The 69,694-nt window shown below is 45.3% G+C and overlaps 1 protein-coding gene and 1 long non-coding RNA gene across 15 annotated transcripts; one reads left to right on the forward strand and one right to left on the reverse strand.

The window, feature by feature from the left end:
• Positions 1 to 6,887: 6,887 nt before the first annotated feature.
• Positions 6,888 to 18,993, reverse strand: LOC102551023 (uncharacterized). The gene is made up of 5 exons (XR_005486988.2): positions 18,541 to 18,993; positions 17,918 to 18,081; positions 8,539 to 8,714; positions 7,590 to 7,680; positions 6,888 to 7,072 (listed from the first exon to the last, which is right to left on the reverse strand). It is a non-coding gene; the product is annotated as an uncharacterized LOC102551023 (long non-coding RNA).
• Mdm1 (Mdm1 nuclear protein) lies at positions 18,536 to 54,966 on the forward strand. 14 transcript variants are annotated; one of them, XM_008765400.4, is made up of 18 exons: positions 18,536 to 18,674; positions 19,735 to 19,905; positions 20,372 to 20,517; positions 27,124 to 27,265; positions 29,536 to 29,650; positions 33,426 to 33,799; positions 34,814 to 34,948; positions 37,008 to 37,175; positions 38,461 to 38,555; positions 38,634 to 38,733; positions 42,597 to 42,626; positions 42,953 to 43,128; positions 44,057 to 44,362; positions 45,146 to 45,255; positions 45,342 to 45,451; positions 50,269 to 50,518; positions 52,342 to 52,401; positions 54,030 to 54,966. In XM_008765400.4, the coding sequence occupies exons 4-18, from the start codon at positions 27,257 to 27,259 to the stop codon at positions 54,140 to 54,142; spliced, it is 2,151 nt and encodes a 716-aa protein (XP_008763622.1). In that variant the 5' UTR covers positions 18,536 to 18,674; positions 19,735 to 19,905; positions 20,372 to 20,517; positions 27,124 to 27,256; the 3' UTR covers positions 54,143 to 54,966. The 14 variants fall into 14 exon arrangements, with proteins under 14 accessions (XP_008763622.1, XP_063119562.1, XP_063119559.1 ...); XM_063263489.1 differs by having other exon boundaries at positions 18,562 to 18,725; XM_063263492.1 differs by lacking the exon at positions 42,597 to 42,626.
• The last annotated feature ends 14,728 nt before the right edge of the window (positions 54,967 to 69,694 follow it).

Here is a 69,694-nt window from a genome sequence, read left to right on the forward strand (position 1 = left end):
TGAAGCCTTCAATAGGCATCTGGCCTCCAATCGCCATGCTTTAGATGCAGAGGTTATTGAAGGTTTCCCTGGCCAACTTTTCTGCCAAAGTTAAATAGTATTTGGGGAATGCCACCTAGTGGTGACAGCTTTTGGTTTATTGTTCACTGGAAGGAAGTAAATCAAACTCAGGCAAATCAAAGTCTCCTTGAAAGTCACAGGAGAGAGAGGCCAGTTAGGTCGTCCTTTGGCTTGCATAAACAAGCTTGTAAATCAACCTTTCTGGGGATCTGAGGCAGAAAGGGCAGGGTGGTTCAAAGCCTCCTGAGCTCAGCAGCTGTCCAGGTCCCCCTTGGACTTTGATTGCCTATGGCCTGCCACTCCCCTCCCCCATGTCCTTCAGTCCCAGTACCGTGCTGGGGAGAGGACAGGCTCCTTCCCAGGGACTCCCAGCTCTGACTTAAAGCTTGTCCTTTCTCTGACCCCCATATCCCCCCTCTTCCTCCGGGCTGATCCTCAGTGTGGGCCTGTTCCCTGCTGTGCTGAGAGCTTGAAGGCTTTTATTCACCCACTGCTCACCAGACCATACTTTTTATTACTATAGCTGTCTTTAAATTTTTATATTTATTTCCCGACCCTAAATAGAAAATGATCCACGTTTAATGCAGTCTATGGAAACTAGGGAATCACTCTCCCCTCACCCAGCCAAAAGTGACAGATAATCACCGTTAACATTTTTTGCTGAAATCCTAGCAGACCTTTTCCTGTTGTTGTGAGCATGCACAGCTCGAAAAATCAGCAACACAGATGTAAAATACTTTCTGCTAAAAGAGAAACAGATCAGGAACGTTATGTCATGTCAATAAATAATCTGTCCCATGATTGTAGTAAGGGGCATCATAGGACATAGCAATAATAAAGTTGCTATTAAATTCTAGCAAAGTGGGGCTGGCAGGTGAGGGAGGGCTCACCCAAGCTGACGTCGCTCAGCTGATACTGAGCAGGCATTACGCACTGTACTCGGGTTCAAGGGTGTTTTACACACGCCAGCAGCTTAATGAACACAGATCCCTGTGAGGTGGGTATCTGCAGTGACACTTTACAGAAGAGAGAATGTGAGCTGAACGCCATTGCCTGTTGAGCAAGTCTCATCGGTTTATACTGAGAAGACACCAGTGAAAACTTGGGTCTTCAATTTGCAGCCCCGAGGGCCTTTCTAGTTTCAAAGGTCCTCACCAACGCTGGGCGTGAACAAACCTTACCAACGAACATTCTCTCACCATCCTCAGATGGTGAACAGAGAGAACTGCCTTGTTAGTGCGGAACTTCGGATCCAGAGTGGGAACTGTGGAATGGGGTGTGAACTGAGAGGGGGACTTTTGGATTGTCACAATCTTAGCAAGAATTCCCACCGAAGGCTTGAGGTGTACAGCACCTTGTCTTATCCTCACAAGAGCTCTAAGGAACTAATACTAACCTAATCTCATTTTACAGATGGAGAAAATGAAGATTAGGGAGATGGTTGGTGCCAGGTCACCTTGCAGGACGATGGGAGGCGGGCTTAAAGCACACTGTGTCTGATTCCAGGGTCTCCACGGTGGCTCTGCAGACTTCTTCACACCCGTTAGCGTCCTGCTGTGGACTGTACAGTGACAGTCATGGGTCTTCCCCCTGGCTGTGAGGGTGTGTTTGAAGGAGACGTGTGAGAGAGATGAATGAAGAGGAGTGATGGAAGAGACTCGTGCAGCACACGAGTCCTGGAGAGCGTCATTTGTGATGAAAACAACACTCGTGGAAGACAGACCCGCAGTGTTTTGATGCAAAAAGTTGGGAAAGCCGTCCCCAGCTGTTGATAAAATGGTATTTTTTGTTGTTGCTGCTGTTTTCTTTCATGTAGGCAAAGGAGAAACAGAAGTCACTGTGTTAGAAACAGGTTTGTTTTTTTCCCCCCTCCAGTGCTCCAATAGAGAACAAAAATAAATTTTCTAAAGAGAATTTGCTCAAAATTCCTTTCATATTATCACGAACACCAATAAAACAGCGTTCATGTGGATTATCCTACAAGTTTATACTTTCAGCATGAAACAGTCCTTTGGGCGTGATGTCTGTTTAAATGGGTCCCGTTTTGGTTTTTAAGTCTCAAATGAAATATACTCTGTACTTCATAAGAGTTATGAAAATGAATGTGTAGGCGCCAAGAGCCCGGGGAGCGACAGGAGGGCTGGTGTTAGTAGATATTACAGTCACACTGTCACCATCACGCTCAGATAGTTACGGTCTAGTCATCACCATGGAAACCTATGACCTACGTCGCCTCTTTCTCTGGGTCTCCCTTTCCCTCCAGACAGCCCTGTGGGCTGCCACCAAGGAGACTAACTCCTGCTCTGGCAACCTCCACTGCTTAGTTGATGCTTACACCACTAGGTGTTTCCAGGAACACACCTCTGGCATGGCCAGCAGCATAATTCTTCCTCACTATCCTCCTCACCCTCGTAGCTGCAGTTGTAAATGCATGGCCCCCGTGCCTCCGTTGTCTCCTACCTGGGTCTCCTTTCCACCTCAAATGTGGGTGGAGTCTGTGATGCCCCACCTCTAATGTGGGTGGAGTCTGTGCTGCCCCACCTCTAATGTGGGTGGAGTCTGTGCTGCTCCAACACCCTGTTCCTCATCCATATTAATTCCTGCACCCCAGAAGCCAAAGTGACTTAATGCTATTAGCTCACTGTTACTAATTACCCAGGTTTCAATGTCTGTACCTCAATTATTAAGAGATGGCCATGAATACATTGTTCTGAGTATAATTCCTGAAGACACCGATGTCAAACGCCAGCCTCCTATTTGCCGAGACTTAGATGGATACCATACCAGTTTCTGCTTAGTGCTCGCTTGTTTGCTTGTTTGTTGAGACACAGGCTCCTACGTAGCCCAGGCTGGTCTTGAATTTACCATCCCCCCCCCCCCCCCCCCCCGCCTGAACCACTTGAGTACAAAGAGTACAAAGGTATGTGCAAAGGATCCCTGTCTGGATCTAGGTTATTTCTAGAATAAACATTTTGTATGTGAATTGAATTTGAAGAAGCAATCTGTTATCCTTTGTTCTCTTGAGAGAGAATTAGCATGTAAAGACAAAGTGTCCTCTGCACAGCAGTTAATCTGGATCCTTGGGGCATATTAATTAGCTAATGGGTATTTTAAGTGAACGTTCCCGTGTTACATCCAGTAGTGTTCCGCTAATTCTCGGAGACCTGCCCTGCAGCGATGGGAAACTGTTACATCGCCACAAGGGCACTGGGAACTGGTTCTCTGGTAGCTGTTAGTGCTTATTACGTTAGCCTTGAATTATCTCCGCCCTTTCTGTGCATACCCCTTCTGAGTCTCTTCACCAGAGAGGCTGGACAAGGGTAAGCGATTTAATGGCTTTTCCCATCCTTCAAATAATCCTCTTGTAAAACGCTTGCCGTCACTTTAGCGTCTCTCTCCTAGCAGGAGGCTGCGCCACGGCTAAGTGCCTGCTGTCTCCTCAGGAGCCTGGGAGTGTTCAGGAAGTCGAGGGAAACTGCAGGAGCCGCCTGAAGCTTCTTTAACAAAGAAAGAACTACAAGTAGGCTATGAAGTGGGTCTCTGAGGACAAGTGCCCTTGTTGTACTTGGGGTGGTTTAAGCTGGATTTTAAGCCCCAGCGTGAGTGAGTCTGGAGATTGCTGAAAATGGGCTGGCCCCAGCTGGCGAGCCTGGGGCTTCTGTCCGGTACCACCAGCTTCTATCAGGCACCACTGGCTTCTGTCCTTTTCTACTCTGGGGCCGGAAGTAGAGGCCTTTCAGCTGATATCTGTCTCCATGGAAGCTCCCGGGGTTCTTATGCATGGTATCTCCCTCCTTGCCCAGTGTGGAGCCCCCTCTCTTGGTTATTACCATGAGTACCCCAGTGGAGCTAAACGAAGCCCTAGGCTATGTTGTACTCAGCCTTCGTAGGGCACAGATGACTAAAACCAGGCTGGGTGACACTTTATGAAGTCCTTGAGGTTTTATAGAAGCAAACTAAGGAGATGAATCCAAAGTTAAAACCAGCTGGGTGTTGTGGCACACACCTGTAATCTTAGCCCCAGGAGTTGAGGCAGGAGAATTGCTTTGAGCTTGAGTCCGGACCGTGCTACATAGAGAGAACCTGTCTCAAACAAAACAAGACAGAATAAGACAGAACACCACCAAAACTAACCAAACAAACAAAAAATTAACTGGATTACAGTAAACCATCTTACTGGGTGGCCTCTGTGGTGCTCTCATTTTAAAGAATGAAGGACAGAGGAGTGGGTGTGGCTCCCAGGCCTCACAGTGGCCCAGCTTCCTTCAGCTTTGTCTACAGCCTCCCCACCCCCCACTGCTTCTCCCACCTTATCAACATCCAAGCCAGCCTGAAGTCAGGAAATCTACAGGGAAAACTTAATATGTCTGTTCTTTGTTTATGCTGTGAGCTCATTGGTTCTTTTTGCATATGACTAAATGCTGTTCCCTTCTTCCAGGCAAGGGAGGTTAAGAAAGGAAGCCAGAGGCTACTGAGATGGCACAGTGGTTGGGCAGGTTTGCTGTAAACCATGCTCACCTGAGCTCAGCTTCCAGCACTCGAGTTAACAAGAAGTCAGGTGTGGTCTCACATGTACCTGTGACATCCACACTGTAGGGAGAGGGGGTGTGGAAATGGGAGGATCAGTAGAGCTTGCCAAAAGCCAACCCAGTCAGAAAGCGGGAGAGACCTTGCCTCAAAGGAATAAGACAGAGTGTGACAAAGGGGCACACCTGATGGCTGCTAGGAGCACACACACAGGTGTATACACTCACACACAATATGCATGTGAGTGCACACACAAAGACACACACACACACACACACACACACACACATACACACATTGGAAGACAGAGAGACAGAGAGATAGGGAGGGAGGGGAAGAGACAGACAGAGTGTTCCTTAAGAACAGAAGATTTACAAATTGGCCTGAGTGAAATACCAGAAGCAGGCTGGATAAATGGCGGCTCCATTTGGATTATAGAGGTGCTACACATGTGCTCACTGAACTGCAAGTGACATAATACCATCACTACTATCTCCAGGTCATTGTGTTTTGGGGTTTGAGATATATATATTGGCTTATTTATTGACCTGGAACTTGGCAATCTAAAGAGTTACTCCAACTTGAGGGAAACTCTAGGCTGAGAATAAAGTGAGTGTTTTCATTTCTTTTAAAAAATAGAATACCTTTTAATGGTATTTTAGAGAATGGAAATTATTCTTTGTAATATTCCTAAATATAAGCAATGCGAAGCTCAGGAGAGCAAGGTCAGGCCTTTTGCACTATAATTCTGTTTTATGGCAAACAGTAGCCAAATGCTTGGTGGGATTTAAGAAAAGGACAGTAACATAGCCAAGGTCCTATTTGAAGTCAGTGCAAAGGGATAGCCTACAACAGGCCAAGGGGACAATGCCATCCGAGTCAGGGAACTTCCCTGGGAAAAGGTCATGCCCTGCTAGGTTCTGTGTTTCATGGTGTTCATCACTGCTAGCTTTCTAGATTTGAAGACTGTGTCAGTGTGAAGATAAGATTTATTTATTTGCTTAATGTATACAAGTACACTGTAAGTATCTTCAGACACACCAGAAGAGGGCATCAGATCTCATTACAGGTGGCTGTGAGCCACCATGTGGTTGCTGGGATTTGAACTCAGGACCTCTAGAAGAGCAGTCAGTGCTCTTAGCCACTGAGCGATCCCTCCAGCCCATGTGAAGTATTTTCAGTCTTACTTAATGGTAGTCTTTGATTTCCTTGTAAACATCTTTTGGACCTAATAGTGTTTTGTAAAAATAAATAAGTAAAATAAAATTTAAAAAAATTTACAGTAGCTATATGTAATCTTAGAGTTCTCTCACAAGGTAGAGAGAACTCTGTGTGTATGTGTGTGAGTTTGTGTGTGTGTGTGTGTGTGTGTGTGTGTGTACATATTCCTGGAGAGGCCAGAGGTTGACATTTAGCATCTTTTAGTGTCTTTCTTGATAATCAAAGTATAACTGGTGCTGTTGTAATCACTGTATGTGTGTGTGTGTGTATGTGTGTGTGTGTATGTGTGTGTGTATGTGTGTGTGTCTATGTGTGTGTGGTGTGTGTATGTGTGTATGAGTGTGTATGTGTGTATGTGTGTGTATGTGTGTGTATGTGTGTATGTGTGTATGTGTGTGTATGTGTGTATGTGTATGTGTATGTGTGTGTATGTGTGTGTATGTGTGTATGTGTGTATGTGTGTGTATGTGTGTATGTGTATGTGTATGTGTGTGTGTATGTGTGTGTATGTGTGTGTATATGTGTGTGTATGTGTGTGGTGTGTGTGTGTGTATGTGTGTGTCTGTGTGTGTGTCTGTGTGTGTGTCTGTGTGTGTGTCTGTGTGTGTGTATGTATGTGTGTGTGTCTGTGTGTGTGTATGTGTGTGTATGTGTGTATGTGTGTGTATGTGTGTGTATGAGTGTATGTGTGTATGTGTGTGTGGTGTGTGTGTGTATGTGTGTGTATGTATGTGTGTCTGTGTGTATGTGTGTGTGTGTATGTGTGTGTGTGTATGCACTTGGTTTTGGTTGTGTGCATTAATGTGGGTGCATGAACAGACTTGGGGATGTCTTCCTCAGTCACCCTCTCTCTACCTTTCTGTTTTGAGTCTGAGTCTCTCATTGGATTTGGGACTCATTGATCTGGCTAGGCTAGCTGGCCAACGAGTTTTAGGGACCTGCCTGTTTCTGCTCCCCTTACCTAGTATTATTGGGGCTACAGATCACAACACAAAATCTTTTACACAGGTACTGTGGACTTGAGCTCAAGCCCTCAGCTTGTGTGGTAGGCACCCTACTGACAGAGCATTCCCCACAGCCTGAGTTACTGTTTTTAATGCCCATATTGCAGATGAGAAGACAGGCGGGTGGAGATCAGTGAACTTTCCTGAGATCACACAGGTAGCATAGCAGAAACAGGATTCCAAGCCAGGCAGATGGCTCTGTCGTGTGGTTCTTCAGAGCTAAAGCCCACGGCTCAGCGAACACTGTTTCAGCGACAGACCTGTGGAGGAAGAGCACCAGATATCTGACTCCCAGCTAAAGAAGCGAGATAATGCCACAAACCTCCTGTCCCAAGAAAGATTCAGCCAGAACCTACAAGGAAAGGGGACGTTCTCTCCACCCTTACTTTATCCCGGTGAATGCAGGATCGCTTCTCACGTGACTAAATGATTTGTACTCCCTTCAAGTTATAAAGGAGGAGGATGCTTTTGAAGAGAGGGAGACGGGGGCCGTATATGTTTAACCTGAAACGAGCTGTATGAATAGCAGCTCAATTTAGGTCTTCTTAGAATGTTCTGGAAGCCCTGTTGCCTTACACCTTCCGTGAATGGGAAGCTAATGGATTCTTTCATAACTCTAGGCTGCTAAGCATAGGGATGGGGCTGGTTTGTGCTCTTTTTTTTTTTTTTTTCTATTCTTTTTTTCGGAGCTGGGGATCGAACCCAGGGCCTTGCACTTGCTAGGCAAGCGCTCTACCACTGAGCCAAATCCCCAACCCTGGTTTGGGCTCTTCTTACCGTCTTTTGACTTGCTGCTCCAGGTGAGATAAATTTCAGGGAAGCAGATGGGCCCATTGAGAGAGGTAACAATCACCGATTAGCTCACCCTCTGGGGAAGAAGCAGGTGACAGGATTTAGGCAGGAAGCCGAGACCCGGGAACAAAAGATGGTGTCATTACTAGGAACCGTGATACTGTTAAGGTTCCACGGACTCTGGTTTCCCAGGCAGGTCCCTCAGGAGGTTAATTCAGCCCACTCCATTTCCTTAAGAGGTTCTGAGCTCTGCATCAGGGCTGCTCTATATGTTGGTTGCTTTCTGAGACTTGTTCAAACCCCACCCCCAACCCCCGGAGCTATGCCCGCTCTATAAAACCTGAGAGCAAAACACGTAGCGCCTCGTGGTAAGTTAATGAAAGGATGCGCTTCAGGAGACAAATGTTGCTGGGTTCCTTTGTGTCTGTATGGGTAACAAAGGAAGATGATACACACCCAGCCCAGTCCTCTGGGACCAGCCAGAGTCTTGATCGCACCTTGGTTTCTGACGGTCTCGAGGAGCAACACTTGGACAGTCATATACCCAGGAGGTCTGTAACGATTACCTCTAACGATTACAGGCTCCTGGATTGAACTCGGCTATTGGCTTTTATAACAGAGAACACAGCAGTGTGTCAGGCCAGAGGTAGACAGTCTTTCTGATCTTTCCAAGATAGATTAAAAGATGGGATTCCACTTTAGCGTGGGAAAGTCGTTCGAAAGAAATTGGACTGGGATGGCTGTCTTTACGGCAGCTAACTAAATTGGAATGGCAGCCATTGGAAGAGAACGATAGCTGTGACAACAATTCTCAGGACTAAGGGAAAAGCAGCACGTGGTGCTTTCAGAGGGTTAAACAAACACGCCATCGGTGTACCGTGGCCAGCCCAGGTATGGCATGATGTAAATGATCGGCAGTAATGACAAGGCTCACTGTGCAGTGTATCAATCGGGCTCCTAGGCATAAACATCAGCTTCACTCTCTGCTCTGGAAAGCTGCAGAGTCAAAGGCTCTTGATAAGAAAGTGCCAGGAAGAGGCCATCTGTTGGCTATTATCGTGTTTCTTCTGAGCATACTGTACAAGCTGCTCGCAGGTACAGAGAGCGCATCTGTGGAGATTAAAAACCATGGTTACATTAGCGCGCACCTGTCTCTGGAGAACCTCCCTCTTTTGTACTGCGCGTCTGCTTCCTGTGGCTGTTTTTGCTGAACCTGACGTCTGACTGCGGAGTGTCTGCCGTTTTGAGTCTCTTCTGGGACAACGGAGACTGTAGAGACCGTTTGAGACAGAGTAAATGCTAGAGGCTGGTCTAGAATGTGCGTGTCAGCTCCAACACCCCTTCACACGGAGATGTTGCGGGAGGTAGTGTGACACATAGATGCCTTCTGTTTAAAGCCTCCTGTTTGCCGCTTAAAATCGAGTCTCCTGCCTCCTACCCATATGGAACCCATCCGAACTCACAAAAACATCCAAATACCAATGACTCAGGAATAATATTTTTAGAGTAGCAATGTTTCTTAATTTCTCGTTTCGCTTGAAGAGGATCCCTAAAGTTAGCAAAGATAACCATTTTAAAGACTTTGAAACTAGGGGTTTTCAGGACTCCATGAAGCAAGAAGCAAGCAGGGCAGACACCTAGAGGACTGGTTTTTCCCTGGCAATTTTCTAAGATAGGGAGTCATTGCTTTCCTCATGTTCTCTAGCAGAAAGTCAAGAGATATTAATTCCTACTTGGGCGACAGGAAAATGACAGAGTTGTTCAACCGTGTGACTCACTGACAGGGCCTATAGTCTCTCTCTCACAGGCCGGAGGTGACAAGGGTGAGGAGCCCAGCCTTTGGGCTCTAACCTTGGGTGTTACAAAATAGGCGGCTGAGGCAGTATGCAGGAATTAGATCCCACACTTGCTCCCAAAGAGTGAGGACTCTCAGGGTTCAGGTAGGTGTGGACAGGCTGCCACTGGGGGCATCTGATTCACTTAATAAGAACATTGGTTACCATGGAGACTGATTATTTGTACATATTCAAAACTGTTGCTGATGACAGCAATGAAGATAAACACTCCAGAGCCCGCCACGTCTCCAGCGCGCCTTCTCAAGAGCAGTTGCCAAGTTAAAGGGTTACTAATCTCATAGCAGATTGACTGGTTCAGAGTAATCCCAGTGACCTCATCTACAACTGGGGACAGGGTGTGTGTGTGTGTGTGTGTGTGTGTGTGTGTGTGTGTGTGTGTGATTTATTTAGCAACAGAGATATAAAGGAAGGATGAATTTCATCTTAATGCAATTCTCTCCCTATTCCTTTCAGGAAACATAGCTATTTTACATTGCTGGGGAGAGAAGGAGTCCTCGGATTTCTTTTTGCTATATTTTCATGCTGCAGCCTTCCTGGATGCAATCTGGCTACCCCACTCCCCCAATGTTTCAGTCTGTAGGATCATTTATGGTTGGTGGTTAATCACAGGCAGCTGACTTGATCTCTCCAGGCCTCAGTTTTCTCAGTTGCACAATGTAGGCAGTGGTGTTTCTACTTCCGGGAATTATTGTGAGAACAAAGCAAATTAATAGATATAAAGTTCTTTAGAACAGATTTCAGTAGGTGCTATGCTGTAATATTATCATTATTGGGCTAGGGAGATGGCTCAGCGGTTAAGAACACTGACTGCTCTTCCAGAGGTCCTGAGTTCAATTCCCAGCAACCACGTGGTGGCTCACAACCATCTGTAATGGAATCTGATGGTTTCTACTGGTGTGTCTGAAGACAGCGACAGTGTACACACATACATAAAATAAATAAATCTTAAAAACTTCTTTAAAATATTATTATCATCAAAGTATTCAGAGTCTTTCCCAATATCTTTAATTAAAATTTTATTGTTATCTTTTGTATATGGGTATTTTACCTGCATGTATGTTAGTGGACCATGTAGGTGTCTAGTGCCCAGGGAAGCCAGAAAGGATGTTAGATCCCCTGGAACTGGAGTTACAGACAGTTGTGAACCATCATATGAGCACTGAGACTTGGAACAGCCCACGCTCTGAATCACTGAGCCACCTCTCCAGGCCCTCCCTCTTTCCTGGTACTCCTGGCTTTCTGAGGTGCACTATGGCAGAGGTTGAAGAGAGGCTGTGAAGTGTAGATGGCATCACAAGCTTCCAGGGTGCTACGATATGCACAGTAGTATCTCTCTCCACAGAGGAATTCTGAGCAGTGACATGTGAGCAGGGCAGAGGTTGGTTTCAGGTAATGTTGTCACGGAAAGAATGAGGTCAAGTGGGTCTCTGCACCTTAGGCACCAACTGAAGTTGAAGCAAACTGAAAACCAGAAAGACTGAGATAGGAGGAAGAAGACTAGGAAGGTGATTCAGATATCAACATGTAAGAAACAGGTAGATCGGAAAGTGAGAATTGGGGCAGAGATTGACAGGGTGGGAAAAGGACTGGGTATTATTTACTACTACACTATACTACTACTACTACTACTACACTACACTACACTACTACTGCTACTGCTACTACTGCTACTACACTACTATTACTACTACTACTACTACTACTACTACTGCTGCTGCTGCTGCTGCTGCTATTACACTACTACTACCACACTACTACTACTGCTACTATACTACTATACTACTACTACTGCTATTACACTACTACTACCACACTACTACTACTGCTACTACACTACTATACTACTACTACTACTGCTATTACACTACTACTACTACTACTACTACTACACTACTACTGCTACTACTACTGCTACTACACTACCACTACCACCACTACTACTACTGCTGCTATTACTCTACTACTACTACTACTACTACTACTACTACTACTACTACTACTACTACTGTTATTACTGGGGATAAAACACAGGGTCGCAAAAACACTTAGCAAGCACAATAACACTGAGCTATATCCCAAAGCCTTTAGAAATATTTTACTTCTTATTCTGAGGCGGTGTCAATCAAGTTAGGTTGACGAGGCTGGCCTTGGATTTGCCCAGGAGAGTCCAGAATTTGAGTTATTCCTGCCACAGCCTTGGTCTGGAACTGAGAACACAGGTCTTGCCTGGAGGGTTCCCCACTTGATGCAGTGAAACGGCACTAGTGAAGATTTTGGGGAGAATGAAAGGACAGTTACCAGGACTAAAGGGTTTCCCGTATTGGGAGTGGAGATCTGAGCCTATGGAGCCGGCCTGTCTGCCTGCCTCACTCTCTTAATTCACCTACACCTTGTTCTTCTGGCTATCCTAGGAGACCCACTGAGACACAGCAAGGTGCAAAACGAAGAAAAGGTGGGTGGGGACCAGTGGGATGGAGCAAGGGCTCTGATTGGATAATGGACCTGAAGAGGCCAGGTCAAAGGTTACCGCGTATGTTCAGTGCTGTGGGTTCGGAATTAGAAACAGTGGGACTTGGGCTGAGCTCTGACCAAGGTGTGAAGACGCAAATGAGACCTTGTGTTTGTAGAAATTGAGATTGTGACAGTGTCCGGTCTTCTGTAACAATGGCAAGCTCTTATTTACTGTGTCCCAGACAGTTTATCATGAGCTCATTTCCTCCTCTTAGAACCCGCTGGCAACAGGTACGACGATCACCTCTATTTTGCAAAGAATAAGAAGTTCAACACAATTTACACAAATAGACGGGTTGAAACTCAAGCCACCCCTTTCCGGACTGTATGCGAAATTAGGCTTTGCGCATCAAACTCTGGCCGGAAATGACACCGAAGGTTATGTACAGCGACTTGCAGCCCACGTAGCTTTGGAATGGGGAAGCTTTTTGAAGGAAGAAGGCACAGACAGGAGAGATGCTGTGAGAAGTCAAAGGTTGGGAGACAAAAGGCAAACGGTTTGGTTTGGATTGTTAAGCGGATGGAGAAGGACTTCAGCGCTGAGGAGAGAAGGCTTCCTCCAGACGGCTGAGGGAAGTGACTGTCTAGTCATCAAAATGAAGAAGAAAACAACTGGATGGCTAAATGCAGGTTCTTACACCACCTCTCCCATCTCCTAAATAAGACCGACCTTAGTGCTGAGTCCAGCATGGCTCCGTGAACTTGCTATGTAGCTGAGGGTGACTGAACTCTTTCTGCTTCTCCTGCCTCCCAAATGCTGGGATTCAGGCGAGTACCAACACTGCGCCTGATTTCTGCTGGTGTTGGGATTGAACCCAGGGCTTCCTGCATGCTAGGCAAGCACTCCACCTATCGAGCTTTGTCTCCAGCATGTGTTCTCCTTCCTGAACAAACCCAGAATGATCTTATCTCAAGACCCCCCTCACATGCTGCTCTACATCTTGAGTCACTCCTCCAGTAAGTGTTTGCTGCGTACTTACTATGCAGCGGAACTGTTCCTAGGCAGTTGCTACATATTAGCAAAGTCAATGGACAAAGTCTCTGTTTTTAAATTAGCAGCTTATTAGCATCCCTTACTTATCTCTGCTCAAATATCATGTTATTAAAGAGGCTTTTTGTGACTGCCTCATTTAAAACACAATCCTTGCCACTCACCTCACTGTCCTCATTTACTTCACTTCGGTATTTAAATGTAGTAGAACATTGGGTGGGTCCAAACTGGGATGGGCGGTACAATCATTTCAGAGGGGTTATGTGAGACCATCAGAAAACATTTATATTATGATTCATGACAATAGTAAAATTACAGTTATGGAGTAGTAATGAAAATAACTTTATGGTTGGGGTCACCATGATATGAGGAACTGTATTAAAGGGTTGCAGGGTTAGGAAGGCTGAAAGCTACTGTAGTAGAACCAAGTGACACTTCCTGCTATTTGGTTGTCGTTGTGACCTGTCTAGTCCCAGTACAATCCAAGCTCTATAGGAGAGACTTCGTTTTATCTGTTGTAGTTCCACAGCAGGACTCTGCACATCGTAGAGGATTTCAGAGACTGAAGGAATAAATTAATGCGTGCATCCAGTAGACACTTTAAACTTGGAAACTCATGTTTTTTTACTCTAGGCTGATTTGCTTGTATTTGTTTCTTTGGTCATTTCCTCCTTGTCCTGTTCTCTTCCCAAACTCCTATCATTGTATCAGAGTCTAGACCCTCATAAGCGCCTGCGACATTTAGTAAGCCCACACTTTTTAAAAATTTATTTTATATATATGAGTACACCGTTGCTGTCTTCAGACACACCAGAAGAGGGCATCCGATCCTATTACAGATGGCTGTGAGCCACCATGTGGTTGCTGGGATTTGAACTCAGGACCTCTGGGAGAACAATCCAGCACTCTTAACCGCCGAGCCATCTCTCCAGCCCCACACTTTTTTTTTTTTAAGATTGAATTCTTGCTATGTTTCCCTGGGCTGTCCCAAAGTTCTGGGCTCAAACAATCCTCCTGCCTCAGTTTCCCAGGAAGTCGGGACTGCATGCATATGTCAGTGCACCTGGCTATTTTAAAAACTGTTACCCACTAATGTTAAGTTCTACTAATGTGTTTGGTTTCTAAGAGTGCTTTTGTGTTCTGTCTTCCATTGATACAGTCATTTTACAAGCTACACTGAGTAGGGTAAAGTGGATGCAGGATGCTCTGCCCTTTCCCATCTCTCCCTGTTAAATCTCATCCCTGCTTTCCTTTCCCAGCCTCAATCCTGATAGTTATGCTTGCCCAGGGTTCTGGTTCCTGAAGCTGAGAGACTGCACATGGCACGCCTGGCTTCTCTATACCCTGGCTTTCCCATATTTTTGTTGTTGGTGGTGGTTGTTTGTTTTTCCTTTTCTTCCTTTCTTCCTTCCTTTCTCTTTCTTTCTTTCTTCCTTCCTTCCTTTCTTTCTTTCTTTCTTTCTTTCTTTCTTCTTTGTTTGCTTTTAACATCAAGGCTTCTTAAACTTTTCCACTCATGACTTCTTTTTGACTGAGAAAGTTTTACATAACCCTGGGTATACAGGTATGTAAGACAAAGATACCAATCAAACATCTACTGATAACAAGTCATAATGAAACTTGCTTTTAAACAGTCCTCTGGCATGCACAAATCTTCCTGTTCATTGAAAAGAAAAGCAAATTTGCATACTAATAAGATAGATGTGCTGTTTTATTAATTTATTTTTTATACATAAAAATCTTAGCTCAATACTTGATCCTTTGGGGGCACAGAGCATCTCTGGTGTTTTCAGAGTTGACTGACATGTTAATTCTGTAATCCCCAGTGCAGAGAATGTCACTTTGCATAAATAAGTAGTTCAAAATGGCAGTGTATTTAGGGTCACTCCAAAATTGTTGGAAATTATGTTCTAATCACAAGTCAAAATTTACTCAAAATAAAAAAAAATCAAGTCAGTAAATTTTAACAGAACATTTTAAAGTTAGACGCTCTGACACAATTCAATCCAAAGACACTAATTGGATAATTATCTGCTGAGGAATGTAAGCAGGGTAACAAGTAAGTCTTTCTGTAAGCAAATCGTTATGTTCCTACAAGAGCAGAAAAGGTTGCGGTACAGTGAAAGACCTGCAGTTCACTACACAGAATAGCCTTGACCAGAGCTAAGGTTTTCTAGGCACCAACACACACAGTATGGCAGCTTGTAAATGCAAAATGCACAGGCTGTGCGTTCAGCACGGAGGCCACAGTGAAGTCCTGGGGTGCAGCTGAGCCAGCTCTGCAGTAAACAAACACCTTGCGGTCGGTCAGATGCTTTGATTGTGAGTTACTTTAAAAAAAAAAATCGGGTTGGGGATTTAGCTCAGTGGTTAGAGCGCTTGCCTAGGAAGCGCAAGGCCCTGGGTTCGGTCCCCAGCTCTGAAAAAAAAAAAAAAAAAAAAAAAAGAACCAAAAAAAAAAAAAAATCATTGCTTGTTCACTAATCTCTTATTGTTATCATTTTTTCCCTTGATTTCCACATTTTTGTCCTGGGTCCGTTATTTAAGTAGCTGGGTTCTAGATGCTTCCATGCTACTAGGTGCCTCGTCCTCCCACACACAGTTTAAGGAGCTGAGTTAAACCAGCCTCTTCCGTTTCCAGAGCCAGACTCAGAGTGGGAAAGAGGCCTTTTGTGGCTTCCTCCGCCGTCTGCTTGAAACCTGATGATTTCCTTTCAGGTGTCAGCCACACAATTGCTGGCCTTTTCTCTGGTGTGATACCTCGGAAGTCTGCCCACTGGGCACCGCTGACTGCAGCAACGTTGGTGTTGGTGGGATCATACCTCAGGACTCTACCCTGCTCTCGTCCCTAGACTTTGGCAATATACTCTGGGTCAGAGTTCCTAAGCTGGCAAAACCAGACTCAGATGACTCCAGGTTCTCTCCCACTGTCTGATTTGGCATGTAGAAAAACAGCTTTTGCTGTTTTGTGGGCTTAAGAGTATCTGTTCCTAATGCACCACCTCTGTGCTTTTGGCCAGTAAGCCTGTTAGGTGAGCCGCAGTCTTTCGACACTGCAGAACTGGATTGCTACTCTGTTTCAGAAGTCCAGAGCCGACAGATTAAACAATGCTAAGGATTCCTTGGTGTACTTCACACTCAACTTTGGTAATGAAAAATATACTTTCGGGGCTGGGGATTTAGCTCAGTGGTAGAGCGCTTACCTAGGAAGCGCAAGGCCCTGGGTTCGGTCCCCAGCTCCGAAAAAAAGAACCAAAAAAAAAGAAAAAAAAAAAAAGAAAAATATACTTTCGTTTCTTCAAATGAGGTTGAAGGAGTGGGCTGTAGGGCACAGCCCTGGCAAACCTAGTGAAATGAAACTGTAGATATTATTTTTCTCTATCCAGAGGAAGATATGATAACGGATTCCCGTAGTTGTCTGATAATTCCCTTGCTGTGAAGGGAAGTAGAGATGTCCTAGTTGGGTGTAGATCCCAAAGGAGGCCTATGTCCCTAATGAATATCATTTTGTCTGCAGAACTGTAGCCCTTAAAATGTTCTAGAGGAATAGAAGTGTATGCTTCAGAAGCTCACAGAGATATCAACATTGTGTTAAAAGAACTATTATGACAGCCAGTGAGCATTTATATCGATTTTGAAGAGTTGTTCAAAGTATGACCCCGGGCATCAAACAGGTTTGGATTTCATGTTTGGCTTTGCAATATCTTGGGCAATTTATTTAATATATGAGATTTTTCTCATATAATACTAGGAATGCCTACCCTTTATATAGTAGTCTCTGTGCTGACTGGCTCATTGCTTCCAGTGTCCCTGTAGTCTGGGGCTGGAACTACTTTTTCCCAGAATCCCCTTTCCACTTGATCCTGGCTTTGTGTTTGTTATTAAAACTTTGAGTCTGTAACTTGTGCAAGACTTGGAAGACGGAATAAAGGAAGATGCCGTTCTTGGGATGTCCATTGCTGAGGTTCATCGATAAGGGTTTCCATGGACCTGGGAGCTCACAGTCCTTCCTCTTCTCTCACTGGATGGTGAAGGAGGGTTCCCAGACTCCACCCATGAGCTGCCTTCTCGGTGCATACAGTCCAGGCTTCAGGCACAAGACTTCAGTGGCTTTTTCTCTTGTCCCTTGTCACCTTCTAGACTTTCATTCCTAAAGCATCCCTACACACCAATGCAAGCTTGTATTTGAAGTATGAAGCCCCACTTCCTCTGTCCCCAGTTCTGATACAGCACTGACGTCTCAGGATGTGGAGTGGCTATTTCACCATGGTAATAAGCCTAAAAGTTGTTTTTCAGAATAAATTCGGTGCTAACAGACTAGTGAGGTTCGACTTGAGGAGTTTCATTTCCTAGCAAGAGTGTAGATGAGGGGCGGGGCAAAAGGGAATTTCTCAAGGGTGAGTGTGTGCTAATATTAAGAATAATTTACATGGAGGCTGGAGAAAAGGCTCACTGACTGCTCTTCCAGAGGTCCTGAGTTCAATTCCCAGCAACCACATGGTGGCCCACAACCATCTGTAATGGGATCCGACACCCTCTTCTGGTGTGTCCGAAGACAGCTACCATGTATTCATACCTAAAATAAATAATATTAAGACTGATTCACATCTGACATCACACTTCTATTCACACTCGCTCACGGGTTGCTCACACAGTTGTAGAGTTTAGCTCTCTGATCAGTGGACTGGCTAAACACTTGGTATACATGTTTGTTATTGATCTGTGTGCTCATCAGGTAAAAGTGGCACTCGCTGGTTTATAAATTACTGCCAGTGGGATTAATTTTAAGGAACCCACGCTGTTTTTCTTGGTTCGCCAATATCAGCAATTCTCCTTTAAACCATGTTTTCGTTCATCCCTGTGGGTGAACGACAAGCCGGAAGTGGCTCTTCTGAACCAATCCCTTTTGGACTTCTAGAATCACGGTTCTTTTGTTTTTAATGCCCAGTTCCTACCCTTCTTTTGCCCATGGAGATCTTAAGCAGGATGTCCCGCTGTTTCTTGGATCCGCTGTTCTTAGCTTGAATGACACCAGCACCTCTGGATTCTCTGGCAGTATCAGGCTATGCGTGGACCAAGTGTCCCAGATGCAGGGGCAGAGAAGAGACATAGGGTAAACCTAGGGAAGGGAAGGAGTGGAATTCAGAGCTAGTGCTTCATCTCGGGGAGCTTTAAACTAGAGCTACGGAGGCTTAGAGGACATCGACTCCTTCTTAGATCCCAGTGGTGCTGGGAATCAGTCCTCTGCTAAGTCAGGAGGACGTGGTGCCTGACTGAAGTCTCTGTAGAGAGGCAAAAGCGACCAGTGCTGACAAGACTGTTCTTTACCCCTGCGTATGTTGGGCTTAGGACTCTAACTGGTGCATTGGGATTAACTCCCAACAGAAGCACAGGTTTTTATTTGGTCTATAGCAGTGGTTCTCAACCTGTGGGTTAATACTTCTTTGGGGGTCAAACAACCCTTTCCCAGGGATGGCATGCTATCTTGCATACCATATATGTACATTATGATTCATCACAGCAGCACAATGACAGTTATGGAGTAACAATAGGCAATAATTTTATGGTTGGGGCTCACCACAGCATGAGGAGCTGTTTTAAAGAGTCACCACGTTAGGAAGGTTGAAAACCACCAGTTTATGACTTCACTTCACAGTTTATGATGTGCTGCTTCTTCAGAACACTTGACCGTTCCACCCGGATGTTCTGTTGGTAACATTCTGTCCACGTCCCACTGCAAGGAGGGAATGGTGGTTTGAATAGGTCTGGCTCCCACAGACTCCTGTGTTTGAATGCTTGGCCCATAAGGAGTAGCCTTATTAGGAGGTGTGGCCTTGGAGTAGGTGTGGCCTTGTGGGAAGAAGTGTGTTACAATGGGGGTGGTGGGCTTTGAGGTCTCCTATGCTCAAGCTACACCTAGTGGCAAATTCCAGTCTCCTTCGTCTGCCTGAGGACCAAGAGGTAAAACTCTTAGCTACCTCTTTAGCACCAACATGTCTGCATGGATGCTGCCATGCTGAAACTGTAAGCCAGCCCCAAATAAATGTTTTCTTTATAAGAGTTGCCTTGGTCATGGTGTCTCTTCAAAGCAGTGGAAACCCCAAGACAGTGATGTGGTGTGCGAGTTTTCTCGGCTGTGAGCCCTGTGAAGGATGAGCACCTCAGAGAAGAGACACACTTGGCCCAAGGCCATGGCCTTTCTGAGGCATCGAGGAAGGGCAATTCTAAAAAGCCACCTTATTTCAGAACTTTTCTTCTGGTTGGATGAGGCTGGCACTAACCTGATTTGTAGCTTGCCTTTGTGTACCACCTTCTCCTCCTTTGCCCTCTCTTGTACAGTGTTGATCTCAAGGGTATATATAGAGGGCTAGCATTCAGCATTCAGTTAGGGTTTCGTTGCTGTGAAGAGATACCATGACTAAGTCAACTCTCATAGAGGAAAGCATTTAATTGGGGCTGGCATACAGTTTCTTTCAGAGGGTCGTTCCATTTTCATCATGGTGGGAAGCATGGCAGAATGCAGGCCGACTTGGTGCTGGAGGAGCCCAGGGTTCTACATCTTGATCTACAGGCAGCAGAAAGGGATTGTGTTGTCACACTGGCTAGATTTGAACATATATATATATATATATATATATATATATATATATATATATGTTCAAATCCTCAAAACCCTGCCCCCACAGTGGCACACTTCCTCTAACAAGGTCACACCTCCTGCAATAAGGCCACACCTCTTAATAGTGTCACTTTTGCATCTCTATTTTGTCAGTGTCTCCTCTAACATTCTCAGCGATTTGTTAACCGGATCGTCATCTTGTGGAGTTTCAAGAGGGAACGGAGAGAAGTGCATACATCTGGCCTGGCGTTATATCCTCTAGAATAATTTGAAGAGGAAATAATTTATTCTAGCTTTTGCAAGGTTATAGCTCTGTGGAGAAAGGTGGGTGGCTGCCTCTGGAGAGGCAGCAGGGAGCTGAATAGTATAGGACTTCTTGGGATTTCTGGGGTGGGGACTGGTGGGATTTCAAGGCAAGCCCAGGGGTTGATGGGATTTTGAGTTCAGGGATTGGTAGGTTTTCAAACCTGGAAGTGGCTTGGGGCCAACATTCTCACCAAAGAAGACTTGCGCAGGGAACTCAGAGTGAGGTCTTGCTATGATGAGGGCCCAGGTAGCACATGAGAGTAAACCTTCCTGAGGCCAGCTAGACAGTCCCAACCGCCCTGTCAGCTGACCACAAATTCATGAATGTTTAGAATAGAAGGAATTAGGCCCTAGGATCATATCACCGAACACTTGTGACAAGAGCTACAATTGGGAAGTTGTAGAAGCAGAAAGCTAATTGATAAGCTGTTGCTACAAGCCCTAGTGAGTCTGTTATGAAGAGTCCGTTATGCCCACTCCACAGGAAGCCGCCCACTCCACTGCTGGTGTGACTGACAACAGATGCCTGAGTTCTGCTCTTCTGTATTACACAGTCTGTTCGAGCGCCTCTGATGTGCAGAATGGGAGTTATACCTGCATGTCTGCAGCACAGCCGTCTAAGGTCAAGAGGTCAGAGGGATAATTAGTTTCCCACATCCCGAGGTTGTAATGGGTTTGGACTTAGTCAGGTTCACTGTTTGCCACACCTACCATTAGCTAAGATGAATGGGAGCTTCTAAAACTTATTCCTTGGCCGGTGCTCAATGATACTAAGTCAATTTCTTAGAATTTTTAGGTGCACTGTTCTATGACTGGGTGTTCACTCTCTATACTGTCACACATCATTGGCTCATACTGAGAGAGTGGAGGGCGGGATAACAATTCAGTACTGAGATTGTTCTGAACTCAGCGCTCCAGCAAAGCAAATCTGTTAGGATCATCAACAATGATTAAAAAAAAAAAAAGGCAGAAGAAACTGATTTTATATTCTGAAAAACAAACAAACAAACCAAAAACCTCAACCACTGATTGACACTTGCTCGAGCATCGCTAACAGGAAGAGGGGTGATCTCAGAAGAGGATAGAAAACCTGGCCTTGACTCACAGTTCTGAAGTGCACATACATTAACTATATGGCAAAGAAATAGTTCAAAGTTTATGTTGGCCTAAGGGCAGGCATTTACACGGTTCTTCCGGAGTTTTGGATTAGACCCTCTAATAATGCCTTAAGAGATAGCATCTGGGGGTTGGAATGATGGCTCAGTGGTCAAGAGTATTCATTTCTCATAGAGGACCTAGATTTGGCTCCTATCAACTCCATGCTAACTAAGGACTTCTGGAACTCCACTTCTAGAGGATCCAACGCCCTCTTCTGACTTCCTCAGTGTGCATGTGCACCGTGCACAGACAAACAAGTTAGCAAAACTTGAATACATATAAATACAAGTTTACAAACAAATTAATGAAAGAAATGTGGCACCTGGGCCCTACACCCAGAGTATACAGGAAAACAACTGGATTCATGGATTTATTTAAATAAAAGAGGAGGTGGGGGGCTGGGAGTGGATCTGGGAGGAGTTTAGCAGAGGAGCAAGAGGCAGGTGATGGATATGACCAAAATACATCGTATGAAATTCTCAAATGATTAATAAAACTTTATATATCATATATAAGGCATATATATGATATATATTATATACACAGATGCCATTTTCTATATATGAAATTGAAAGACCCCCAGAGAGGACCTTTCCCTCAGGAGGAGTCCCAAGCGCCCAATGACCGAGCCGAGTCCACTCGGATGCAATCAGCAAGAGGGTTTATTGGGAAACACAGGTACCTGCGGGCACACAGTCTCTTCGGAGGACTTGCGCACCCAGCAGCTCCAGCATGGGGCTTTTATAGGGATTGGGGAAGCAGAAGCGGGCGTACAGAAGCAGATGCATAGTTAGGGGGATTGGTGGATTCAAACGAGGCACATAGACATGTTCACATATGATTGGCTATTTCACATGATGAGGTAATAAGGTATAGCTACACACATTGGCAGGTTTGGGGCGTCCTGGATGTCGGGGGCTGGGGGCTTATCTCTTCCTGCCAGGTGGCCTGTGAGTGGTACTCCTGGTCTGTTCTGCATTCCTTTCCTTTTATGGTCTGTTAGTTTTCACGGTGACTCGGCCCTAGGTATCTGGGCGTGCCTGGGCTCGTTCAAGCCTGTTGCAACTCTGAGTTAAGACTCATGGGGTGGGTCTTTCAAAATGACATCTGGTTTTATGTGGCAAGAAAATGCTTCCAAATCTACAGCTAGCAATTCCAGAGAAAAATTTAGGATCCTGTGGGTGCTCTGTAAAGGGATGGTGATTTAAGACAATGGGTAATCGGGGGAGAAAAAGGAAGCTGATTCTTAGCAAAATCATCAGCAGTGTAGGTGTTAAAATGAAGGAATCTGTGCCCACAGTTTTGTTCCCTGTGTCTACCAGTGGAGACATATTTTTATTTTGGGATGTAAGGCTCATGGTGTTTTCTGCTTCACTAAGAATTACTTCTCTCAGCCATGGCTTTGTATGGTGAGGAGTCCCTCAGCCTCACCCGAAGGGAAGAGTCCTTGTCAAGAGAACCTGGAGCTCTTCCAAAGTTTCCCCAAATCAGCTGCATTTGGTACAAAAGCCACACACACACACACACACACACACACACACACACACACACACACACCCCTGGACAATAAACTATTCCTACAGTTTAAAACCCAGAGGGCAAATTCAACTTGACTCCTTATCAAGTCCTTATCAACCACAGATATCTGCTTATTCAGTTCTGACTGACATTAATGTGAAGTATCAGAGGGAGAACCCCGGTTTGCTAGTTCAGTTTCTTTCCCAGTTATACAGTCAGAAACTCACTGATGTAAGGAAACTGAAGGTTGGTGCCTACAGAAAAATATCGGAAGGCCCCCGAGTCGGAGCCATTTCTTTTTGGAAGCGGTAGAGCTTAAGTTTTACTAAGGATAATCCCAGGAAGTTGCAGGGCAGAAGAACTGGGAGCAGGAACACCTAGAGTTTCAGTCACTTTAGAAGTCACTTCAGAGAAGCACTGGGCTTCTAGACCAGCTTCACCGTGATTTCCAAAGTAGCAAGGAAAGGGGACGGGAGAGATTGATAAACGGACACAGTGGTTTGCATTTGGTGGAGCAAATGTTAGTTACCTCTTCCTAAGGAAGGATCCAAAGTAGCAGCCGGTGCGCTACTCCGGGGCAGAACAAAGAAAAAGTGAAAGACCCTAGATCAGGTGTTTCTGAGGGTGGCGTTTGAAAGCAGCTTCTTTGTCCCGCCTAGTCTTTAGTTGCCTCCGCAGAACTTTCCAGGCAGAAGATTTAAAAGCATCGTTAGCATATCCAGGTGCTCACCCGCAGCCCCTGCCCTGTCCTCGTTGGCTTATTTCCTGCTTTCTTTGTCTGTGTGTCCCTCCCCACGTGAGATTGCAATCGGCTTTGACTGCAGGGCCGCGTCTTATTCTTCTCTGTAACACCCCCCCCCTTGTCGTCTGGTTCTTTACCCGTGTTGTTAAATAAAAGCAATTAGATTTAGAAGCAAATACAGGTTCTCCAACGTTTCTGTTACTACCAGAAGAGAGACAAAAGATGCATGTGAAAGGCGACGAGCTCCTATATTTAATTGGATGATATACAAGCACATCTCTTTCAAGAGCAAATAAAAGTTGCCTTAAAGGATTTTTGTTACTGTTTTAGTGTCGAAGAAAACCGGCAGTATTATTGTAGTGTATGTAAATTAGAATGGCCCCAGGAGGGACCCATGGAAGGAGTCAATTTATATAGGGAAAACAACCCTAAAGATAACTATTAATACTGACTCCAAAAAGCTGTCCTCTGACCTCCACCTATACACCATGGCACACGTGTGCTCCCTCCATTAAAAATAATTTGCATACCCTTATAAGTGGGCTGAGTAAAACACCTCTCTCTAGCTGCAGCTAATAGGGTTCGGTTCACCCTGTGAATGTCATCCTATCATATCATACGACACATCTTTTCCTGTATTTGTCCTTTATTTCAACAGTTGGCAGATCGTATTCACACTCCGCTTCTCGCTTTTATCTCTGATCTCTGAGATTCTTGCACAATAACTCCTGGAGACACTCCCCCCCCCCCCCCCACCCCACACCTCTTTGTTTTTTCGAAACTCTGTGTCATCCTGGAACTTGCTGTAAACCAGACTGGGGTCTAACTCATAGAGACCTGCCTCTGCCTCCTGAGTGCTGGGATTAAAAATGTGAGTCACCACTGCCCGGCTGCTTTTTCTTTAAGGATTTTATGGGTGTGGGCAAGTTACCCACTGGTTTCTGCCATCTCAGTTTAGACTCTGCAAACCGTAAGGCCAGCACCCTCATAGGTTTGCTAAGAAAGAACCCCAGAGAGAGGGTGGAATGCTCTGAATGGAGCTGCTGTCCCTCTCATTGGTACCCAAACAGTAACCTCATAGCTCCTGATGGCAATGCATTGTAGGCGTCTGCTTTCTTTTTGCCTTCCTTGGCCTTTCCTTGGTAGCCTCATGCTGTTCCCTCAGGGCGATGGCACCACTAGTCAGTGATGCTTTCTCAGAGGCCTGTTTCATAGGCTTCTCCTGTAAACGTCTTCCCTGTAGGAACCCTTTATGGACAGCCCTAAGACATGCTTCCAGGGTGTGAGCTGCTTCCTGCTAAGTGACTAATCCCCCTCTCACTCCTTTTTGCATTGAAAGTTCTCCAGTAACCAAGAAAAGAAAGCCCATGAATTTGTCTTTGCGATTTCGGCTTAGGCATTGCTGTTTTCCTGGCAGGACTCTTGCAAATACAGTATTCCATACCAGAAGACCCAACACACTCAGGGTTGTTGTGGCAGAGACCCTGAGTGTCAGAGCACCTGACACTTGTCTCTCTGCTGAGAAGCCTGTCCATTCCCTGGGCTTCAGATAAACCACATGTATTCAGCTTGTCCCCATTGGTGGACAGTTAGATTGTCTCGTACTGTATGAATCACTTTTCTCATTGCTTTAGGCAGACGGTGTTCTATTGTCTGTGCCTCTTGGCTGTCGGCAGAAGCAGCTCAAAGGAGGAAGGATTTATTTCTGGTGCACAGTTTTTAATAAGGGATGTAGTCTGTCATGGCAGGAAGACACGGCGGTGGGAACACGAGGCAGCTGGTCACGTGGGCATGCGCAGGAGGCACAGAGAGACGGACGCTGATGTCTGTGCTTTTTTTTTTTTTTCCCTACCCTGCCTTCCTTCGCTGTTCCCTGGAACCCCAGACATTGGCTGCTGATGCCCATGTGGCAGGTTGAGTCTTTTTCCTTCCTTTCTCTGGAAACACAGAGATGTGCACAGAGGTGAACTTCCTAGGTGGTTTTTAACTCACGTTTTGTGATCGGCAATGATGCAGCAAACAATCTTTTATTTTCCCTAATTTTTATTGATTCTTTGTATATTTCGTATCATGTGACCCAATCTCACCTATCTCCTGGTCCTTCTGTATCTGCCCTCCACCCTTGTAACCTCCCCTAAAATAAAAAATAAAAAAACAAAACAAAAACAAAACTGCCTCAAACAAAACACTCTCTCCTCGGAAGCTGGGTGTGTCAATATCTATCTCTATCTCTATATCTATCTATCTATCTATCTATCTATCTATCTATCTATCTATCTATCTATCATCTTTTTTGTCCATACTTCCTTCCTTGCAAATGTTTGTTACTGTGAGTCGTTGGTTTGACTTGAGGCCTCTGGCTTTGCTACACCATCAATACTGGACCCTCAATGGGACTCCTGTCGGATATCCTGCTGTTGTCCTGAGTCATGGAGATCCTATAGTATTGGTTCTGCAGGACCTGCCCCTTCAAGCACTCTAGCATCTCAGAGGGTGGATGTGGCCAGCTCAACAACCTGGATCTGAGTCTGGATGCTAACTGAGTTAGTCAGCCCATATCACTGGGCCAGCTCTCCTGTGCTCACACCATCAAGTCAGCATCAAACAATCTTAAATGAACATTTATATACCCATACATGTATGAGTCTGTCTATAAGATAAATTTGTAGAAGAAGGATTGATGTGTCAAAAGGATTGTCAAATTGGTCTCGTTTGGGGTTATAGGAATTCTACTTGTCAGGGAAACGGACAATCTTGCATAGAGAATCGGGAGACAGGTATGGTAAACTTCCCTGTCCCGCTGTGGGAAGCTCCTACAGGGAGAGAGAAGTACAATATGAAATCCATCTTAGGAGGAATCACTTTCTGGTTCAGTTTTCAAAGGACTTCACTCTGAGGCCTTTGGAGATAAGAAAGACCAAACCAAACCCAAACAAAACAGCTCTCTAAGACGCTTCACCATTTCCTTAGTAGAGAGAAAGAGAGGGAAAGGGGTCAGTCTGTCACAAATTCCCAGGCTGTAGAGTACCTTTGTCTAGAGAGACTCAGTACTTCCCAGCTACTGTGGTTGTAGCCAACAGTAATAGTACATCTATAGGTGTATGGCTATGCACCTATATGGCAGGCGTGCTGCTGGGCGTGCTGTATATAGCTGTAAATACCAGTGAGGCAGTTCCTATTGACTCCTGAAAAAAACGTGTGTGGGATTTTGAAAGTCACCCCATCCTTGTGGTTTTTTTTTTTTGTTTGTTTGTTTGTCTTTTGTTTTTTTTTTTAATAGTAGCAGAGAAGGCGAAAGTTGGTAACACACAGACTACACAATTCATTCAGTGTTCATACCTTATTTTTAAATTCCACATCTTTGATTCATTTCCCCAGGGGTTGAACTTTGCATAACAGTGACAAACTAAACATTTCTCCCTTGAGTCCTTCTAACTCATCTCTAGCAAACCTGACTGTCACCAAGTCATCTTTCCCAACTGCCATTTGCTTTTCTTGTCATTGCTTCCCTGCCTAGCAGAGCTTTATCACAACTATCCTTGTCCTCGATTAGCAGGTGGGATAGGCTCTTCATGCTTACTTCCCCTAAACATTGTGTGGTGACAAAGCCTTGTGTACAATCAGAACTGGGTCTTTCCTGTCCCCTAAGGTCCAGGCTGGCTTCCTGCAGGGGGCTTTTGTTTCATGTTCCACTGGATCTTGCCTGTGTCATTCTTAATTCACGGAGCTGCGGTTCTGTCCTCACCGATTAACATTAACGAAGGGCCTCCTGGATGCATGACAGCACAGACACTTATTTAATATTCTCTCTGTTTTAGATATCAGGTGGCTTCTTCAAATGAATTTTTAAGTTAATGAAGAAGATCAGAGACGTCAATTAGGAACTGGGAAGACAAGGCTGCAGGAAGTGCTTAAAGGAGCCGTGAAGGGGTGATGGGAACATCCTAGCACATGACAAAGGTAACAGGTACATTAGTTACTCCTGGGAGAACCCCGGCAGCCTTCTCTCTGTCTACCTTGATCATCTTATTTTCTTCTTACAGTTGTAGTTTTCAAGGCCAAGTCTGAAAATTTCCCCTGAGCCTTTTCTAATCATCTCTACCCTCAGGGATGACTCTGCTTCAAACTTTCCATTCATGCTTCTTACTTGGAAAGTGAGCCCAGGACACCGTATATTATTATTGACTAAATATATGTACACCCTTCTCAAGCCTGTCTGGCCAGTTTCTTTCTGGACTTTTAGAATTAGCAGTGTTAAGAAATATTCGTGCTGGGCAATAACCTATACAAATCAGACAGAGTTTTATTTTTATTTATTTATTTTTCAAGACCAGGTTTTTCTGTGTAGCTCTATCCTGGAACTCACTCTGTAGACCAGGCAGAGATCTGCCTGGCTCTGCGTGCCCCCCCCCCCCCTTTGTTGGGTTTGATGGTGCATGCCTTTAATCCCAGTATTATGGAGACAGAGCCAGATAGATATTTTTGAGTTCGAGGCCAGCCTGGTTTACAGAGGAAATTTTATTTTTAAAGAGGATGAGAGGAGAAAGAAAGCCGAAGGACTGGTATTTGCAAAACCGTGTTTCTCTAAGCCCCAGGATGAGTGTTTTTTTGTTTTTGTTTTCCCCTGGAGGGGATCAGAGTGAAGGAAGATCATCAAAAGGTAACAGTTGTCTTTGCGGTCTTAATACATTTTATTTGGATCAGCCGACATCGCATGTATTTTTAGACCTATCCTTTTTGACCCAAGGCTAGCTGTAACGCTTCTGTTGGTAGCAACTGCTTTTCAGCCGGGTACTCTAGACAGTTTTCTTTATGGACAAAGAGACTTTGGGTTCCGTCGTGCATTCTGGAATGCCAGGCACACTTTCACGTTCTGTGATGTCAGGGACCTGGAACCAGGGAGGTAGCAACACAAACAGGCGGCGGTGCGTGCAGTGCTGGTAATCTGCCCGCAGCCTCCTGGACAAAGCTCCCGCGGGCCCCGCCCAACGCAGCTCCCGTGTCCTCATTGGCTAGCTCTCTGCCCGCCATTAGGGAGCGGGGCGGTGCCCTTCCGAGTGCTGGTTGGTCTAATCGTAATGACGGTGAGGGCTACCATTGGTTTTCAGGACTCAAAATGGGCGGAGAAAGGCAGAGAGGCGGGGCGGCGCGGAGTGCGCCGGTGCGTCGTCGGGGACGCCCGGTCCAGTATCTTGCTAGGGAACCAGTGTTGTCGCCCCGCCCCCTCGGGGCTTTTAGTCCCGTTAACTGTCGGCCGGGCTGGTTCCGCAGGGCAGGGCGACATGCCGGTGCGCTTCAAGGTGAGGCCCGGGGCTCGGCGGCGGGCGGCCAGGACGCCGTGGGGTGGGTGCGTGACGCGCCTGTGCGGTGCCGAGCCTCCGGGCCAGAGCCTGTGCCAGGCGGAGGATGCGCCGGCCCGTGGCCCAGCACGGAGGGGTGGGTGTGGGAGAGTTCGATGGGGGCCTGACGGAGTCAGTCTGGGGTCCCCGGGAGGGGAGGCGGAAGGAGGCCCTTGACAGTGGGACGAAAGGCTGCAGTCGGTGTAGGACACGTTTCCTCTGAGGATGCATTCAGCTCCTTTGCTGCAAAACTTTAAAGTGCGCGGGCCTTTAAATGCTTGGGAAACGGGCCCCAGTAAAAGGAGAGCGTGGGTGGGTGTGTAACCTGCCTAGTTGTAGTTTGCTTTAGCGTTTAACACTTGCACATAGCTGTCTTGTGTCTAGCACCTTTCCACGCAACAGGTGGCCACGGTATTCCCATAATCCCCGACTCCTAATTCTAAAGTGCTTGTCCACGGATGGGGGTGAGCTGGGTTGGGGAGGGGGGAACGACTCATCTTTCTCCAGTTGCCTTTTATTAAAAATTAAAAGGAACTAGGCGTAACCCATTACATTATGTACTTGATGGGAATTTAGGGTAAATCTCTGGTGGTGAGGACTTAGGTTTGTTACTACACTTTGGAATTAGAGAACCAGTTATAGCACAGCCTCTTGGAGCGTCAGATTCCTGCTTCCATCAGCCTTAGGTGGTTGTGAGGATTAAGGGGCTACTTAGCCCAGGGCTGGGTAAATATTAGCTATTATTAAGGAGCTTGTGTATGTGGGTTTAATTCTCATTCTTGGGCCTTTCAGGAACAGCCTTCAGAGGTTGAGAATTTTTTTTTTCTTTCAGATGCCTGATTTTAAACCACTCATCATCACACTGTACTCAAATTGTACTTTTTGTTATAGGGGCTGAGTGAATACCAGAGAAACTTCCTGTGGAAAAAGTCCTATTTGTCAGAGTCCTATAATCCCTCAGTGGGGCAAAAGTACACATGGGCAGGACTTAGATCGGACCAGTTGGGTAAGTTGAGCAAGCCAATAGCTATTATAACTTGAATAAACCTTGGGTTATGTTTACAGAACAATTCAAATCCCCCTGTGTTGACTGACTAGATCATATAGAGTTTGCAGATATTTATGGATGCTATACTGTGATCCCAGACTCTCAGGTGCAGAAACACAAAGGCTCAGCGAATCAGGTGTTTCAGGCGGTATAAAATAGCATGGTAGCAGACAGGTCGAAGAGTAAAATGGAAGGGGAACACCTGAGATTGGTCGTTCTGGAAGAGGCTTTTCTGGAGATGTTTGAGCTGGGACCAGAAAATGGAGTGAGGCAAGCCTGGGGCTGAGGACTTGCAACGTCTTGAAGAATGGAAGTGAAGGTAACAGAGGCATGATTTGGACTTATCAGTGCCATGAGTTCAGAGATCCTGTTCTTCCTGTTACCTATGCTGCTCCTCCTGACCTCAGAGAATTTGAGCCCTTGGTTTTTTACAGCACATTGAAGAGTGGACTGACTTTATTATATCTGCTGTTTCTCTCTCACCAGGTAAGATATAAGAGCGTAGCCCTCTGTCTCCTTGTTTGTCCATGGAAATGCAAGACTTTGAGACACCCTGCTAGCTAGTAAAACCGAGTTTTAACTTTTTAGTTTCGTATGCATGCAGTTACGCCCATGTGCATGTACATGCAGAGGTCAGAGAACCTTTCTGTGTGCCGCTCCTCAGGAAGGCCACCCACTCTATTTTGAAACATGGCCTCTCATTGCCTTGGAGCTCACTAGTTAGACTAGGCCCCAGGGGTCCACTGTCTCCCTCGCCAGTGCTCAGATTACAAGAGCATGCGGCCACACTTAGCTTTTTAGCATGGGTCCTGGGGGTGTCAAACTCAGGTTTTTGTGCTTACGAGGCAACTGCTCATATATATCATCGGCCCTAAAACTGGATTTTAAAGTAATGAATAAATCTGAATTTGGATATACAATAATTATAATCTTGAGCAAATCAAATCTGCCAAGTGGGCCTTAGGAGGCTACACTGCATGGTTGAAGGAGATCTTGCTTGGTAAGGGTTTTATGTACACAGGTCAGCACTTAGTGTCCTGAAGATGACGTGGGAATTCTCATGATGTGTAAACCCCTTTAATGTTAGGCATTTGAAGCCAGGGAAAGATGAGACTTATTGTGAAGGTACAAGTCTGGGAAGGCAGTAAAATAAGGAACGGTTTACATCAGGCTTGGAGAACAGAAGGGAGTGTGGGTAGCTCTTTAGGGCTCCTTTGTAACATAAAGATTCTTAGCTCAGCGGCTTCAGAGACAGGATGTTTCCTGATTTCTCAGGCAGCATGCTGGGAAACTTCTCTGCTCATAAGTTCTACACTTTGGAGGGTTTGTTAGATTGCGAATACAAAAGAAACTGTTTTCAGGTACAACCACCTCAACTGAAAGCTGTAGGGATATGACTGGACACCAGACAACTGGTCGACCTGATTAATTGTCCTTCAGCATTTTAGCTGAGACCAGCTGCTTTCAGGGGGCATCAGTATGAAAGGAGCCCAGGCAAGTGAGGCCATCCTGGAGCAGGTACAATGTGAAAGAAGTCCTGGTGTGGGGAGGAAGGCTAATAGGAATTTTCAGTAAGCGCAAGGGATAGCACAAGAACTCAAGGCTGTTCAGCAGAGGAGGGAGGAGGCTAACAAGGAGCAGCAGGCTTACCCACAACTGGCCAGCCATTCTCACAATACGGTGCGTCCCCACTACCAGGGGCATTTGCTGGAGCTGGGAGGACAGAGGGCCCATTGACTGGAGAATCCACCTTGTTGCTTTTGCTCCTTACCAAAATCCCAGCCCTGTCTTAAGGTAGACATCTACAACAGTTGTCCCATTTTCTTTTGTTTTCTTGTAATAACTTAGAGGGGCTGGAGAGAATGGCTCTGTGGTCAAGTAGTGGTGCTCTTACAGAGGACCCAGGGTTAGTTTCTGGCACCTGCATGGCAGCTTACAACTCTCTGAAACTATAGTTCTGGGGGAATCTGACGCCCTCTTCTGGCCCTCGAGTGCACCAGTCATGTATGAATGTGGTATGCACACACACAGGTAGGTAAAACACTTCTGCACATGAGAAAAGAGAATCTAGGGGTAGCCAGTTGTAGTTCAGAGGTAGAGCACACACCTAACACAGGCACTGGTTTGCTCCTCAGGACTCCCTATGATGTTAAGAAAATCTTGTTACTCTTCCTCCCACTTTATTGATCTTTAGTTTTTTCCTAAGCTTTTACAAGTAGTTTCAAAGGATAAAGATTTTGGTAGATATGTATATATGTATATGTCTTATACATCTGTTCAAACTTTTGAGTGGCTCCTTTGCTCATTCGGTTTATGGGAGTGTTCATCATATAATTGCCAAGCCACTCTCAACAGCAACCTGGCTTGCCTAATTAGCTTGGCTTTCTGTGAGAAAAGTCTGACTTTACGCCTTGATTCAAAGTTCAGGGGCATCCGTGCACTTCCAGTGCTGGCTCTCCTCACGGAACTTTGTGGGCAGATGGACAATCGTGGGATTGGCTGCCACCCCTTTACTATTTCTCGCCTGCGCAGTGTCCCTTAGGAGTGGCTTGTGCTTTCTTGTCCTGTTGTCTCTGTAGCTCTGAATTCTTGTACCATGTCACTGTGATCTAGCACAGGTAGTGTCAGGCTCTTGTGTGCCTGTATTTTGTAAAGTGGAAGCAGGACCATGGTGGGCCGTAGCAAATAGAAACACAGATGATGGATAAGTGTCAAGCAAGAGGACACATGGAGTTCAGAGTTGCCCCTTTCTCCCCCCTCCACCCCAACCCCCCCCCCCCCCGATGTCTCTGTGTACCTGTCCATTAGTCTAGGAAGCCCATGAGCATGGACTCTTGCTTCTGTGGTAGAAAGAGCTCAGAGAGAGGTTTGGGAGGGATGGTTTTACCTCAGTCAGCTCTCCTGTCGCCTCTTCTTCCCTCGGCTGTCTTACTCTTCCTGTGGTGGGAGCAGTCCTCTTTCCATTTAAAGAGTGGCCCAAAGTAGGGCATTGGCTCAGCCCACACACCTCGGTAGAAGGCCGAGGTCTGTATGTTTGCCTCCTGGACAGAGATGTAGAGCAATTGTATCTTAGCTCTTGTTAAAAGGGCCATTCTTTTTAAGTCTCTGGAAACCTAGGTAGAAGAACTGAGGTCTAGCACAGTGACCTATCATCCCCTTTTGTCTTGGTCTGTTCTACATAAGAGAAGCTTTGGGAAAAGGTCCGAATGAGTACAAACCAGGGCTTATTGTTCTGCTAAGTAGCACAGGAAAGTAACCAGAAACGGAGGAGCACATTCCCTGTGTGCCAGTCTCTTGCCTTGTGACCCCTGTGACTTGTGTGAGAACACTTGGACACTGACCTCAGTGTTTAATTTTAATACTTGTTTAAAGCAAAATAATTTGATGTTGAAAACTATACCTTGTTAGATTTTAAAAGTCCTACAAGCTGGAGGAGTGTGTGTGTGTGTGTGTGTGTGTGTGTGTGTGTGTGTGTGTGTGCATGTGTCTGCATGTGTGCGCGCGTGTGTGCACCTTAGGGTATGTGTAGACGTCATAGAAGAGCTTGTGGGAGTTGATTCTCCTTTCTACCATGGGGCCCTGAGGACTGAACTCAGGTTGTCAGACTTGCTGGTAAGCACCATCTTGTTCTTTCACTGAATTTTAAGCCTCATCTTTCTCCTTAGGATCTGTTAAAAGCTCTTCGTGACTGTGAACTTTGGTAGTAGCTGCTTTCATGTTCTGTGTTTTATAGGGATCACGAAAGAACCGAGTTTTATTTCAAAAAGAAGAGTCCCTTACTATGACCCTCAGATTTCAAAATACCTGGAGTGGAATGGAACTGTCCGAGAGAATGATGCTCTTGCCCCACCAGAACCCCAGATTATCCGAACCCCAAAACCACAAGAAGCAGAGCAAAGAGAAGATGCTAACCACGAAACAGTTCTCCCACAAGAGGCTTCCAGGGTCCCCAAGAGAACTCGATCTCATTCTGCAGACTCCAGAGCTGAAGGGGCTTCAGACGGTGTGGAAAAGCACCAGGATGTCACAAAAAACCATTCACTAGTTAATGCAGACGTGGAGCTGAGACCTTCCACCAAACCTCTTCCTGAGAGTATAGAACCCAGGGTAGGAAGAGCCACCTTGTTTCTTCTCCAAAGTATTTTTAAGTTTTTTCTTTTATTTGTTCTTTTCTTGTCTTGTGTCTCTGATATAGATGCCAGCAGGCTGCTGAGAGTTTCTGAGAAGGGGTCTATTCTTACTGATTGCTCTTTTGTACGGAATGTACTAAGACACGCCATCCCTACATGGGCATTCTGCCTCTCCATGTTAGTCATTAGAGACAGCCGAGTCCCCAGGACGAGGTCATACTGAGGCAATAGGCCGTTTCTCTGGCTGGGAGCTCAGCTGACTTGTGCCTATCCTCGTTTGACTTTCCCATTGTACCAGCAAGAAAGCAAACAGAATCTCAGCTGACAGGAGGCATAAGGAAGAGAGTTCTGGCTGGCTCTCAAAGATCTTGCCGTTCTGTCCTCTTATGTCACAGCTGGCCTGTGGCAGGTCCCCGTAAGCACATAAGCAGAGGCTGCAGGGGTGTGCGGATTGTGTGCGGGAAATCTCACTGCCTCCCACAGTTGGTTCTCCAGGCCCTAATTTACTTCAGCCACTGACTGGACACCTGGAGCCACCCAAGAGTGCTGGAGGAGAATCTGTGACTTGTTGAGAAAGCCAGGGCACACAGGGGTCCATGGAAGGTGATGTGCAAGCTTGGTGGGCAGAGGAAGGGTGTCCCAGAGGGTGTGGACAGGGCAAGGTGCTATGATTTATTTATTTTTGATATTAGATTTACTTGTGAATGATTGGTAGAAAGGAACTAAGCAATGGCTCTATTTTTTTTTTTTTGAGATGCATTAATAGCATAATAGCATGATGCTGTTAATAAGAAAGTGATTACTTAAAAGTTAAAGTTTGCAGTACTACTGTATGAATATATACTGTATGAATATAGTTAGCAAAACTGTAAGGTATACTTAAGACTTAAAGGGATAAAGTTCATCTTGTGTGTTTTATAGCACAATTTAGACTTAAAAGGAGTTTGTGTAACACATTTTAATAGTTTTAAGTGGGTTTTCCCTCCAACAGTTGGACAGGCATCTTCGCAAGAAAGCTGGATTGGCCGTTGTCCCCTTGAATAATGCCTTGAGAAATTCTGAATACCAGAGGCAGTTTGTTTGGAAGACCTGTAAAGAAACTGCTCCAGTGTGTGCAGCCAATCAGGTAGCTTAACATGTGTTTCTGAGTGTTCTCACCTGACTTAGTAACATAGACTTATGTGTCGGTACTGACCTGGGTCTGGTTCTGAGTTCTGGGAGACAGTGAGAGTCTGCTAGGCTCTCTCCCTCCCTCTGATTTACAGTAGTATGATCTACTGCACTGTCCTGTGCAAGTGGTGGTCAGTATTTCCAGGCCCACGAAGTAGGAGATGGGGCAGTGACAACGTGGGGGAGTGGTAAGTTCACATGCCAGAGGATCTTTTTCCGTCACTATCTTCTTAATCATCAAAGTGGTTATATTCTAAATTGTTTATGTGACTAATGTTTTTGCATGATGTCTATTTTTTGAGAAAGACTAATTGCTTTGGATATTTATGTAGTGAAAGTAGTACTATATATATTGTCCCCTTAAGTCAGTTGAATGGTGACAGTAATTGAGTTTTTATTTGCAAAAATTCAAAAGGCATAATGGATTAATTTGTGAGACAAATTTCATTACATTTTGTGCAGCTTTAGTATGTTACTACCTTTCTGATAGATATTCTCAAATTCTTCCTATGTTTGCCCATGCTTTCAGCTTTGGAACCGTGACGGCGTCATCTTTTCCCTGACCGTTTGTTTTTAAAGAAGTCTGCACACACCTCACAGGCCTCAATTCATTTTGCCTGTACTTGAGTGCTCCTTGTATATTCTGTACCTAAGCCTAACAGGAAGATTTAGAGGCAGCAGGGCAGTAGCATCTGTGAGCTTCAGTGGCCACTCTGCTGATCATGTGAATTGTGGGAGTTTGTTTACTTGTTATCAAAACATGTTTTAGGGCCATGTGAGGTGTAACTCAGTGATGTCCTCTTTCTATGACTAAACACGGGCAGGGCCTCTGCTGCCTGCTCGCTAGTGTTCTCGGGCACCGAGTGCTCTTAAAGATACTCGTGCCTTGCTTGAAAATCATGTTTTGTTTTTGTAGAGCATTTGACCTGTAAGCTAGAGCCAATTCAGTCGAAGCCTGCTTGACAAAATTTACATGCCAGCGGAAGCTTTTGGCAGAAATGCTTCTTTCATAGGATCAGAAGCACAGTGTACAATAAACTACTCCAGTCATGAGCCCGAGGCTCCCATTAGTGAGGCGCTCAGATGGCTGCGTGGGGAGCAAGGGCTCCTTGTAAGTTCAAAGCACGCCTGCTTTGAGGTCTGTGGGAGAGCTCACTGGTAATCTTTCCGTGCCCCTCAAAGGAGCCAACGGCCTTTAATCAGGTGTCTTTTCTGGTAAGGTTGACACATTAATATTTAAAAAGAGTTGAACTAGTTTTGGCTGGAAAGCCCTTGAGGTTGTGTTGTCTTGAGAAGATGTACTGTTTGGATTGGGTCCGTGCTAGTCAGAGTTGTGAGGCAGAGGCCATGGATGTCTACCTGGTATCGATCGTCCCTTTTCCTTGTGACTTCACTGTCAGCAGTGGCACGATACCAGCACATGGAACCATACTGAGTATTATGGGTGAAAGAAAACATTTAAAAGAGAGATGTAGTAATTCTCCGGTGTTCTCTCTTGTGTAAATGAGAATGCTGAACATAAGTGAGCGGGGGAGGGGGCGAGGAACAATCCCCAGCCTGAACATGTCAGACATCCTCTTAGGTTCTCCAGAGAAAGGGAAATGCGGACGAAGAGAAGGGTAATCCATAGAGCTGATGACAGTTGCTTTGATAAGACTAATATCTGTTTGTATTATGAAAATAATTTTATTTCATTTATCTCATTACTAAACTGGTGGGAGGAGGTGGAGGAACTCTGGGAAGGAGAAATCAGATAAGGAGTATTGGGTATTTTTGCTTATGTAATAGTTTGATCATGTTTTGACTTTTTATTCAAAACATAGTAATAAGTATAGAAATTTGACCATTGGCTACTAATGACACGTGTGAAATCAAATTGCAGTCAGATACAATTTTGCCTTTTTTTGTACTATAATTCAACTTTTTGTGGGCTTTTAAGATCAATTATACACTCAAGTTCTGAATACTTAATAGCCAACCAAAAACTTAACAACTATTTTTTTGTTTGTTTTAAGGTTTTCCGTAATAAAAGCCAAGTTATTCCACAGTTCCAAGGCAATACATTCATCCACGAAAGTGAATATAAGCGAAATTTCAAGGGTTTAACTCCAGTGAAGGAACCGAAGTTGAGAGAGTATTTGAAAGGAAACAGCAGTTTTGAGATATTGTCTCCAGAGAAGAAGGTACCCAGCAGCTCTGACCTCCTACCAGGGGTTTCCGATTCTGCGTGTCTCCCTTGTCACCACCTGAAGCTCTCTCTTATCTAGCATTCGTTCATTTATTCAGCAAATGCCAGGTGCACATTGACTCCTTATGTGGAGCCAGGTCAGTGTAGGTACTGAGAGTACAGGGTCAGACACGCCAAGGCTCAGCAGTGCTTAGGCTGCTGGGGGACAGACAGACAGATAGCTAAAGTGAATACAGCACGACACACTTAGCAGTGCAGCAGGTAAGTCTTCCAAGTCTAACATCAAACGATTGGGCTGCCGTGGTGTGTGTTTCAGGGCAGCAGGAATGATCGAGATGCTATTCTGAAGTAGCAGCTGTTAAACATAGCACACATTTATCTTACGGGAAGATTTTTTTATGTAAAATTACAGTTAGTATAATTCATATCATTTACTTCAGTGAAAATAGGCACCTGGGTTTGTGTGAGAATTTACAGGTATGCTGAGTTGACAGTAGTCTGGAATCATCACAGAGTATGCTGGGTGGTTTTTAAAAATAGAAAGTATGTGACTAAAAGTAAAATTATATACCTGTGTGTGTGCATGCACACACATGCTCACAGACATGCACATACATGCACGCACATGCACACATGAACTCATGTGCACACATGTGCGTGCACACACACATCCACGTGCACACAACACACACATACACTTTTTTTGACCTATGACATTCTTGGATGAGGAGTATTATTTTATATAACTCTGGGATAATTAGCAAAACTTTATAAATTTAAGGGCTAATTTAAAATCTCTGTTCAATATGTAGTAGCATTGTTTTGATGGTATTTGTTAATCTTTAAATTCATCTTTAAAGAAAACAAACCATGGGCTGGAGAGATGGCTCAGAGGTTAAGAGCACTGTCTGCTCTTCCAGTGATCCTGAGTTCAATTCCCAGCAACCACATGGTGGCTCACAACCACCTATAATCAGGCCTGGTGCCCTCTTCTGGCCTGTAGTTGCATACATGCAGGCAGAAAGCTGTATGATGTATACATAATAAATAAATGTTTAAAAAAAAACAAAAAAAAAACCAAACCATAAAATCAGGGATCTAAATTCCTTGGTCTTAAAACTTGTTGATTTTGGTTTTTTGCTTTGTTTTAGTAGCTAAACATCTAGAAGCAGAATGTAGTAGAATATCCAGGCCCACCTTTATAGCATGTATGTTTTTACTTTAATGTCTGACATCTCTAAGCATAAATGCTCAAATTATTTCCATTTCAATATAATAAGGCAGACGAGCCTTTAGACTTAGAAGTAGACATGGCGTCGGAAGACTCAGACCAGCCTATAAAGAAGCCTGCTCCTTGGAGACATCAAAGGCTTGGGTATGTATCTTATCAGGAAATGGTCATATTTGGGTGGTCACCATGCTAAAATACTTACATGCATTCTGTCTCTCTTAGAAAGGTGAATTCTGAATATAGAGCAAAATTTCTGAGCCCAGCCCAGTATTTATATAAGGCTGGAGCTTGGACGCGTGTGAAGGAGAGCTTGTCGCACCAGGTGAGTCTGATTTCACATGTCCTTCCAGCCTATGCCACAGTTTCACAGTGAGTTTCATGCACAAGTTAAAGGTGGATGATGCAATAACAGAACCCCAGATCCCGCCATCTTAAAATCATAGTTGCCAACTTACCAGTGTGCGTACTCTTCTCATACTGACCTCTGTGGAGATCTACATTGATTATTAAAGTCATTTCTTTTAAAAACCATGAAATACCTGATAGTTGTAGCAAGTTCAGTTTACAGGCTGGCTCCTTAGTGGTTGGGTTCTCACGCCACTCAGACCTGTCTTTCAGCTGCAGTTCTTTCTGTTGGTAATGGATGTGCTAGAAAGACTGCCTCAGTCTGCACCACTGCGTGTAGGACAGCTCATGCAGGTTCAAGCTCTACTCTCGAGTGTCCTGAGATAGGGGAGAAGCTGGGCATCTAAAAAAGGCGGGGAGAGGGCAGTTAAATGCTCAGGCTGAGAAGTGGGGCTTCTCCTTAAAGGAGAAATGATAGAGGTTTATATTACTGTATAATTAGTGTTGTACAGCTGTCTCTACACTTTTTAGTCCTCCTCATGGGCACAAGCTAATTTAAAACTTTTTTTTTGGTTGGATTGTATAATAATAGACATTCTTTTCCATCTCTCTTTCCAAAGAGGATTGATTGGTCTGGCCTTTTTGAGTGGCTGGCTCCTTGAGGTGGCCCCTCCCAGACAAGGGCCTGCCACGCCCCCTCAGTGCTCTGCTCTGAGAGGCTCCCACTGCAGCTACTCTCAGACTTGTCTACCAAGCCTAGCTCAGGCTGCAGCTCCCATTCATCTGGGCCATTTGTCTCTTCACTCTGGTAACATCAAATAGAAACTTTGAGTATCACAAGGCGTCGTGATGGAGGAAGGACTGAATCCTCTATGCCCTTGCACAGTTTGTTGGTATCTAGGTCTTGGCAAAGAGAGTATGTCTTGGGGATTGGACGGGGCAGGAGGGAACAGGGACACAGAACCGTGTGACTGAGGAGGGCCAGTTGGCAGGGATTGAGGTCTGAGACAGTCTTGATTTGGAAAGATTCTTGGCCAGTGTGTGGTTTCTTCAAACTGAGGTGAAGTTGGTATTTAGGTCTCAACTCTAGACATTTAATGCATTTGGAGGACAGTGACATTTTTATATTGTTCCGAGGGAGAATGCTGTGCTGTAATGTAAAGGCTGATCCTGAGTAACCTGAGTATCAAGTACTCTGCACTCTCCTCCCTGCGTGTATGCTATGTATGTGTGGTGCATGCAGTGTGTATACATGACTGTGCATGTGGAGGCCTAGGGTTGGTGTTGCTTGCCACCTTACTTTTTGTGACAGACTGTCTCACTGAATCAGAGCTCACAGACAGGTTGTGTGGCTGGCCATTGAGATCCCATGGTCGTCCTCCTTCACCTTCCAGTGCTAGAATTATACTGGGGGGAAGTGGGCAAGCACTTTAACCTGCTGAGCCGTCTCTCCAGCCACAATCTCAGCATTAACACGTTCTGGCTCTTGGTTCAGATCCTAACTTCACTTCTGCACTTTGGGAATCTGTTTTTAGCAAAACTACTGGGTGTTCTGTCTTAAGTCCCATGTACATACTCATGGGCAAGACAGCCTGTGTGAGCTGGTTTTGAATGTGACTGTGTACCCCACACCTGCATCCTTTGTTACTCTGCTACTTGGTAACATTCATAAAAGTCTGTCTTTAATAACGGAATCTGTTTCATGTTAATTTGGTTTTGGTTTTTGAAAAGGGTCTAACCTTGGCCTCATAGCAGTCCTCCTGCCTCAGCCTCTCCCATGCAGGTTTTACAGGCATGGCTCACCATGGTGCTGGCATGTACATCCTTTTGGCTTGGTTATTGGTGTGACGTTTGAGGACAGTTAGGACTTTGATTCTAGATAAAGAGCCACATTTGAGATACATCCTGTAATCTGACAGATGTTATAAGAACCAGGTCTAAGTCACTCCTCATTCGGTTTTCAGTTTTCTGAATTTTATTTTTCTGCATGTACATTTTAAATGATTTAGTTCAAATTGGGAAAAATGATTCAGTAATGAAAAATTCTACGTACAGTGTTTAGATTGTGTGTGTATGCATGTTTGTGTGTGCACGCGCATGCATGTGTGTCCATGGAGGCCAAGAGAGGGAATTGTATCCCCAGGAACTGGAGTTATAGGTAGCTGTAAGCCACTTAATGTGGGTTCTGAAAGCTGAACTGGCACTATACGAGAGCAGCAAATGCTTTTAGCATCTGAGGCTTCTCTTTACCAGGGCTTATAAAATACCCCATCATTGGGGACAGTACTATGTGGGTTATTCAGTTGGGAATAATGTATTCTTATCCTTTATAGTAGTCCTGGTCCCTGGACCTAGGGGTCATTTCTAGAATCTACTCTCAATTTTCCCCTCTTGCCCATAGAGGACCTTACTTTGAGAGACATCAGCCTCTTCAGTTTTCTTCTTAGTTTAGGACTGTAGACACGTAAGTGTAAAACTGAATGTAAGCACTGACAGTTTTAGGAAGGTTGGCTGATGAAGACTTAGGAAAGCATTGGAGTTCATATGTCATTAATAAATGGAACTGAATAGTCATACAGAGTTTTATAAAGTGCCTGCTCTCCATCCTTTCTAAATGGCCGTGTGCAGAGGGCCCTTCCCCCATTCTCTTAGTCATTAAGCACATGGAGCTCCTGAGTGACCAGGACTCAGCCTTGACTGGTCTTTCCACTGCACAGCACTGAAGGCCGTGTTGATTGGAGGCCTGTGAATCTGCCCTTCAGTTTATGTCCTCGTTTTTCTGCCAGGGGACAGGTTGTGCCGATGCTAGGGTGGTAATTTTCATACAGGTTGGCCTCCTTTGTCTTGTAAGCCTGTTGAATATGAGAGTTTCATAGCTCTGGCCCCTGTTTCCCTCTGCTGTTCAGTCCCCACTCTGGACCAGTATAGACAGTGCTTCAGTGCGATCACCCTGGCCTCTGCACATGCTGCTACTGCGAAGAGCGAGGCCTGATGGTAACGCATGAGACATCTCTCCCTGGGAAGCCGAGACTGTTAACAGCTACACCTAAAATAAATTGTCAAGGGATAAAAGACTTTACAAAAGTGTGGGAACTCTGTTTTTAAGTGACTAAATATAACAAACAACACTTTTAAAGCAGAATTTTAACAATTCAGCTTTCTTTCACTGCATAGGTAACATTTAGAGAAGCCAGCAGGTGGCAGTGTCTTGTATAAAATAAACAGGTTTCAGATGGTAGTTGGGTTCTTTTCATATGAAAGTACATTATTTGCAAATTAGAGAATTCAAAGTAGTTTATAGTTCCTCATGATTTTAAAAACTCTTACTGTCTTGTTGAGTATATCATCAGTATTTGGGAGGGACTTATTTTCTATTATACACTTAGTGTGTTGTTTGTTTTTGTCCTTTTGTCCTTTTTTTTTTTTTAAAGTTGAAGTTTTGCTGACTTCAAGGGAACCTGAGGGATTTGGAGAGGGAATCTCACAATGTTAGTGGGGTCTTCTGTAATAGGAGAAGCTGGCAGAAAGCTGGGGATTAAGCCAGACCGGGAGTCACTGGCATGTAACCACTCTTCCAGAGGTGGGGATGGAGGGATGGCAGTCAGTTACCTATCACAACACCATCACAGCCCAGCAAGAGTGTGGCTAACCCTTGAGCAGTATTAAGATGTCTTGGTTACTGAGTTAAATAGTGCTAAGGATTCAAGAAATGTACTTGTATTGACAAGTTACTATATATTTAGAAGGAAGAATAATAAGGTACAGCGTCTCATTGATTCCCATTAGTACTCATTTATGGCATTAACCTTCATTAAGTGTGTCTCTGTATTCCTCCCCTAGGGTTCTCTAAATGCCATGTGGTATGCAGAGGTTGGTTGCTTTTGAGTTCTTAAAAACTATGATAATGCATAGAGTACGTGTGTAATTTCCGTCGGAGTAAAGCATCTGTCAATTTTCTTTTAGCTACTACAGATGTCTCCTTGCCTACTAGTCCAAAGTAAAACAGCTGCACTAAGCTTTTGCTTAATTGTTTAATTTCTGCTTGAAATGCACAGTGGGATGAGTGTGTGTGGTGTGACTTTGCCTGCCTTTTCCCCTGGACTGTGGCTGTAATTGTGCTTTTGCTTTCTTATGTACTTGTCAGTATTTGTAGGAGAGCCTTGACAATAATGGAAGACATCTGAACTCTTGCTTAGGTTAAGGAGCTCCGGGAAAAGGCTGAGTCCTATCGGAAGCGAGTTCAGGGGACGCATTTTTCTCGGGACCATCTGAATCAGATTATGTCTGACAGCAACTGCTGTTGGGATGTCTCCTCAGTCGCAAGCTCGGAAGGCACCATTAGTAGCAACATCCAAGCCCTGGATCTTGCTGGGTGAGATGGTCTTTGTGGAACTCGAGCAGAGTGTGTTGTAGCTTTCGTGCATCATAGGATGACGAAGGAAAATGACCTGACTAACTCACAGTCTGCTGTCCAGTCAAATGGGTCTCTTACTTTAAAACCGACTCTCTGTGGCCAGTATGCTGTATGACACTTGCTGTTTGTGTCTCCGTATAAGTAATACAGAGCTCTGGGTAGCTCACTTTTGCAATGTTCTTTGTGACAACAGAACTAGAATAACCATAAGATAGGTGTACCAGGGCTGTCAGAATGTTAAGAGCAACCATAAGAACATGAGAATATAAGCTAGTGGTATGTATCCATCATCACTCATTGGTGACTTTTGTGGCTCATATGGAACTGGGCCTCTAGTTGTAGAGAATTCTCTGCAGTTTTAAATTTTAAACTGAACACAATTTAACTCTTTGTAAGGAAAATTACACATTGATATGTAGCTAATCAAATAGAGCATTCTCATGTAATCACATGCACCAAATTCAGTTATAGATTTTATTATGTGACCTTGCTTTAAAAGTTCACAAAATACTCTTTAATAATGTCTTGGAAAGATGAATCTAAAATACAAAAGTTCGAATCTGCATACTTGTGCCTGAATGTGAGTTTAGTTGTGGCAAATTAGCTCAGTTGGAGTTAGTCCTTTCATTTTGCAGATAATCTTTTACCCTTTTGTCCCAGAAGTGCAAGTGTAAACATGTGAAAGTAGGTCACTGTATTACTTTTGGAATATTTAGTGGCCGCTTGGTGTAGCTTTACTGTACTGTACAATGCCTTCAGTACCCAGACAAGGCCCTCGGCGTGGGTGGGAACCAGGTGACAGAAGGCATGTACTCTCTAAGCCGGTATAAACTATACAACGTCAAATGCAGGTTTACAAATAAAGTCTTTTTTTTTTGAAATGCAGAGATCTTACAAGCCACAGGACCCTCCAGAAACACCCTCCTACCAAACTGGAAGAGAAAAAAGTTGCATTGGCAGAACAGCCCCTGGAAAATACCATCAGGAGCCTGGAGCTGCCAGAGGCTCCCACCATGGCCAGGAGGAAGTTGGCTTGGGATGCTGCGGAGGGCACACAGAAGGAAGATACCCAGGAGGAGCCCAGTGGGGAGGAGGACGGGAGAGAGGCCAGAGGAAAGGACAAGCAGGTCTGTGCAGGAGAGCTACAGAAAGTGGACATGCAGACATCTAAGGCAGACGGACCGACAGAAGGGTGAGACCTAAGTTCCTCAGCATATAGGACGTTCTGGTACGTGCCTGATGTGTGCCGGTGCACTGGCGGCTGTGACTAATAAAGAACGGAGTTGTAGGGACTGCCACGGCATGTGCTGGGATTTGACCCACACTGACTGCAATGAGGCACTGTGCACTGTGGGGAGGAATCAGCGTTCTCACCCAGGTGCTGTGGTGAGGATTGGCCAGGATCGTTGTGTCAGGAGAATGACTGCATGGGGAACTGGGATTCACTAATATCAGACGAGAAAGGAAGGCCACTCTGTTGTAATATTTTTAAAGTGGTTTCTGCGAGTAGCCAGTAACGGTGCTTTCCTGTGCAGACAGCTTTGGGAGGGGCTTTGCTGTAGTTGATGGTCCACTTGTCTGTAGCCAGACCCTTTGTTCATTCAGGGATGTAGGTAATGGGGAACTTGGGTGCTGGCTAACCGGAAGACTTCCTTGTTATGGATGGCTGACTTACAATGATCTTCCTCCTTCCTAGGCTCAGTTTCTCTAACTCCATATGCATTACGAATTTTTAAAAGGATTGTTTTTAAATAGCGACTTCCCTATATAGCCAGAGCTGGCTTGGAACTCATGACTCTCCTGAGGCTGCCTCCTGAACACTGGGGTTATAGGCTCCCTGCATGTAAACCTGAAACGAAAGTAGACTTCTCTTAGACAGTTTATGTTTTATTACAGTGCTGCATAATGGTGGTGATGCAGCTTTGATCATATTTTCTAGAAGACAGGCTTCCTAATAGATTGTCTCACTCTTTAGGTCAGAAACGTCTTCCGTTTCCTCAGGGAAGGGAGGCAGACTTCCGACACCAAGACTGAGAGAGCTCGGTATCCAGCGGACTCACCATGATCTCACAACTCCAGCTGTTGGTAATGGTCAGCCCTGCAACCTGTCATCTGCCCTTTCAGCCTGTAGCTTAGCGTGACTGACATGCAGTTTCCCTGGGATTTTCCAGGTGGAGCGGTCTTAGTGTCTCCAGCTAAAGCGAAGCCGTCAGCCCTGGAGCAAAGGAGGAGACCATCCTCCCAAGATGGCTTGGAGACTCTGAAGAAAGGCATTACTAAGGTAGCTGTTTGTATTTCAGAGGGAACCTCTTCTTGGGTCCCATAGTCTCATGGGATAGATGACATGTAGGCTCAGACTATTGTATGGGGAGGTAACCCTGTTAACTCTCAGTAAGGCACTCGGACTTATTTGCTTATTTAGTTGGTCTTGACGTTGTATTGCTGCTGATCCTCATTCAGATAGTCTTAGTGGTGACTGGTCAGGAAGGGAGACACATACACTCTGCTGTCTGAGAGTTGTGTTCCAGCCACATTGCAGGCACTGTGCAGCACTGGAGACAAAAGCCGCACCAGGGCTCCTCCAGCCTTCAGTCTAGTGGAGTGGGAGGTCACGGTCACATCGGAGGTAAAACACAAGAGCTAAACACAATAGCGAGGTGTCAGTATCAGTGCTGTGAGAGAAATAGGCAGGGGACGAGCAGGAAGTGGTCAGGGAGGTCCTCACCAGCAAGGGTGTGCTGAAGCAGAGTCTGAAAAATGCAGGACGGATCTAGGCATGGGCGGCGCTGTTCTGGCAGAGAGAACAGAGTCGCGAAGTCTCTGAGGGTGAGAGGACCAGTCATGTGCTCGCTCTAGTGTCCGGAGCAGACAATAGTCTGGGGAATTGTTTTTGAGAGGTAGTGCTGTGCTAAAGTGTGTAGGGCTTTGTAGAGAGTAGAAAACTTATTTTAGCATGTCCTTTTTGGCGAGACAGGAGTATTAGAAGGGCAGAGGAGGAACGTGATCTGACTCACGCGTTTGCTGTCCCTCCTGCCATTGCACTGAGAGCGGACAACAGGGAGCAAGTGTGAAAGCAGCTAGCGGTCAGTTACCAGACCCAGGGAGACTCGATGGTGCTATGGGTTGTGGTAGATGGTGAGGGTCTTCTGAGGAAGTCCAGTTCTGCATGTATTGAGGATGTGTGTGCTGAGGGATGCTGAAAGGGGAGGCAGCATGGGGAGAATAAAGAATACCTAAAAATAATTTGTCCTGAGCAAGAGAAAGGGCATTGCTATTTAACTGAGATGGGAAAGCCGTGTCAGGAAATAGCACGAGTTCTCTTTAGGATGTGCTCAACTTGAGAAACCTACAAGCCATGTGAGTGATGTGTTGATGGGAGCTGACTGTGCACACTTGAAAAGCTGGGCTGCAGAGATACTGGACACACACACACACACACACACACACACACACACACACAAGAAAAGTGAGTGTTGATGCTGCTAAGTCAGTAGGGATGAGACTTAGTCAGAATCTTGTAAAAGCTGGAATGCAAGGGATTGAAGAGAAAAGACAGGTTAAGTTAGGACAACCACTGTGGGTTTGCAGGCTTGTTTGTAATTGGTAGTGGTAGGAGTTGATCCTATGGCTGTGGGCATGGTTAGCAAATGCTGTACCGTTTGACTGCATTCCCAGGCTCCAGACAAAAGTCTTTCAAGAGCTCTGTCCAAGAAAGGAAGTAAAGAGCAGTGGGTATCTGGTGAGACTGAAATGGTGCCATCTGCAGTGTGTAGTGTTTGCTACCCCGCCTTAAGCTCTGAGAATGAGCTGCACTACCAGCTCCCAACCAGGTTTCCTTAGATCCGTGGATGAAACACACACACACACACACACACACACACACACACACACACACACACACACACACACACATTCAATTTCAACCTGTCTTCTTGGCTCAATAGTTGGGCACTTCTCTCCTTTTGCTAGTGTGCCCTTCCCAATTTTCTTAGCACAACACCCTAAATCAGCCCTCAACTTCAGTTCCTCAGTTACCTTTAGTCCCAGCTCAACACCCTAACCTCCCACCAGGAGAAGTGGCCTAAGGTCGCTCTGCCCAAAATCTCACATGGCTGGTCGCCTTTTCCTCCTGCTAAGCATGGCAAAAGTCCCCCTCCCCTATTGCATCCCCTCGCCTCCCCAGCATGGACCTGGAAGTTCCACCTCCCTCCTTCCACCCAGAAATCTTTGCACTTCAGATCTTCAAGGGACTCCCAACACTTCAGACATCTTTACTAATAGATCAAGAACCAATTGGGGAACAGGACTTAACATCAGACCCACCCCCATAAGCGCCCATCTGTTGAAGATAACTGTTCAGAAAACTTTCACACACACACACACACACACACACACACACACACGCACGCACACACACGCGCACACACACACAGACACACGCACACACACACACGCACACACACACACGCGCACACACACACACGCACGCACACACACACACGCACACACACACACACGCACACACACACACACACAGTGTATTTCTATCATACTTGCTCCTCATCACCCTCTCTTACACACCTTCCACTCATCTCCTGCCTCTAGCTAATGCCTCTTCCAGTTTGCCTTTCCTTCTCTCTCCTTCCCTCCTTCCCTTCTTCTTACCTCTTGTTGTTTTGGTGAGGTCCCACATTGTTTTAGTAGGGTTTCTTAACAGAATCCGTGTGAGTAGGTTTTTACAAGAGCACCTGCTGCCTACCAGTCATGGCACTGTAGAAAAATGTCTCTTCCTTCCCAGAGACCATAACTGCCTAACATACCTCCTCCCTCTCCTGCAGCCACCACTGTGTACTTGTGAGTCCCCAAGGAAGAGTGCTGAGTGCTAAGAGAAAGAGAGGTGGGGGGAGGAGGGAGAGGAGGAGGAGGAGGAGGGAGAGGGGGAGGGAGAGGGGGAGGAGGAAGGGAAGGAGGAGAGGAGGAGGAGAGGAGGGAGGAGAAAAGGAGGGAGGAGGAGGAAAGGAGGGAGGAGGAGGAGGGAGGAGAAAAGGAGGGGGAGGAAGAAAGGAGGGAGGAGGAGAAGGAGAGGAGGGAGGAGAAAAGGAGGGGAGGAAGAAAGGAGGGAAGAGGAGGGAAGGAGGGGGAGGAGGGAAGGAGGGAGGAGGAGGAGGGAAGGAGGGAGGAGGAGGAGGGAGGAGAAAAGGAGGGGAGGAAGAAAGGAGGGAGGAGGAGGAGAAGGAGAGGAGGGAGGAGAAAAGGAGGGGAGGAAGAAAGGAGGGAGGAGGAGGAGAGGAGGGAGGAGAAAAGGAGGGGGAGGAGGAAGTTGTAGTGGATCTGCAGGGAAGAGTGGGAGGAAATGAGGCTGGAAAGGTGGGTAGGCTGAGGAGTTTGAGTGTTGTCCCAATGGTGTTGGGAGCCCCTCAGAGTTCTGAAGTGCAAAAGCCAGTAGGGTTTGACTCACAGAAAATGGAGTCACTGGTTATTCTTCAAGGAACAGTTGGAACAGTGTGCCAGCAAAGAGGCTTGAGGTTCAGAACTAGACCCAGTCAGTTTCATTAAACCTGAGGATCCTTCAATTAAAATCTTTTATCTTACTCAGCTCCTTTTAACAGTAGTAAAACCACGATGGCAGAGCGACTAAGCCATATAGGAAGAAAAACAAACCTTTTTAAGTGTGACTTTAATTTATTAAGTATACAGGAAAAAGGGAGGCAAATGGGAGATCTATGTTCTTTTCCTGGACCTTAAGTTCTCTTGGGAAGAAACCATCAGCTCTTTGGTCACAGATCCTTCCGGTTGGAGATTGTACATGTCACATCTGTGGCTCAAGAGGGCACGGTGGAAGTCCAAGCAATGGTTAAGACTGTTGTGTCTGGGTGTGACTTTGCTACTGTCTATCAAAAGCACTATCGGGCCAGGCTGAGGTGGTGCACACCTTTAATTCCAGCACTCGGGAGGCAGAGGCAGGCAGATCTCTGAGTTCAAGGCCAGTCTGGTCTATAGAGTTTGTTTGTTTCAATACAGCCAGGGCTGTACAGAGAAACCCTGTCTCAACACCCCACCCACCCCACCTCACTCACCCAAAAAGAGCAAAGGAGTTCCATCATCAGGAACTCTAGGATGTAGCAGCATTGTTGCTGTGAGAAGCTAAAAATTGGGATGAGTGTGAAAGGACTGTTTTCCCAGTGACACACTGAGGGGCACTGTTAGAGGTCCTGAAGGTCTTTGGGACAGTGTAGACATAAACGGTGTCCTACAGGCAAGCACGGTTTCATAATCTAATTGTTCTCTTTTGGATGCTAGCTCTGTGTCAGTTTGTGTACATCTTTTTCTGTCTAATTGTTCTTACTGAGCTCTACTGTGAACACACTTTGCAGCATTAGGCATCTCTTAGTTCAGTGGCGGTAATAGAAGCTAGCTATTGTTTAAAGTTTTAAACCAGATACTATTGTTCAAATCTAATTTCCAGATTTGTATCATTTGATTTCTATTTAACAGTATAAAGAATACATCCGTCAACTACGTCTTGGTTTGTGTCAGTGTTATCGTCTCATGCGAGTGTCCGCAGTATTACTACAGAGTTAAAGCAGACTCAGCTGTAAGGCTTCTGCTGCCTTTGCTGGGCTCCTGCAGGTCTGTGGGAGGCTCCTGCTTTCCACGTGGATGTCAGACTGCATATTATATGAATTTAGTTAATTTCTACAGTTTGGTAAGGGAACAGTTAGGACTCCAGTGCTTTTCTTCTGTGATTTAAAATGGCTAGCGAGGTAGACTCTTCACTGTCTTATATCTGTCTGAATTACTTACATATGCACTGTGCTGCTTCGTAATGAAACTCACGGCTCACTGCTCTAGGGGGATTTACTAGTGTAAACCAACTCTGTTGATGTCTCCCCACCTTTGTCAGGTCAGCGCACTGTTAATGCACATTTTACTCTTCTGTCTGCAGGTCTGTTTCCCTGTCTCTGGTTAAGCCATCTCTCCAGGGACACTGTCACTTTCCCCACACTTTCTGTGACTTGTGACTGTTGTACATTTGAGTGTTGATCCATTCTTTTGCACACATGTGTGCATCTTTTGTTTTTTGGTTTTTTTATCTAGAAAGGAAAACACCGTCCTCTCTCTCTCCTGACTTCTCCTACTGCCGGCATGAAAACAGTTGATCCCCTGCCTTTGCGACAAGATTGTGACGCCAATGTGCTCAGAGTTGCTGAGGGTACTCTTCCTGTTTTGAAAAATTTGGACCATCAGACCAACACTCCTGGACAGCCTTCTCCATGTACCCTGCCTTACTGTCATCCTTCCAGCAGGATCCAGGGGCGTCTTCGAGACCCTGAATTTCAGCATAACAGTAAGTATTTTGGTTTTAATTTCTTATCTTTTAAAAATAAAAGTGTTATACTAATAGATCCCTGCTATAAGAAGAACGGTGTGCCAGTCAGTTCTATTAGGTGATTTCATTTTCTTTTTAATTTATAATGGATCCCCTTCCTTCCCTCTCCCTCTCCCTCCCCCTCTCCCTCTCTCCCCTTCTTCCTTATTTTAATTTCCTGCCTTTCATCAAGGTCTCAATAGACAACCCAGGCTGACAGATTTCTGTGAGCGAGCAGATTTCTGTGGGTACCGGACAGTGCTGCTGCCCGCAGGTTCACAGTTCACTCCAGAAAGTGAAAGGCGCACCTCAGGGTCTTACCAGGGCGCACAGGAGACCTGCAGGTGCCAGCGGTGCTTCTTTTTCTGGAAGGACAACAAAACCTGTCCCTGGACATTGCCTGCTGCTGCTCGCTGGGTTGTGGAATTCAAGAGTTGCACATTGAAGGAAATCCTGGTTTCCTTGGGTTTGGTTAGGCATTGCCCTGCTGATGGGCGTCTTCCTGTCACAGCTGAGCTCTCCGGCAGCATCTGTCCTGCAGCTTTCCTATGTGGTGGCTGCTCTCTGCCGGCCTTGGGATTGTCTATTCATGCAGATCCTACTGATACTTTACAGTGATGCTTCTTGGAAGTGGGTGCTCCCCACTCACTCTACTGGTTCCCAGTAGACCTTTCCACCGATCAGTTCTTCTAGGAAGTTTTCTTAAGTAGCAATCTTCCTTCTCTGTTTCCTTTCTACTGCCTCTGTCCTTGGATACAGGGCATGTGGTCACAGTAGCTTGAGAAAGCTTTAGGCGGGTTGGGGATTTAGCTCAGTGGTAGAGCGCTTGCCTAGCAAACACAAGGCCCTGGGTTTGGTCCCCAGCTCCGAAAAATAGAAAAAAGAGAAAGCTTTAGGCATATTCTTGTCACACTCCTGGGAGAGGCAGTTGTCTAGCTGGGTAAATTAGGAGAAGGCGCTGTGCTGTAGCCATGGCACAAAAAGGGTTTCAGAGTGCTGGCTTCCCTTCAGTACAGCTTGCAGGGAGACTGAGACTCTCGGGTCCCTTGTGGCCCCAGCCACACCCCCATCACCTGGGCACAGACACAGGCTGCTGCTTCTTAGTTTCTCCACTCTGCTGATGTAAGACTGTCCCCTTGGGTAATTCCATGTTTATCTCTCTGTTTGCTTTCCATTCTCCAACTTGGGTTCTGTTTTCTAGGCTTTCGTTTTCTTTGTCCTGTGAGCTTCTGTTATCTTTCTACATGTCTATTTAGAGTTCTCACTTCTCAAAAGAGGCCTACTTTGTCTCTTTGAAGTTACATCAATGTTATCACTGGACAGAGTTCTAGGCACTAGTCATAGTATAAGTACTTGCTAAAAACATTACAATTACCCAGGGGCCCTTTGATGTTGTTAGTGTCCATTAATATACAAACCTAACTGATAAAATTTCTGATGGCTTACTTTCATGAGTGGTTTACTGACTTGCTGTGTCAGATCACCTGAGATTGGGCAGTGTATAACGAACAGAGATGAGTGTATCACGGCATTCAAAGCTGGGAGGTGCACGCAGAAGGGCTGGCATCTAGTGGAGGTGTCAGGTCTCCTGACAGGAAGTGGAGAGGAGGAGTGGCAGGACCCCCCCTCCCCCCAATATGGCCTTAGGTCACAGCTTGTATACTTCTAAAGGTCCAGCCTCCTATGATCACAGCAGCATTTCAGTTTCACTGTGACTGTTTGGAGGGAGAGACATGCAAACCATTCTACTAATGTGATGTTGAGTAGCTAAAGAGTAATGTCTTCTGTCTTTTTTCTTTAAGTAGGAAAACCAAGGATGAACAACACGCAGTTACTTCCACATGGCGCCTTTAATGACGAAGGTAAGTTAGCAGTGACTTAGGTCGGCGTCCGCCCCTTTGCAGAGCGTTACTAGGGTTTGCGTTTGTCTAGACGTTCCTGCATTAGGTCCTCGAGGCCCTGGGATAGGAATGAAGTTATTCCCCCTTACACAGCAGTCCCCTGGACTGTGTGCTGTGGGGTCTTTCCCCTTGTCTTAGCAGAGCCATGTCTCTGCCTGCTTCCGCCTGTCTAAGGAATGTGGCCTGATGTGCCATTTATACTTTTTTCAAATGCCTGTATATTATCATTCTCATCTCTAAAAATATGTGTAATTGATGATATTAGACTCTTTTTTTCCTCCTTGTATAGTCTTCATTCTGTCAAATTTTTTGATTGGGCAGGAAGGAGTTTTAAAGTCTTAAGGTAGGGCTGGAGAGATGGCTCAAGGGTTAAGAGCACCAACTGCTCTTCCAGAGGTCCTGAGTTCAATCCCCAGCAACCACATGGTGGTTCACAACCATCTATAGTAAGATCTGATGCCCTCTTCTGGTGTGTCTGAAGACAGCTACAGTGTACTCATATACATAAAATAAATAAACCTTTAAAAAAAAAAAAGTCTTAAGGTAAACCATCAAAATAACTGTTGTCCCATTCTGAGAAGCACGGCTGTAATCTAGGAAGTGCAATAATTCCTGAATTTATTGACTTTGAGTTGGGAAATAAATTTAAATTTAATGCTCTTTATATTGGATGCTAAGTTCATTAGAAGGTTTTTCTCTTTTAGTAAGCTTGTAGCTCTTTATTCAGTGAACTGGAAAGCAAGTTATGTCCTGAAATACAAATCTGGACGCTTTGAATCTCCTCCTGCTTTCTGTCTTGATGGATAAACCGTCTTTGTAAATATCTGATGGTTTGTTTACTCAGAATATGGAGTTTCAGTACTGGGAAAAGGGTAGCATATTGCCAAATACTTGCCCCTACATTTAGTGAGATTTTCAAAAAGTGATATAATAAACCATGTTAAAACACAGCATTTTGAAAATATTCCTTTTTATCACTTTTGGTGATACATTGGTAATGTGTATGTGAGCATGTGCACACGTATGCAGGTGCCCTTGGGCCAGAGGCATTGGAGTCCCCTGGAGTTGGAGGTGCAGATGGTTGTGAGCCACCCAGGGTGGATGCTAGGAATTGAACTCTGAACCTTTGGAATGGCAGTCAGTGCCTGTAGCTTCTGAACCAGCTCTCCAGCCCCAGCACTTTGCTTTTTAAATTGAAAATCGTTCTTTGCTCCAAACTGTTTTCTTCTGAAAGTAGGACCCCACCCCCAAGCATTGAAATCAGAAACTGTGCTTAATCAATGACATGATGGGATTCCAATGATGTAAAAAGTTCCCATCACAGTGGCATGTTTGACCTCTGATGAACTTGGAAAATGGCCATGAAGGATGATGAGCTGAACGCTCCATTTACTGGGCTCCTCGTTTCCTCAGAGATCCAGCATCCACGTCGAGCCTAGGTGGGTTCCTTACTGGGTTCCTTGTTTCCTCAGAGATCCAGCATCAATGTCCAGCCTAGGCGGCTTCAATTTCCTGGCAGTAGCACATTAAGCACAATGTTGTCCTGTAGATGTTTTCCCCCGGATGTAACCCTGGGATTCTCTTTACAGATGCAGACAGACTGTCTGAGATCTCCGCTCGCTCTGCGGTTTCCAGCCTCCAGGCTTTCCAGACTTTAGCCCGAGCTCAGAAAAGAAAGGAGAATTTCTGGGGCAAACCGTAAACCTGCTCATCTGACCTAGAGAAAAGTGGGCCTCATCTTTCCTTGCTTGTTGTGTAAAGATCTCTGGAGGGTGTGGATTTTCTTCCAACGCTTCTGACTCAGATAATTTGAGTTCTCAGTGGCTCGTCTTACCCAGAAAACTGTAATGTAGCGGTGTCCAAGTTTAAGTCTTTGAGAAGTCCTTTGCACTTGTCTGAGGACAAAGGCGTAGATTGTGTAGTTCTTCATACTCTGTCTTCTGCAGCAGGTGTCGGGGTTGCTGTGAGACGTGTGAAGGTCATCTGTCTGGAGAATATTCTAAAGGGATAAATGAACTCAAAATTAAGGTCTTCCAACTTAATCCCCTCTCAGATTGGTTTTAGGCATTTTAATAGCTGTAGGTGTCATGAAAGGAATCTGCCACTTTTTATTAGCACCTTCTGTATACACAGGTGCAGTGTTAAGATGATTGGACTTTGAAAATCTGGCTGTACATATTTTCTTATTTATGTAACAAAATTTGCTGAGAGAATATGTATATTTTTGATCTTTTTATGCATTTTATTTGTATAATTGGCATACATTTGAATAATGTCTAGATTTTGAGAAATTATTTGTGTAATGGAGAATTGAAACTTTGTAGACTGAAAAGTAAATGCACTTGGCTTCCTCAGAGTTATCATGTGGAGTAAATACCTTGTAGAAGCGTTCTGTTAGGACTGGTTAATCAGAAATCATTCTACCATTGCAGCTGCTAAATGCAGTGAAACCGAGTCTACAGTATTTGGGGTTTTTTTGCACAAATACAAGGTTTTAAAAAGATTCATTAAAAAATTTAACACCAACCTGGTGATTCTGTTTTTCTTTTACAGGAGATATTTAACTGTTGTTTACAAATGAGGATAGATTTAAGTCTCTAGTAAGAGTGGCTTTCATAAACACAATCTCTGTAATGGTGATGCAAACTGCTTGCTAGGGTTTGGATTTTCTTCTGTTTTGACCAAGACAGGGGCTCTCTGTTTCTAAGACTGTCCTCAAACTCACTCCGGATCCATTCCCATCCTCCCTGTTAGCCTCCCTGAGTCCTGGAATTACAGGCAGGTGCCTGCTTGCCTGACGAGGTTTGCACCTTCAATGACATCCCCAGATGTGCGTTGGAAGCGTGGAGCCCATTTGATATCTCTCTTCCTGAGCAGAGGAGACCCAGAGGGAGGGAGGCCTGGCTGCAAGAATGAGCTTACTGGGGTGCGCCTCTGGAGGGCATGTTTTGTCAGCAGGCCTTGACCTTGGCTGGCCTAAACAGATCTGTTTGCAAGACCTGGGATTTGAAGACCTTAAAGAGTGAGGCTGGCTTCAGTCGGATGCTGAGACAACCTCAGTTTCAGTTATCCACAGGAACGTAACAAGGGAAGCATGTTCCAAGGAAGACTGACTAAATATTAACACAGCAGCCCTTTCTGAGGACAGAGCAATTTACACACACATTTGCCTGGCACTGTAGGTCATGTCTAGGAAAGCATGAGGTCAAGGCAGAAGGTACTATCTAGACTCAGGATAGATACCCCGAGGACAGCACTCAAACCTGTCCCTTACCAGATTGGGCCCTCTAGCTATGACCTGTCATCCAACCAGAATGAGCATGTCTTACAAGTTGAATGGAAATGTTTAACAGGGGAGGCGCAGGATCACATCCAAGGACAATCCAGGGAGCAAAATGCACCCGAGGAGAAAGGCCTCAGTCTTTCTCCTGGAGTCTTAGTAATGAGAACAGGCTGTGACGTTTCCCAGTATCTAGAAGGAGCTGTGAGTTTGAATTCACTTCAAATCAATTTTATCTAGGCTTGCTTTAACAAGCTGATATTGTTGTGATTATAGCTTGATGAGTTTGGACAGATTTCCACCTTAGAAACCAGTGCAGGCACCAAGGTGTGGTTCTCGGCGGTGGTTCCTGGTCCTCAAGGCAGCCACAACTCACAGTTCAGAAAACGTTTCTCTGGATTTCACTTGCATTTTCGAGATCACTCGCACTTTGGTGCAGATGTTTCCTTTTTAAGTTATTTACCCACTGGCAAACTTGGATCGCTTGCAGTTTGAGGCAACACCAAACATATTTGCTATTTGCACTGTGAGCCCTTGTGAGGAGCTGTGCTTTCTGTTCTCTTCAGAAACTCCTGCCTTTGTTTACCTATGTATAACTTTTTAAAAAGTTTTGCCACCCCCTGAGACAGTGTCTCTCTGTGTAGTCTTGGCTGTCCTGGAACTCTTAGACATGCACTGGCCTCTGCCATGGGTTAGACCGGGCCATCATCTCTGACTTTAGTATACATTAAGTATTACTTATTTATTTTGAGCATATGTGTTAGAGGGACAATATGGCCAAACCGGTATAATAATAACCTGGTGAGTTTGCATTTTTGTCTAGGTTGGCATTTCAAGAGCCAGACCCAGGACAGAACATTTAAAATTAAATCTCTGTAAGAGGTTTTTTCCCCAAATGCACACGCTCCTCCTCTCTTCAGCCCCACATCCACTCTAGGAGCTGACTTCTCTATGTTCCCCTGGACAAATGCATATGTGTACATACGTATATAACATGGTTTGCATATGTGTGCATACATATATGACACAGTTTGCATGCTGATCTTTGGATGGGGTCTGAATTCCAAGTTAACATTTGAAGAACAATTAATAACACAAGTATGTTGGGTCTATTAGTAGGAAATATGCAATTTGAGCATAATCATGTTTGTTTTATAAATAAGACAAATTTAATAACTTGGCTCAAGACCCTGTTGGCCAGTGAGTTAAACCTAGACCTTCTTTCTTGTATTCCACCTACACTCTTTCTCTGAAGTGTTTTTGCTCACATTTAATATCTACTATGAATCATATTTCTGGTTGATTCATTTGGGAGTTAGCTTTTCTCCTTGACTTCTTGGAAGATAAAATACCTTTTAGTCAGGAAAACGAGAGAATTTGGGCACTAGTTATCATGAGAATGGACTCAGGATTAAAGCAAGTTTATACACAAAGTTGGTTTGTCCTTTGTAGAGCAGTATCGCTCAAAGCTAGCCTTCCCGGGCGGCTAAAGGACACACTGTGTATGCACCTTTGCTGTGATTGTGTCTACGTACAGTAGACACAGCACAGTTAGAAAATGTATTGATCTTTCTGGATGTTTAGCGAACAGATAGTCTAAAATGGTGGATGAGCATGGAGTTGATCTGGGATATTTTTAGGGTGCTTTTGCATGTGCTGGGCTGTAGTCTGACGGTGTGTTTGGGGCCTAGTTAGTATTTGTCAGGCTGCCATAATATAATTATTCTATTTCCCAAAGTGGAATGATTTCTCTGTCTGCCATATCGTAGCTCGCCATAGCTCAGCCCTCCAGTTCATCCTGCAGATTTAAAGCAGACCAATGGGCCTGCTTTACGTGGCTGGGCTTTCATGGTTGTAGTGGTGACCTAGACCAAGTGTAGACATGTCTTTTTCCTATGGTGAGTATAGGCACAGAAAGGTCTGCCCTCCCTCACTTTCAGAACCAAGCTTCCTTTGTCCCAGTTCATATTCCAGCTCTGGGGCTCCCAAGCAAGGGACAGCTCCCCAGTCCTGAGAGTACTGATCTACAGCAGATAAAAGCAAGCAGCTACCCTTAAGGTGGCGTCCATTTTCTTTCTGCCAGTGGCTCACCCACTCGTCTAATTCATAGGTTTATGATGCCCCAAACTCTGTCAGAGCATTTCCTTGGGAACAGTGAGAAATGAAGATTTGGGGGACATTGAACTACCTTTGAGAGTCAGGTCCTGATCCCAACAAGCAGAGTGATATTGGGCGGGATTCACATCAATTCAAGCCAAACTGAATATTCAGATTATGCTGGGAAATTTCTCCATACATTCTGTGTCTCATAGTATGCCGGAGCAGGCTTAGGGCTCCTCGTTAAGTACTCAGTAAACCTGTAAACAGGTTGCTAAACCATCAACAGTTTGCAGCTGCCCCATCCGTGAGCCATGTTCCTCAGAGCATCTCTGATTTCCCTCCCAGAGAGGCAGTGCACCCGCTCTCCACAGCCGCGTTCCATCCATCGCTGCTGTTCTATCTGGACGTCTCCCGGATGGAGAGAACATCCAGGAGATACGTGCAGCTGCAACGTCAGTCACACCGTACAACTCTTGGCACACACGAAGGCTGGCTCTAGTTTTCTTTATTGGGCAAAATCTATCTAGGAACAGAATGGGCCGTAGGTGGCAAGGCAGTGAGTGGTCTCCCACAGGAGCATCCATGCTAGGTCAGCCCAGCGACGGGCCTAAGACTCTGTACAATCGTCTAGATCCATCTGCGGCTACGACACTTCGGGAACTGCTGGCTTTGGGTTAGAATAGCCTGTAGTCTGATCTCAGTTCCTCCTTGAACCAGACTAACCCGTGGTCTTCATCTGCCAATGAGCCCCTGTAGTCTGAAGGCTAAACGGTGTAATTAATACCCATAAAGGAGTTTACATATGCCATTCAAAAATGTTCAGCTCAAAATATTTTATTGGCAGCTTTTTTTTTTTTTTAATGCAAACAGTAGACGAAAAGGGCTCATTTCAGGGACACTCAGGATAAGAAAACGGGGGACGCAGTGCCCTGACATGAAACTATGGCATCTCAGCACAGACCTATCTTTTATGACCTACATTCAGTTCACAGAGAGAGGCAGTTTTGGGAAGAGATGCTGAAATGATTTGTCTATTTCCGTTATGTGGTAAAGAGCAAAAAGAGATTCTGACTACAGTGTTGTGACTCAGCGATTACGCAGGGCGGAATCAATTACCTGGGGCATGCAAAGCTGATTAGTGTAACCCTGAATTGGAGATGTTATCAGGCCTGAGTCAGGAAGCAGATGCAGGAGCCCCGGAGACTGCTGGTGAAAGATTGGCCAGCCCGCTCCGTGAATGAGTGTGTGTCCAATATCAAAGGCTTCCTATGTGTGCTTCTAGCTATTTCTAAGAGGAATGAGCCAAAAACGAAGCCCTGTGATTGCAAGAAGAAGAAAAAAGCTAACCTCAATGCCATGTATTATGGGAAAACATAGATGACTTTTTCAGACTTCAGTGAGAGTCCGGGTTCAGACCCTGTTTTCACTCAGGAAAATTGCCCACAATGACTACCTTAGCGTGTGATGTTCCCATTAAAAATGTATTCGGGTCAAGACAGACGACGACGGGGAAACCAACACAAAATTGCAAACGGGTTGCGCCATGAAGCTTACTCTGGTTCTGTCATTGGAGAGTTTGCCTTGCAGTTTTGCAAAGATAGAACTGCCAAAGTGCATTCGCCGTGGAGAGGGTTGGGGATTTAGCTCAGTGGTAGAGCGCTTGCCTAGGAAGCGCAAGGCCCTGGGTTCGGTCCCCAGCTCTGAAAAAAAGAACCAAAAAAAAAAAAAAGAAAAGAAAAAAAAAGAAAGCATTCGCCCGTGGAGAATGTACACTCGGGATTTAGCAACATTCAAACTGGCTTCTGTGAATTGTGGCCGAGAATTGACAAATATAGTGAATCCATGTTCCAAGACTGTGCCATTTCCTCTGATCAGTCACAGTCCAGGTGAGGAGACACAGGGAAGAAATCTGTCCACATTTATTTTATAATTTGGAGCAATTGAAGCTCCGAGCAGTGGAGACAGAACATACACAGCTCAATAGGGGCCGTAAGACAGCAATGTATTTTTGATGGAGGAGTGCTGGAAAGACTGGATATCTTCTTTATGCAGGCTCAGTGGCGGTTTTCACTCCTTCCTTCACTCACTCATTTACTCATTCATTTACTCATTCACTCATTCATTTATTCATTCACTCATTCATTTATTAATGCAATCATTCATTCACTCACTCATTCACTTACTCATTTACTCATTCACTCATTCATTTATTCATTCACTCATTTACTCATTCATTTATTCATTCACTCATTCACTCATTCACTTACTCATTTACTCATTCACTCATTCATTTATTCATTCACTCATTTTATTCATGCAATCATTCATTCACTTATTCCTTCACTCATTCATTCACTTATTCCTTCACTCATTCATTCACTTATTCCTTCACTCATTCATTCATTCACTCATTCATTCACTCATTCACTCATTCATTTACTCAAACTGCATGCAAAGCTCCACAGACCACCTGCAATGTGTACCACAGTTAAGCCTTGGCGGCAAGTTGAAGGTCTTATAGATGCTGGCTTCTACTTTTCTGTTCATTCTGTATAAGGAGAAAGGCTACTTTCCACTTATACGTCATGGGTTCTTGGTGACAGGCAGTCGTCATTTCCTCCTTGTCCCCCAAGGAGAGCTGGAAAGTCTCACCTTCTCCTGTGTCCCATTCCCTTTGTTAAACGGCCTCCTACCCACAGATGACAGAAGCCCATCCAAGCCACAGTCTAGGCATGGTTTGAGTGTGTGTGAGAAGTGACTCAACACTCTCCTTTTGTCACCCTCCACCATCGCTCTAAGAGACACGTGCAAAAGTAAGATAAGAAGACAAGAACTGTGCGTCCACTTCTCTGCCAGGGGCACGCCTGCTTTAAAGGGCATATACTTTGCCCATTAGGGACATGTTTCCTTCTGAGTCTCAACATACAAGTCAGTTGCTTTAGGACTCTAGAAATCACCTTTCCTTAGCTTCTGAAGGACCCTAAAAGCCAGGCGTGATGGTGCACAGTCAATGTATTTAGAAATGCGTTGACTTGCTGTCCCCTCTTCTGGATGCACGATCCAGCCTCCATTGTCTTCCTACAGAACAGTGGTTCTCAGCCTGTGGGTTTTGACCCTTTTGGGGGTGGGGGTTTCATATCAGATATTCACATTACAATTTATAACAGTAGCAACATTACAGTTATGAAGTACCAACATGAAAATTTCATGGTTGGGGGCCGGCACGACATGAGGCACTGTGTTGAAGGGTCGCAGCGTCAGGAAGGTTGAGAACCGCTGCTCTAGCAGGTTTTCTTCAACACTCTGAACAGATGCTAGAAATTGGAGCGGGACGTGTGAATCTTGGTTCGGCCAGGTGTTAGCTGTGTGCTCCTGGGCTTAAGTTCTCCGAGCTCTTGCGCCTGAGCATGCTAACTGTAGGTTGACTAAGCCCAAGCCGCCTCAGAAAGTGTGATCAGCAAACGTGATGGCTGTTTTTGCTTGTCGCTTGCCCACACCTGGAGTCAACTAAAACAGAAGCATCTGGGCACTTCTGTAAAGGATTTTCTTGGTTGGATCATGTGAAGTGAGAAACATCCGGAATCTAGGCCACACCTGCTAGTGACAGCCTATATAAAAAGACCTGGAAAAAGCGTTTGTTTTGTTTTGTTTTGTTCTTGTTGCCTGTTTGTCTTCACCCTCCTTGGCAAGTTCATCAATCCCGTTCCTGAGTCATTCCTCCAGTGGTGGTAAAACCTACTTCTCCGGGGCTTCACTGTAGACTGGAAACCCGAAGCTCTCCAGGACCTTCCTAGGACTCTAGCCCTGTATTGAGATCGCCCATGGTTCACCCTCATGGACTGAACCATTACCACATCCTTGACCCTTCTGTATGGAGATAGCCGTTGTTGAACTGCTCATCCCGCAGCCCGTTAGGTAGGCCATGCTAACAGGTTTATGATGAATGTGTTTCTATATTGTCCTCCTGAGCTCTGTTCCTTTAGAGAACCCTGCCTAGCGCGGATCTGCTGTACCAGGAATGGTTCTAGAGAAACGAGGTCTTAAGGATGAATCGGTTAAGTATCTGGAATAGGCTTTGCAGCTCACCAACACAGTTAACTCTTCTGGTTGTGCGAAGAACCCTGAAAGCCCATGGTTAGACGTATTTAAGGGCTTGTGACTGTGGATAAGAATTTTGATAGTTCGTGGAAACATGAGGAAAATCATGATACTGGCTGGATGCTTCTAACATTTCTGGATAAACTGACAAAGGAAAAGAATGGCTGTGATAAGATTAGCTTCTGGCATCTCAGGATGCTGGGACAGAGGAAGAAAGAACTCAACAGAACAATTGACAGCAGCAAGACAATCTAAAGGCTTCTAAGTGTGCCCTGGAGGAAGAGCCTTCCTTCTGGCAGCCATCGAGCCCAGGCTGCAGAACGTAAAACCAAACCCTCACTATAAAGCTGATTTAATTACAGGGGAAATTCAAATCCTAGCCCCCAGGGTATCCCTGGTTAAAGTAAGGAAACTGATTAGTACAGAAGGGAGTCCTGTAACCTGAGATGGGGATGTGGGTGTCAGGGGACCCTACTGAGAGAGACCGAGGACTTTGAACCCTCAGATTCTAAAAGGTTTTGATCTTCCCAGAGAAGTAGTCTCCTCACCTTAGCAGAGGACACACCCTCCAGTCCCTCTTGTAATATCACCCTCTCTGCCTTTGACTGAGGGGATTAATCCTTAATGGTCACCCTTGGTGACTTTCCTTAAAGGAGATACTAGGCCTGCCAGACAGTCCTGATGTCACTTAAGGGACCACAAACTGTCACTTTTAGAGCTATAATCAGACTTAAGGCAAATCAGTTCCTAGAGGGGAGGTAGAAAGTGTAGCCCACAAGGTATGCTACACTAGGGAGCTTCCGGAGCTTGCTAACTCGTTCAAGCATGACTCTGGGGAATATTTATAGGAATGGATTTTAAGGGGGTGGGATAATGGTGTAAGAAGCTTTAAAACTGGGTCAGGCTGAGTTTAACATGAACCCTCTGGATGGAGACTCTAGGCCTAATAGGGAGACTCACACAGTGAAAAGGGCATCAAGCAAGCGTTTGAGTGGTTGACTGGAGCATTCGGTCCACAGACGGCCTGTTGAACAGGAGATGCCTGGTATCCCTTGGCTTACTGCTGATGAAGGAACTTTAGGGCTCAGGGAAATTATAATATTCAAGTGGTTTTACTATGTGTAAAACCCAATTCTTTGGAAGGGAAGGCTCAGAAGACATGCCCTTCACTAATCCTGTAAGACACGGAGTGGAGAGAGAGAGGGATCCCCATGTTTGCTGTCACCGTTTTTCTTGTGCCAGGCCTTAGGGTTGGAGACCTGCTGCTCGTGGGATGAATTAAAATGTGTTGTGTTTAATTGGGTCCCTGAGGTAGCAGGAGCCAGGTGGCAGCACTGAATCACCAAAGACAAGGTTATTATAGTTATTTTCGTGGGCTGTTTCATTAAGACAGCATAACTTAGTAAGTGATGAGGGGCCCGTTTTGAGACAGTGTCTCAGATCGAATCCTAGACTGGCCTAGGCCTGGCTGTAGTCCAGGCGGCTCTGTAACTTATACAACACCCATACCTTTGTTTCAAGAGTACTAGAGTTACAGATGCGAGCCACCACGTCTGTGTCAGATTTATGCTATTTTGTATAGAGAAGAGAAGGAGCCCTTCTCTCAGGCCTTCCAGTGAGAGAGAAGCGTGTCCTGTCAATCCTCTTACCTATAAAACCCACATATTTTTTTAAACATCAATATACTGTGGTACCAGGGTCTCAGTGTCACCAATGACCTTGTGAGGACAATAGCAATGGCTGTTAGGTGTCTGTGGCGGGCCGTGACGGAAGATAGATAGTTTGCTTGCTAGGAGAGTGAGCAGTTGGTGGGATGTGTGTGAGCAGAGGTGGTTTTTGCTTTCCGAGGACATTTGAAACAGTTCCTAGAAAGGAGCCTTATGGGGGTGGGGAGGGGACATTTATAACGCTATGCGACCAAATGATATCCAGGTTGAAAGTCTCATGCTTTATGTTTTAGAATGGTAAAGCTCTTCACTGGTTTTTCAAAGTACTGTAAGTCTGAGAAAGAAAAGTGAACTTGCCCCTGAAGCTTGCCTAATGAGATCCCGTATCTATTTCTTCTTGTCCACTAATTTCTCAAGATGGCCACTGTGCGTGTGGGAGGAATGGGGGGTTTGCTGGCCTCAGCAGTACCAGCAGCTGCAACAGCACCAGCCCCAGCAGGACCAGCAGGACCAGCAGGACCAGCAGGACATAGGCAGATGCCATGGTTCCTATTTCTAGACATGGCTAGGGAATGAAGCTTACTTAAGAGAATTATACACGGGGCTGGAGAGATGGCTCAGAGGTTAACAACACTTGCTGCTCTTGCAGAAGGCCCAGGTTCAGTGGCTGAATGGTGGTTCACAACCATCTGTAACCCCACTTCTAGATCCAGCACCCTCTTCTGACTTCCTTGGGCACCAACTACACAAGTGCACATAGGCATGTGAACAAAACACTCTGCTACATATGTGTCTGGAGCCATGGGTCCCTCCATGTGTACTCTTTGGTTGGTGGTTTAGTCCCTGGGAGCTCTGGGTGGTCTGGTGAGTTGATAGTGTCCTTCCTATGGGGTTGCAATCCCCTTCAGCTCCTTCAGTCCTTCCTCTAACTCCTTCATTGGGGTCCTCAGGCTCAGTCCAATGGTTGGCTGTGAGTATCTGCATCTGTATTAGTCAGGTGCTGGCCTCAATGGGAAGGGAGGCCCTTGGTCGTGTGGAGGTTTGATGCCCCAGCATAGGAGGATGCTAGAGTGGTGAGGTGGGAGTGGGTGAGTGGGTGGAGGAGCACCCTCATAGAGGCCAAGGGGAAGGGGGAGAGAGAGGATGGGATGGGAAGTTTGTGGAGGGGAAATTGGGAAGAGGGATATCATTTGAAATGTAGATAAATAAAATGATTAATAAAAAAGGAAAAAATGATAAAATATTTCATAGTTCAAGGTTAAAAATGACTCATACACATAATATAAAATGAATAAAATTTTTTTAAAGAGAGAAATATACAAGCAGCATAAAATGGGTTTGAGAGTTTCCCCCAGATGCCTGCCCTCCGAAGTTGCCTTTCCCCAGGACACGCTGCAGTAGCTCTGTGAGCCTGTTGCTAGGTTTGACTTATCTCTGCCTGTCAGTCCATCAATTCCTTAAAAGCCCCGAGGAAGTTAGCACAGAGGGGCTTAGTGGTTTCCAAACCGAGCTTGCAGCAGGAGCCAGCTACCGCTGCCAGTGCGTGCCTGGGGGAGTGTGAGCTGGGTCTGTGGGGGAGGCAGGAAACCCTTTGTTCTTGATATTACAAATCTCAGAGTCACTTTCTTTCTCAGTAGGGACTTGGCTTATTAATCACCAGATTATCTGTGGTTTGTTTCGGGCATCCTTGGTTCCCCCCACAGTGGGAATACTTCCCTCTTTTTTCTCACTGTCTTCCCTTCGGCCATTTCACCGTAGCCATCCTCTCTTCATCTTCCAGAGGAGTCTGCTGTTTGGAGCCCTCTGACTGCCTCATTAGACATGTTCTTTAGTCCACCTCTAACAGCGATGGAATCTCTTTCCTCTTCCTCTTCACAAAGGAAATACATACATACATACATACATGCATACATACATACATACATACATACATACACATATACATACACACACACATGCACACGCACACACACCTACAATAAAGTGAAATAAAATAAAATATGCTGGTGAAGTGAAGATTGCCTGCAGAGAAAACCGCTTTAACTGTGGAGTGACTCAGTATTTTCAATGCCAGGTAACTATTTTTATTCTGTAAAGATGGGGCTATGCTCTCTATATCGTGTTTGTATGCTGCTTTCTTCACTTGGGAAGTCCACCCAGCCCCTTTTTACTGAAGCCCCCTTGTAACGGTGTCGACAATGTTTTGGGTCCCTATTACTTCCAGTTATCACCTAGCTTCAACCCACATGATACAGAGGAAGGGATATTGAAGTAGGAAGGAGTTCCGTGCTTCTTTCGAATAGTCCTGCCACTAGCTGGCTGTGTGATCGAGACAGGGTCCTCAAGTTTCTTGGCCTCAACTTTTCTTTGTCAGTTGAAACATTGGCTCGCAACTTCAAAAGTCCCTCCCAGTTCTATCAGGATGATGGACACCCAGTAGGGATTATGATGTTTCAGGCACTTGATCTAGGAGCTGTGTAACCAGCATGAGAGAAAATACTCTTCAACTTCCTCAACACCTTCATACCGATGTTGAACATATTCACCTGTGAACAGCACAGTCGAACGTCCTAAAACAATCTTGTCTTCCCTCCCTCCATGTCTCCACTTTGGTCTCTAATCACAGCAACTAAACTCTTGTTCCAACCATTCCTAAGAAAGATACCTAACAAACGTTGACAGAGGCCTTTAGTGGGTGCTGTCCACTGGATTCTACCCAGACTCCCTCTAACCTAACTGGACTATGAAATGAGACACTGTTTGTTTTGTACTTTGGCTAGGAGTCTCCCTTCTGGAACCTACGCGTCTCAAGAATGCCCACTCTTTCCTTTAAACATACATAAAGTCAACTCATTATGATTCTGTGTATGAACTCATCTCTGCTAACATTTAATTTGTAACTCTAAAATCAACACGGATGGGACTTTTGGGGTTATTTGTAGAAGTGGATAGAGCACAGAGACCTGTGAACATTCACAGCTGGGCTGAATTTCTTTCTTCGTTGCGATTAAATACTCTGACAGAGCCGACTTAGAGGAGGAAGGGTTTACTTTGGCTCTCGGTTAAGGGCTCCTTGGCAGCAGGAACCTGAAGCAGCAGCCATGTTGATCCCACACTCAGGAGCGGAAAGCAATGAATACTTTCAGGCAGCATTCTTCCCTTTCTCCACTTACACAGGTCTCACCTTCAGGCACACCCAGAGGCCCATGTCCCGGGTCATCCTAAATTCTGTCAAGCTGACAATACCCACCACCACAATCATCTCCTGCGTTCTTGTTTCAACTCTCAAACTATAAACGATACACTTTTTAACTTTTTTATTAAATTGCGCTGTTTTGTGGATGTATTGTACATTTTGATTTTTTTGTTTCTATTTTGTCTATGATTTTATTATTTAAGATACCCCTCCCTCCAGGTAATATTTGGAAAAAATAAGCATAAGAAACTGTCCTGTGTCTTATGGAGAAAGCATGTTATAGCTCTTAAGTGCACTCAGGACTCCTGCACCTTTACTGTTTTCTACTATGAGGCCAAGAAGGCGTTCCAGCAACACGTTAGGAAACACACACTTCATGCCTCCCTGGGCCAGACCTTGTGTTAGAGAGCAGTGCATTTTGTAACCCTATGCACAGTTGTACACATTAGAAAGGAGACAGAGACTCATGGGTAATCTAGCTCCCAAGCACGGGGCTATCAGACTATGTAGCGGACCCTGACTACTCTGCCAGCTTCATGTCTCTGTTCCCCAAGCATCTTGTGTTCCTGCTCACCTCCACGCCACTCTCTGGAGTGCGCTCTGCTTGTGATCTTGCTCCCCTGGTCTGCCTGGTGGGCAGTTACTGAAGTGACCGCACTCGGCTTACACATCATCTCCTTGCAGAGAACTTACAAGTCAAACTGCCCATGGCCTCTCTGTCACCCCCACCGTTCCCTCTAGAGCATTTCTCGAGGCATCACTTCACCACATTTTGTGCAAATCTCTCCCTTTCTCTCAAGTCCTTCTCTTTACACGCAACATGAGCTCATCCTTGCTCACGACTCTCTGACCATCAGTACAATGAGTCCCTGACTCAAGGCTGTGGCTCCCTGGCCTCTGCTTCACCCCTGTTCTCACCCCCCCTTTTTTCTACCAGAATGACATAAACAAGTTAGCAATTTTCTTCCCTTACTCTGTTCTTCCACCAGATGCCCAGTGAGGGAAATCCCATCAGCCCCCAGTGTTCAAGTCGGAAAGTTTGGCTCTGTCAACTCTCCCCTACCTCTCTCCTCATAGCCACCTGTCTCTCAGTCTGTTTACCTCAGTCCAAGCCTCTTCATCCTTTGCATTTCTTCCATCCCAATGATCTACCTCAGGCTACCTTCTCTCCATCTTATCACACCAGCCTTCTGATGTGTTTTCTGCCTAGTCTCTGGCCAGAGCTCTCTTCCTCATTCTCAACAGAACACTGCCTCAAAGGGGCAGATGGGCCCTCATTGGTTCACTCCATTGCCCCCCCCTTGACATCTGGCTAGCCCCTGCAGGATGAAGTGTGAAGTCTGAGAGTGACTGATCCCTTTATGCTTTTTCTCTTAAGCCTCATCTTTCTCTGCTCGACCCTCTGATGGAGACTTGCTTACCTACACATGCTTCACCGAGCTGCATTCGTGCCTGTTGATTCCTCTGGGATTGAGTGCATTGCATTTTTTTCATCCCATGGCTTGACCCAGGAGATCTTTAGCTTGGGTGTCTCCTCCACTTTCAGAGAAACTCCTTCTCTGATATTTCACATCATACTCTTCAAATACCTGGAAGGTAGGGGCTTTCTATCACTCTAAGAACATAGCCCAGTGGCCAGCATGGTGAGGATAAGATATAGCGATTTGCTGAATGAAGACATTGGCTCAAGAGTTTCAGGTGTGGGTCACGGATACTGCTGACCCAGTACATATCTGTCTGACCAGTGGGCGGTCATGTCAGTAACCAGTCCTTTGGACCACACGGGGAGCTGCAGTTCAGGGGAAACACATTCCTGGAATGTAGACATTCTTCCTTGCTGGGGCCACGCCCTGTAAACTCGGCCACCCTCTGAATTTTACTAACGTCAACCATGTTTGAAGAAATTCCATAGAGCATAAAGCAGGCAACCAGTTGCCTTTGTGTGATTGGAATAACACAGAATACTTCTAGGTACTTTGTTTTGCCTGGAGAAACTGAGTTCACAGCATTAAGATCACGTGCCCAGCAAAACCTTATTTGTATTAAGAATGATCTAGTCAGCATATATTGGAAAACTACTGGAAGTGTGTGAGCTGACAGGGACCCCTCACATCTAGCGTTACTTGTACCTGGTTTTGCCATGCCAACAAAAACATCTACAGAAAGTTCTGGAGTCATTTCTATTTATAACTTTGTCTTGGGTTTCCCTTCACTGTGTTTATCTTTTGAATATAAGGGTTGTCTGAAACAACCAATTAACGACCAGATGAATGACTTTTATTTCTAAAAAGGGACTGTGGGCCAGCCTTACATTGGAGCCCAGAGCATCATGCCATTTTTCATTTAAGTATCTGGGAATAGGAAATTCTTGAACAATATGATAGTAATGTAAAAGTTTCAGTTCTTCGAAATTCAGTCAGTAATGATCTTCTTAAAAAGCTAAAACCTGCCAGGTACCTAAACTGTCATGTGCGAGCTGCGAAGCTATTTCACCTCCAGGGTAAGGCTGCCACACCTTCAGCGGTGGCATGGGTGGGGTCTTTGGTCATTGCAGCATTGAGTCGCCTTGGGTGTCAGAAAGAAGCTCAAACATCTCCGTCTGTGTAAGACTATCCATGCCACGTGTGTAACATGCTGACATGCTACCAACCCGTTTAAAACTTGTGATAGCGTCCCATGCCCTCAGAGACAAGTCCACATTCCTGGACATAGTCCCAGGGACCTTCCCCGCTGGTCACACCTATCTCTCCAACTCAGTTTCATCCATTCACGAATCCACCTACTCATTCTTTCCAATCCGTTCACCAACTACCCTGTTCTCCCTATGTACCAGGTACTGTTTTAAGAGTCAGGACTATTCACTAGTAAATAAAATCGATTAAATCCTTGTGGCTTGTGTTCCAGTGATGTCCC

This window comes from Rattus norvegicus, chromosome 7 (genome assembly GCF_036323735.1).
Source record: "Rattus norvegicus strain BN/NHsdMcwi chromosome 7, GRCr8, whole genome shotgun sequence".
NCBI classification, from domain to species: Eukaryota; Metazoa; Chordata; class Mammalia; order Rodentia; family Muridae; genus Rattus; species Rattus norvegicus.

Bases quoted from the DNA above. Each gene is read 5' to 3' on its own strand.
- Mdm1 (NM_001017459.2), top strand. The intron at 43,129-44,056 runs GTGAGATGGTCT...TTTGAAATGCAG, and splicing joins CAAGCCCTGGATCTTGCTGG to AGATCTTACAAGCCACAGGA. The intron at 52,402-54,029 runs GTAAGTTAGCAG...TTCTCTTTACAG, and splicing joins TGGCGCCTTTAATGACGAAG to ATGCAGACAGACTGTCTGAG.